This window comes from Salvelinus alpinus, chromosome 14 (genome assembly GCF_045679555.1).
Source record: "Salvelinus alpinus chromosome 14, SLU_Salpinus.1, whole genome shotgun sequence".
NCBI lineage: Eukaryota > Metazoa > Chordata > Actinopteri > Salmoniformes > Salmonidae > Salvelinus > Salvelinus alpinus.
Window position 1 is genome coordinate 46947540 of NC_092099.1, and position 72089 is coordinate 47019628.

The 72089-nt window shown below is 41.5% G+C and overlaps 3 protein-coding genes across 3 annotated transcripts; 2 read left to right on the forward strand and 1 right to left on the reverse strand.

Annotated features, from left to right (window-relative positions):
• The first annotated feature begins 9046 nt into the window (after positions 1-9046).
• Positions 9047-10999, forward strand: LOC139538265 (trace amine-associated receptor 13c-like). The gene has a single exon (XM_071340113.1). It carries the CDS (start codon positions 10040-10042, stop codon positions 10997-10999), a length of 960 nt encoding a protein of 319 aa, XP_071196214.1. The 5' UTR covers positions 9047-10039.
• Positions 11000-40149: 29150 nt separating this feature from the next.
• On the forward strand, positions 40150-41161 carry LOC139538266 (trace amine-associated receptor 13c-like). The gene has a single exon (XM_071340114.1). The coding sequence runs from the start codon at positions 40205-40207 to the stop codon at positions 41159-41161; it is 957 nt and encodes a 318-aa protein (XP_071196215.1). The 5' UTR covers positions 40150-40204.
• A 23239-nt stretch (positions 41162-64400) lies between these two features.
• On the reverse strand, positions 64401-66185 carry LOC139538207 (trace amine-associated receptor 13c-like). The gene has a single exon (XM_071340070.1). The coding sequence runs from the start codon at positions 66117-66119 to the stop codon at positions 65160-65162; it is 960 nt and encodes a 319-aa protein (XP_071196171.1). The 5' UTR covers positions 66120-66185; the 3' UTR covers positions 64401-65159.
• Positions 66186-72089: the final 5904 nt, after the last annotated feature.

Consider the following 72089-nt stretch of genomic DNA (forward strand, 5'->3'; position numbering starts at 1 on the left):
AATACAAAAACATAGAACACAACACATAGAATGCCCACCCCAACTCACGCCCTGACCAACCCAAAATAGAGACATAAAAAGGATCTCTAAGGTCAGGGCGTGACACCTATTGGATATATGACAGACACTTCAAAAACGTATTCCTTAAGATGTATCATTTCACTGTCTTTTTCGCCATTTATGAATGTATTATTCTATGTGTTTCTGTGGGCTAAAGTAGTAAAGGCCAAATCTATTATTTTATTGAATTGAAATTGTTTACCCCCCTCCATCTGCTAAATTACTAAAATGTGTAGCAGAGGTGAGTCTGACTCACTGTATCGTGAAGAGTTAGCCATGCCTAGTACTTCTAAATCAGTGTCACCTTCGGTCCAAGAGGGACTTTCCTCTTAGACTATTGGTTAAGATGTTAGTTTTCCACTCAGGATACCACATTTCAGATCCCACCTGTGACAGAGTCATGATTCAGAGGTGGGATTGCTGACCAGTGCAGGGTGGATTGTTATTAAGGGGAGGGTTGTACTGAGGCTGAGGCCTAGTGGAAGTTGTACTCACACAAATGACAACAGAGCTGCACTTAAGTTCACTTTGAATGTTTATGCTGTATTGGGGCCTTATTTGTCCCTGGAGAAAAGCATTTGTGTGTCTCCAACACCTTTAATTGGTAGAATTCCTTCGAGTTTTGTACGTCAGTCACAGAACACAGGTTGAGTTTTGCTGATGCAATATGAAATCACAATGTACTAGATGAATGTATGTGTGTGTGTTCTTGTTTGATACCTTTAATTGGTAGAGTGATATGTGTCATTATTACAGAGCCTTACAGGTCAGTGCTAACAGGTCCCTCTGGAATCTGAGACAATAACAAACTATACAAACAATATGATTGGTCAGAATACTGCAGGGGGATGTCTGTCAAATATTATGTGTCCCAATGATGTAACTGTCTCCCTCAACTTGAATCATTATTTCATAATTCAGTTCAGATGAACAATTGTACAAGTCTATGGAATGTTCCTATGGTATGCCATTAGCTCGTACACCATAAAGATATGCCATCTTACCAACTGCCAATTTTCTTATGCACTGGCCAAATGACATATGCCTGTAGTTTCGCAAGGCCATCCTTCCAAATCTAATTTTGCTGTCTTGACTATTGGTAGTCTAAAGAACTTCAGTATGAGATTTCGTGTTTGAGTGGCAGGGCTGGCATCTAACACTCACTGTTAGTTTCTTATCTTATGATAGCTAGCTTTTTGCTGAAACATTTTTCAGAAACATAACCTCTGTTTGGAGCTTCATCTATGCAAAATAGTTGATTGGTTTGATAAGTGACAACCTGTCACCAGTTCCCAGAGCCTTAATAACACCTTATGAAAGGGTTCTTTATGGCACCATGAAGGTTTCAATTAGAACCTTACGATCATGGTTCTTTATACCTTTAACTGTCTCTTCTTGAAAAACATGTTGAGGAAAAAAAATTATACCTTTTGTCAATAGGGGGAGCTGTTAGCACTTTTTTTTTTTGACATTGCCAAATTAAACTGCCTAGTACTCAATTCTTGCTCGTACAATATGCATATTATTGTTATTATTGGATAGAAAACACTCTCTAGTTTCTATAACCGTTGGAATTATGTCTCTGAGTGGAACAGAACTCATTCTACAGCACTTTTCCTGACAGGGAGTGAGATTTCAGAAATCTTGGCCTCTGGTCCCAGGTCAGTTTTAATGTCCCTGTGAATGCTATGAGGATACAAACACTGCCTACGCCTTCCTCTAGATGTCAGTAAGTGGTGACAATTTGAATGGGGTCGATTGCGCAATCTGGGACTTCATATAAGCCCATGGTGCGGAAGTACCTTTCTTTTCTGCCCTGCGCTCGACACACAATGGACATCGGACTGGCCTCTTTCCAAGCCTTGGTTTAGCCAGTAATATATCGCCGGTCATGTTTTTACTCGTTATAGGTGTTAAAAACATCATAAGGTAGTTAATTTAAACCGTTTTATAGCAATTTATATCCGTTTAGTGCGATTTTGAGGCATTTATTTGTGACGTCCTTCCATGAGCTGGGCACTTTCCCTGTACATACCGAACGTTAGTGGCCATTTCGACAGGGCAAGAGGACATCTTTCGACCAAAAGACGATTAGACCGGAGAAAGGATACATTGATCAAGATTCCGATGGAAGAACAGCTCACAGTAAGAACTATTTATGATGATAAATCGCTGTTCTGTTGAAAAAATGTTAAACGCATATATCGCCATTTTGTTTTGTGTAGCTTCGTTTGGCGGACCCGGTATTGCACAGTAAGGATAATTTTAGAAATGTAATTCAGCGATTGCATTAAGAACTAATTTGTCTTTCGATTCCTGTCAACCCTGTATTTTTTTAGTCAAGTTTATGATTAGTTATCGATTAGACTAGATCACTCTCAAAGATGGCGCCCGACATTTTCAGGCCAGTTTTGCTACTATTCTCATTGTATAACCAGGTTTTTTTGTGGCTAAATATGCACATTTTCGAACAAACTCTATATGTATGTTGTAATATGATGTTACAGGAGTGTCATCGGAAGAATTCTGAGAAGGTTAGTGAAAAAATTAATATATTTTGGCGATCATAACGTTATCGCTCACTTTGCCTTGAATTCATGCTGGGGTAACGTTTGCACATGTGGTATGCTAATATAACGATTTATTGTGTTTTCGCTGTAAAACGCTTAGAAAATCTGAAATATTGTCTGAATTCACAAGATCTGTAGTGTTCTGCGTCACTTCCTGTTGAATCTGCAGACGTGTTGCTGTGCGTTTTGTTGCTGTGCGTTTTGCTGCCAACTTTACTTTGCTAGCTGACAACTTTACGTTTTTTTGTTTTGTTTTTGTTTTTAATTACCGTTTATATTTTTAGTTTTTTCCATCGCAACTTTTTTCCCTCATTCAACTTTTTCACTCCGGACGCTTTATCTGGACATGGTTCGTCAACACCTTCAACAGCCGAAGCTAAGTAGTAACATTAACATGATGTCTTCTAATTGCAGTTGCTGTACTCATAATATACAGGAGAACGATCGCCTTACGGTGAGAATAGCTGTGCTACAAGCCCAGCTTCAGACGCAATCGTTAGGCAAGGGTAATTTCAGTGTAGGAAAGGAAGAAACAGCGTCTGTGCCACCAGTAAGTACAGATAGTAACGTTAGTATAAATCCCCCCGCACAGTCCCCGCAGCCGGACAACTTTCTCATGGCTTCTGGAGGGAAATGCTGTTGGAATGCTCAACCGGTGTCGCTCATTCAGCCGACAGAAACTTTCAACCGGTTCTCCCCATTAAGCAGCGAGTCGGAGTCTGAGTCTGAGTCTTCTCTTGTCTCTACTCCTCCCGTTACGGGGTCTGAGACGCCGAAGGCTCCCACCATTAGCTCTGACAAATTGAAAACCCTAGTCATTGGCGACTCCATTACCCGCAGTATTAGACTTAAAGCGAATCACCCAGCGATCATACACTGTTTACCAGGGGGCAGGGCTACCGACGTTAAGGCTAATCTAAAGATGGTGCTGGCTAAAGCTAAATCTGGCGAGTGTAGAGAGTATAGCGATATTGTTATCCACGTCGGCACCAACGATGTTAGGATGAAACAGTCAGAGGTCACCAAGTGCAACATAGCTTCAGCGTGTAAATCAGCTAGAAAGATGTGTCGGCATCGAGTAATTGTCTCTGGCCCCCTCCCAGTTAGGGGGAGTGACGAGCTCTACAGCAGAGTCTCAGCACTCAATCGCTGGTTGAAAACTGTTTTCTGCCCCTCCCAAAAGATAGAATTTGTAGATAATTGGCCCTCTTTCTGGGACTCACCCACAAACAGGACCAAGCCTGACCTGCTGAGGAGTGACGGACTCCATCCTAGCTGGAGGGGTGCTCTCATCTTATCTACCAACATAGATAGGGCTCTAACTCCTCTAGCCCCACAATGAAATAGGGTGCAGGCCAGGCAGCAGGCTGTTAGCCAACCTGCCAGCTTAGTGGAGTCTGCCAATAGCACAGTCAGTGTAGTCAGCTCAGCCATACCCATTGAGACTGTGTCTGTGCCTCGACCTAGGTTGGGCAAAACTAAACATGGCGGTGTTCGCCTTAGCAATCTTATTAGGATAAAGACCTCCTCCATTCCTGCCATCATTGAAAGAGATCGTGATACCTCACATCTCAAAATAGGGTTACTTAATGTTAGATCCCTCACTTCAAAGGCAGTCATAGTCAATGAACTAATCACTGATCATAATCTTGATGTGATTGGCCTGACTGAAACATGGCTTAAGCCTGATGAATTTACTGTGTTAAATGAGGCCTCACCTCCTGGTTACACTAGTGACCATATCCCCCGTGCATCCCGCAAAGGCGGCGGTGTTGCTAACATTTACGATAGCAAATTTCAATTTACAAAAAAAAAAATGGCGTTTTCGTCTTTTGAGCTTCTAGTCATGAAATCTATGCAGCCTACTCAATCACTTTTTATAGCTACTGTTTACAGGCCTCCTGGGCCATATACAGCGTTCCTCTCTGAGTTTCCTGAATTCCTATCAGACCTTGTAGTCATAGCAGATCATATTCTAATTTTTGGTGATTTTAATATTCACATGGAGAAGTCCACAGACCCACTCCAAAAGTCTTTCGGAGCCATTATCGACTCAGTGGGTTTTGTCCAACATGTCTCTGGACCTACTCACTGCCACAGTCATACTCTGGACCTAGTTTTGTCCCATGGAATAAATGTTGTAGATCTTAATGTTTTTCCACATAATCCTGGACTATCGGACCACCATTTTATTACGTTTGCAATCGCAACAAATAATCTGCTCAGACCCCAACCAAGGAGCATCAAAAGTCGTGCTATAAATTCTCAGACAACACAAAAATTCCTTGATGCCCTTCCAGACTCCTTCTGCCTACCCAAGGACGTCAGAGGACAAAAATCAGTTAACCACCTAACTGAGGAACTCAATTTAACCTTGCGCAATACCCTAGATGCAGTTGCACCCCTAAAAACGAAAAACATTTGTCATAAGAAACTAGCTCCCTGGTATACAGAAAATACCCGAGCTTTGAAGCAAGCTTCCAGGAAATTGGAACGGAAATGGCGCCACACCAAACTGGAAGTCTTCCGACTAGCTTGGAAAGACAGTACCGTGCAGTACCGAAGAGCCCTCACTGCTGCTCGATCATCCTACTTTTCCAACTTAATCGAGGAAAATAAGAAGAAAAATAAGATTCTTTTTGATACTGTTGCGAAACTAACTAAAAAGCAGCATTCCCCAAGAGAGGATGGCTTTCACTTCAGCAGTAATAAATTCATGAACTTCTTTGAGGAAAAGATCATGACCATTAGAAAGCAAATTACGGACTCCTCTTTGAATCTGCGTATTCCTCCAGGGCTTAGCTGTCCTGGATATGCACAGCTCTGCGAGGGCCTGGGATCGGGAGAGACACTTAAGTGTTTTAGTACTATATCTCTTGACACAATGATGAAAATAATCATGGCCTCTAAACCTTCAAGCTGCATACTGGATCCTATTCCTACTAAACTGCTGAAGGAGCTGCTTCCTGTGCTTGGCCCTCCTATGTTGAACATAATAAACAGCTCTCTATCCACCGGATGTGTACCAAACTCACTAAAAGTGGCAGTGATAAAGCCTCTCTTGAAAAAGCCAAACCTTGACCCGGAAAATATAAAAAACTATCGGCCTATATCGAATCTTCCATTCCTCTCAAAGATTTTAGAAAAAGCTGTTGCGCATCAACTCACTGCCTTTCTGAAGACAAATAATGTATACGAAATGCTTCAGTCTGGTTTTAGACCCCATCATAGCACTGAGACTGCACTTGTGAAGGTGGTAAATGACCTTTTAATGGCGTCAGACCGAGGCTCTGCATCTGTCCTCGTGCTACTAGACCTTAGTGCTGCCTTTGACACCATCGATCACCACATTCTTTTGGAGAGACTGGAAACCCAAATTGGTCTACACGGACAAGTTCTGGCCTGGTTTAGATCTTACCTGTCGGAAAGATATCAGTTTGTCTCTGTGAATGGTCTGTCCTCTGACAAATCAACTGTACATTTCGGTGTTCCTCAAGGTTCCGTTTTAGGACCACTATTGTTTTCACTATATATTTTACCTCTTGGGGATGTTATTCGAAAACATAATGTTAACTTTCACTGCTATGCGGATGACACACAGCTGTACATTTCAATGAAACATGGTGAAGCCCCAAAATTGCCCTCGCTAGAAGCCTGTGTTTCAGACATAAGGAAGTGGATGGCTGAAAACTTTCTACTTTTAAACTCGGACAAAACAGAGATGCTTGTTCTAGGTCCCAAGAAACAAAGAGATCTTCTGTTAAATCTGACAATTCATCTTGATGGTTGTAAAGTCGTCTCAAATAAAACTGTGAAGGACCTCGGCGTTACTCTTGACCCTGATCTCTCTTTTGACGAACATATCAAGACTGTTTCAAGGACAGCTTTTTTCCATCTACGTAACATTGCAAAAATCAGAAATTTTCTGTCCAAAAATGATGCAGAAAAATTAATCCATGCATTTGTTACTTCTAGGTTAGACTACTGCAATGCTCTACTTTCCGGCTACCCGGATAAAGCACTAAATAAACTTCAGTTAGTGCTAAATACGGCTGCTAGAATCCTGACTAGAACCAAGAAATTTGATCATATTACTCCAGTGCTAGCTTCCCTACACTGGCTTCCTGTTAAGGCAAGTGCTGATTTCAAGGTTTTACTGTTAACCTATAAAGCGTTACATGGGCTTGCTCCTACCTATCTTTCCGAGTTGGTCCTGCCGTACATACCAATACGTACGCTACGGTCACAAGACGCAGGCCTCCTAATTGTCCCTAGAATTTCTAAGCAAACAGCGGGAGGCAGGGCTTTCTCCTATAGATCTCCATTTTTATGGAACAGTCTGCCTACCCATGTGAGAGACGCAGACTCGGTCTCAACCTTTAAGTCTTTACTGAAGACTTATCTCTTCAGTAGGTCATATGATTGAGTGTAGTCTGGCCCAGGAGTGTGAAGGTGAACGGAAAGGCTCTGGAGCAACGAACCGCCCTTGCTGTCTCTGCCAGGCCGGTTCCCCTCTCTCCACTGGGATTCTCTGCCTCTAACCCTGTTACAGGGGCTGAGTCACTGGCTTGCTGGTGCTCTTTCATGCCGTCCCTAGGAGGGGTGCGTCACTTGAGTGGGTTGAGTTACTGACGTGATCTTCCTGTCTGGGTTGGCGCCCCCCCTTGGTTTGTGCTGTGGTGGAGACCTTTGTGGGCTATACTCGGCCTTGTCTCAGGATTGTAAGTTGGTGGTTGAGGATTTCCCTCTAGTGGTGCGGGGGCTGTGCTTTGGCAAAGTGGGTGGGGTTATATCCTTCCTATTTGGCCCTGTCCGGGGGTTTCTTCGGATGGGGCCACAGTGTCTCCTGACCGCTCCTGTCTCAGCCTCCAGTATTTATGCTGCAGTAGTTTGTGTCGGGGGGCTAGGGTCAGTTGGTTACCTGGAGTACTTCTCCTGTCTTATCCAGTGTCCTGTGTGAATTTAAGTATGCTCTCTCTAATTCTCTCGTTCTCTCTTTCTCTCTGAGAACCTGAGCCCTAGGACCATACGTCAGGACTACCGGGCATGATGACACCTTGCTGTCCCCAGTCCGCCTGGCCTTGCTGCTATTCCAGTTTCAACTGTTCTGCCTGCGGTTACGGAACCCCTACCTGTCCCAGACCTGCTGTTTTCAACTCTTAATGATCGGCTATGAAAAGCCAACTGAGATTTATTCCTGATTATTATTTGACCATGCTTGTCATTTATGAACATTTTGAAAATCTTGGCTCTCTCTAATTTTCTCCTTCTCTCTTTCTTTCTCTCGGAGGACCTGAGCCCTAGGACCATACGTCGGGACTACCGGCCGTGGTGACTCCTTGCTGTCCCCAGTCCGCCTGGCCTTGCTGCTATTCCAGTTTCAACTGTTCTGCCTGCGGTTATGGAACCCCTACCTGTCCCAGACCTGCTGTTTTCAACTCTTAATGATCGGCTATGAAAAGCCAACTGAGATTTATTCCTGATTATTATTTGACCATGCTTGTCATTTATGGAAATTTTGAAAATCTTGGCTCTCTCTAATTTTCTCCTTCTCTCTTTCTTTCTCTCGGAGGACCTGGGCCCTAGGACCATGCGTCGGGACTGCCGCCCGTGGTGACTCCTTGCTGTCCCCAGTCCGCCTGGCCTTGCTGCTATTCCAGTTTCAGCTGTTCTGCCTGCGGTTATGGAACCGCCACCTGTCCCAGACCTGTTGTTTTTCAACTCTTGATGATCGGCTATGAAAAGCCAACTGAAAATTATTCATGATTATTATTTGACCATGCTTCTCACTTATGAACATTTTTGAACATCTTGGCCTTGTTCTGTTATAATCTCCACCCGGCACAGCCAGAAGAGGACTGGCCACCCCTCATAGCCTGGTTCCTCTCTAGGTTTCTTCCTAGGTTTTGGCCTTTCTAGGGAGTTTTTCCTAGCCACCGTGCTTCTACACCTGCATTGCTTGCTGTTTGGGGTTTTAGGCTGGGTTTCTGTACAGCACTTCGAAATATTACCTGATGTACGAAGGGCTATATAAAATACATTTGATTGAATTTGATTGAATGAGGCCATCGTTCCATTCTCCATTTAATAAGAGCATTCTTTATTTACAAGGTCTGCCAAAGGTCTAGCTACTGCATACTATGCTTTGTTATCAGAAAGCCCTTTTGTTCTCCATCTGATAACCAGAATTAGGTCTGAGACGAGACAGAGTCAACTCTATGAGAAGTCCATACAATGACAGATGGGAAATTATTGAGGGAAAGTGGATACGTAGTCAGTAGCAAAACTGAATGCATTCAACCGAAATGTGTCTTCCACATTTAAGCCAACCTCTCTGAACCAGAGAGATGCGGGGGGCTGCCTTAATCAATGTCATCAGTGCCCGGGGAGCAGTCGATGTTGGAGGTTAACTGCCTTGCTCAGGGGCAGAACCTTTCACTCTTAACTGTTAGGCTACCTGTTGCCCCATAATAATATCAAAGTATTGCTTTCGACCATGCGTCTTCCTCTAATGATATGCTATTTTTTCTATTCAGCAACGTAACATGAAATATGTGGATAAGTTGCTGTCAATGCATCCCATCTCACCCTTCTTTTTTGTGTGGGAAACAAAACAAAAAATGTCAAAACTGATAGGGGTCGGAGTTCACCTCCTGTATGTGCTCCTGCTCGGGTGACTCTGTGCAATATTGCTGGGGTCCTCCTCCACACTGCGTCACCTGGGAAGACTTCCTCTCTCTCCTCTGCCCTCTTGACCAGGTCAGGCTGTAAGTCTGGTTTCCTCTGGGGACTGGAGAGAGATGAAACTCCAGACTCATCCCACTGAGAAGAGGCAGGGGTCCTGGTAGGTTTTGCCTGCCTGTCTGTCTGTCCCAGACTCTGTCTCACTGTCCTGCTTCTAATCTGTCTCACTGTCCTGCTTCTAACCTACTTAAAAATGTATTTGTTTGAATCAGCCTTATTCCTGTGTTATACATGAAATAACCATGATTGGCATAATTTTAAATTCACATCTCTGGCTATTAATAAAACATTGTAGAAATAGGAGAACAAAATCGTCCCCATTATAATGCTCAGAATTTGAGAAAATGTACCTTTAAACTCATATCTAACAATCTAACGATTGAAGGACAGGCTAGGTGGGCACAGCAACATCCAATCCTGTCATAAATTACATCATGTTTTCATAAATTATTTGTTTATTTAACCGTTTGTTCATTTGTGGGCTCACACTCGCACATGTGTGTGTTTGTGTGCGTGCAGAGAGGCTCCTGGGAGGGGGGTGTCTGTCAGTCACTCAGGGATAAATAGAGAGGCAGAGCTCAGAGTTTGTCAGAAGGCTGACCTGACAGGGTCACACACAGGACCAAGCAGGAGAAGGACCTCAGCATTTTGACCTTTTATTACAAATGGAGGAACACGAAGATGTTCAATACTGTTTTCAAGATAGAAACTCTTCTTGCAGAAAGGCTTCACCATTGACTTCAATTCACTTAGCAATCTACTTCTTCATCTCATTGATTTCAGCGGTTACAGTATTTTTGAACGTACTGGTGATCATCTCCATCTCTCACTTCAAGCAGCTCCACACTCCAACCAACCTGCTCATCCTCTCTCTGGCTGTGTCAGATCTCCTCGTGGGACTGATTGTGATACCAGTAACGACTGCAGCAATAATGGAATCATGCTGGAGTTTTGGGGAATATTTCTGTGTGTTTCAATTCTACATCTCTTTTTTGTGTACTTCTTTATCTCTGGGCAATTTGGTCTTGATATCTATTGACCGCTATGTTGCTGTGTGTGATCCCTTAATGTATTACTCTAAAATAACAATAACAAGAACGATGTGTTGTATATCCATCAACTGGTGTTGTTGTATCATATACGATGCTGCTATTATAAAAAACTTTGTAAATGTACAGGTACCAAGTAGGTGTTTGAAAGAATGTTTTATTATTGAAGAGTTTATGTGGGGTAATTTCATTAGCCTTGTAATTCAAATGGTTGTCCCTTGCTCTATTATTATAACACTTTATTTGAAAATCTTTGTGGTGGCCAGATCACAGGCCAGAAAGGTATTTTCAAAAGAGGCATCCAGTGAGTCTGGTGTTAAAACTGCACAGGAAAATAAGTCTGAGAGAAAAGCAACAAAAACTCTGTCTATTGTTGTTTTCAACTATCTCATTTGTTGGACTCCATCTCTCTTTACTTTCGTTCTATCTTTTTTAGGTGAAAATGTATCGTCATTCATCATCAGCTTTCTGCCACTTGTTAATTCCTTAATTAATCCAATCATTTATGCTTTATTTTATCCATGGTTCAAAGTGACAGCTAAACTTATTTTAACTGTGCAGTTTAGGTGTTCATAGTTCCTATGTTTTAATTCCCCATTTTGACAAACAGGTTTGATATGGTTTTGTTAAACAATTGTTGTAATTGCTTCTTTCATGTAACAATACTCTGGCATTACTTATCTCAGTGTTCTCGTCAAAAGATACATGTGGTGTTGATACAGAATGATTTGTCTGGATTGGAATAGAATGACTAGCAGAAGGCATAAGCTTGTTTTATAAAATACATTGTAGTTATTTTGGGTTGTATATTCCAAATACCAATGTCTGTGGTAGTTCCATGATATTTAATGATAAATAGTTTGTACGTTTTCTGAAAGCACATTTTGAGGATGTCATAAATCATTATAAGCTGAGTGTACAAAACATTAGGAACAACTACCTAATATTGAATTGCACCCCCTTTTGCCCTCAATTCAGCCTGAATTCGTCAGGGAATGGACTCTACAAGGTGTCGAAAGTGTTCCACAGGGATGCTGGCCCATATTGCCTCTAATCCTTTGTGCTGTGGGTGACGGACCATTCTTGATACACAGGAAATTGTTGGGTGTGAAAAAACCTAACACCGTTGCCTTTCTTGACACACTCAAAACCATTTCCCCTGCCACCTAGTACCATACCCCTTTCAAAGGCACTTCAATATTTTGTCTTGCCCATTCACCCTGTGAATGGCAGACATACTTAATCCATGTCTCAATTGTCTTAAGGCTTAAAAATCCTTCTTTAACCCGTCTCCTCACTTTCATCTACACTGATTGAAGTGGATTTAATAGGTGACATCAATAAGGGATTATACCCTTCACCTGGATTCACCTGATCAGTCTCAGTCATGTTCTGTACACTCAGTCGATATGTTGTTTAACATCGCCCTCTAGTGGCTCATTTGGGACACAACGCCTTAAACAAGTACATGACAGTTGAAATGTGCAATTCTGCATGATATCAGATAACATCCAAGTCTAACTCAATGGTGTATTGTGTAAGTAGTTGATTGTTATATTTAAGAATATGAATATGCAATTATGGTTAACACTTTATAATATTGTTCAGAATTAAACCATTTGTAATCATTTACAGTTTGTTCACCATTTATTAATCATTATTCCCACATTTGTTAAATATTAGTTAGCTAGGTATTCTCACTTTTACAAATGACAACTATATGGATTAATGATTAAACACAACTGCGCAGAAGTCTGAAGTAGACACTTCAACCTCAACATACTGGTTATGAACAGTACCACTACTCTCACTACATCACTGCTTCCAGGTCAGGGGTCACACCAGAGCAGCTCTCTCAGATGCTGTTTACTCTGAATGTATATAGAGAGTGCTGAAACTTTATAATAACACCTTGTATTAAAGCATTTAGAATGGATTAGTAAATAGTTATGTATCATTACTCCCACATTTGTTTTAGTAAGCTAGTTATTCACACATTTATACTTTTAAAGTATGTAATAATGATTCATAAGTTCATAAGATGTTCAATGAATGTAATTATAAACCATTTACTAATCATTAGTAAAGTCATTTTGCAGACCATAAACACATGACTTCCTTCAGCACACTACAGTGTGACTGTTTCAGAATAAAATGTTTCATTTAACATCCTCTGTGTTGTTGTGTGTTTATAATTTAACCATTGATATGTTCTAGATCATTTAGAGAATTGTCATTTTAAAGAAATGTTGCGGCCGCCATGACATTTGTCTTTATACATATTTTGTTATATATTTCCCTGTGACCTGATGCTGCTGACTATCAAGCAGTGTGCAGGCTGTTACTGAGTGAGTGAATAAGTTAGTTTGTGAGTGAGTGGTGGGGGTGGGGAGGGTGAGGGCGGGAGGGCTGAGTGAGTGAATAAGTTAGTTTGTGAGTGAGTGGTGGGGGTGGGGAGGGTGAGGGCTGGAGGGCTGAGTGAGTGGTGGGGGTGGGGAGGGTGAGGGCTGGAGGGCTGAGTGAGTGAATAAGTTAGTTTGTGAGTGAGTGGTGGGGCTGGGGAGGGTGAGGGCGGGAGGGCTGAGTGAGTGAATAAGTTAGTTTGTGAGTGAGTGGTGGGGGTGGGGAGGGTGAGGGCTGGAGGGCTGAGTGAGTGAATAAGTTAGTTTGTGAGTGATTGGTGGGGGTGGGGAGGGTGAGGGCGGGAGGGCTGAGTGAGTGATTAAGTTAGTTTGTGAGTGAGTGGTGGGGGTGGGGAGGGGGAGGGCAGGAGGGCTGAGTGAGTGAATAAGTTAGTTTGTGAGTGAGTGGTGGGGGTGGGCAGGGTGAGGGCTGGAGGGCTGAGTGAGTGAATAAGTTAGTTTGTGAGTGAGTGGTGGGGGTGGTGAGGGTGAGGGCGGGAGGGCTGAGTGAGTGATTAAGTTAGTTTGTGAGTGAGTGGTGGGGGTGGGGAGGGGGAGGGCAGGAGGGCTGAGTGAGTGAATAAGTTAGTTTGTGAGTGAGTGGTGGGGGTGGTGAGGGTGAGGGCGGGAGGGCTGAGTGAGTGATTAAGTTAGTTTGTGAGTGAGTTGTGGGGGTGGGGAGGGTGAGGGCAGGAGGGCTGAGTGTGTGTTGGGAGCACTGGTTGAGAGAGCGCTGCAGTTGTAGGTAGGATCTTTAGATTATCATTATGGACACACCTATTTCCAGTCCTTTTTCCATTAAACATATTAACACGCTAGAACTGATAATGCAGCGACAAAGCACTGTAAAATTACTTTAGGCGCTCTAAAGGCTTTAGATACGTAAAATCACTCAGAGATAATTTAAAGTAAACTGTTTTCTAATGTTGACTTTTCTAATGGGAAAACTGTAACAAACAGCTATCTAAGCAACTCACCGATCGCTGCAGCTGTACACAGCCCATCTGTAAATAGCCCATCCAACTACCTACCTCAACGCCATATTGTTTTTATTTACTTTTTTTGCACACCAGTATTTCTACTTGCACATCATCATCTGCACATCTATCACTCCAGTGTTAATTTGCTAAATTGTAATTACTTCGCTACTATAACCTATTTATTGCCTTACCTCCTTACTCCATTCGCACACACTGTAAATAGATTTTTTCTATTGTATTTGACTGTACTTTTATTTATCCTATGTGTAACTCTGTGTTGTTGTTTGTGTCGCACTGCTTTGCTTTATCTTGGCCAGGTTGCAGTTGTAAATGAGAAAATGTTCTCAACTGGCCTACCTGGTTAAATAAAGGTGAAATAAAAAAAAAATTAAATTAAAAATCTTAGTCCTGATTGTTGATGGTTCGCCTGTTTGATGGTTCGTCAGAGGGCATTGTGGGATTTCTTATAAGCTTCCGGGTTAGTGTCCCGCTCCTTGAAAGCGGCAGCTCTACCCTGGAGTTTCACCTCAGTGCAGATGTTGCCTGTAATCCATGGCTTCTGGTTAATATGTTCAAACGTTCACTATGGGGACGACGTCATCGATGCAGTTATTGATGAAGCCAGTGACTGATATACTCCTCAATGCCATCGGAAGAATCTCGGAAAATACATGTGGGAACCTAGTAGGCTAATATTTAACACATGTGGGAGTAATGATTAATAAATGGTGAACAAACTTTAAATGCCCTTAAATGGTTTATTACTGAATGTTATTATAAAGTGTGACCCATAATTGCATATTCTTACATTTTACCTTCACCTACTACAATAGACCATTGAGTGAGACCTGGAAGTTATCTGATATCATGCAGTATTGTACATTTCAACTCTGCTACACTTGTTAAAGGCATTGTGTCCCAATTAAGCCACTAGAGGGTAATGTTAAACAACATACAGTATGATCCATGACATCCTCAAAATGTACTTTTAAAATTATGACATACTATTTATCATTAAATATCATGGAACAACCACAGACATTGGTATTTGGAATATACATCCCAAAATAACTACAATGTCTTTTATAAAACAAGCTTATGCCTTCTTTTATCTCTTCCCAGTCATTCTAATCCAGATAAATCATTCTGTATCAACACCACATGTATCTATGATGACAACACGCAGTGAAGTAATGTCAATATGTTGTTACATGAAAGAAGCAATAACAACAACTAAACAGTTTTACTTAACTATGTCAAACTAGGGAATAAAAACATAGGGACTACGAACGCCTTAACTTCAACCATGTTAAAATAAATTTAGCTGTCACTTTGAACCATGGATAAAACACATTTTAAATTATTGGATTAATTAAGGAATTAACAAGTAGAAGAAAGCTGATGATGAATGATGATACATTGTCAATTAAAACAAAAAAAAAACAAAAAAATTGAATTGGAATCCAACAAATGAGATAGTTGAAAACAACAATAGATAGAGTTTTTGTTGCTTTTCTCTCAGATGTATTTGCCTGTACAGTTTTAACACCAGACACACTGACAGCCTCTTTTGAAAATACCTTTCTGGCCTGTGATCTGGCCACCACAAAGATTTTAAAATAAAGTGTGGTAATAATAGAGCAAGGGACAACCATTGTAACTACAAGGTCAATTATATTACTTTTGTAACACGTTAAGTGTTCAGAACACTTGGCCTACTCACAGGCCCTGAACCTCCCCTCACTGCTGCGGTGGGGGTTTATCCTGGCTTGGCGATCAACAGAGTTAACCAGATCAAAATACTTGTCTCTCCTGCCATTTCACCCCTGTAGGTCATAGGCCAACACTATCCATGTTTCTATAAACAGCAGTTTTGAGACCATGGCTCTCATTTTTGATGGCCTGTCCATTTCCTCCATATAGTGAACATAATCCATAGTGTTGCAGCATCCAGTGAGGAAAACTGCAAAGGCTTGTAAAGATTCAACCTTAATGGATTGGACAGACAGCTGAGAGCTTTCTCAATTTTACCTGTGGCAATTCTATATGCATCTCAAAAGTGATTTTTCAGAAGCCTTTTTTCCTCGGCATATGGTCAGCCTCCATATGTTGACAACTGTGGACTAGATGTCTGGGTTGTACCACGGTGAATTTCTCCAAAAAGTACAGACTGTCTTTGCTGTTCTCAGTCCTGCCTTCAATAGCATGTTCAAAGGCAATTACAAATAACCTGTAGTCTAGTGGGTCACCCTAAGAGGTGGTAATGAGGACAACTTTTTCTGCCTTACCAGAATTTTAGTAATATCAGTTTGGAGATGCATAATGTTGACAGTACTGTCCATGTTATCAGCTCCACCATGTATGTCTGGGTTGATAGCCTTCCTCCCCCAGTTGGAAGTTGCAGAGGACTATATTTAAAACAGGCAGAGCCTGTTTTAAAACAGGCTCTGCCTGTGTGTTAGTTGACCTACGATGAACAGAGCGGTATGTCGTGGTAGCACTTTGTTGCAATATACTCCTTTGACCCTGCCCCTGTGCAGTATGAGCAGATATCGTGAACAATGGGGATCCCAGTTCAGCCATGGTGTGTGACTGTGTGCTATGGATTCCTTGAACAGTCTGAGTGGTGGTGGGGAAAGTTTTGCTTTGAGTAACCTTCCCCAAGGTATCCTCAGGCCTTCCCATTGCTTTCAGGTATTCGTTCATTCTATCACTTTATATTATTTGTGGCTTTATACTCAGTGAAACTTATCACATTAAACTTAGCACTGTTAGCCAATATTTCAGTTTCAAGCTCTAATTCCTCCATTTGTCAATGCTTGTCATCTTTTCAATGTCTCAGATTTGGGCAGTAATGTTGCCTTTTCATCCTCCATCTTGAGCCTGGTGGAACATGTGCATTGCCCTGAGTAACTGCTGTGTTGTGATGCATTTCCGTGTTTTGATGAGAGATTGGAGATTTGTTTAATTTTTTATATTTTTTATGTAACCTTTATTTAACTAGGCAAGTAAATTAAGAACAAATTCTTATTTACAATGACGGCCCACCAAACGGCAAATGGCCTCCTGCGGAGACGGGTGCTGGGATTAAAAAATAAAAACTTAGCAAAAAAAGAAACATCCTCTCACTGTCAACTGCATTTATTTTCAGCGAACTTAACATGTGTAAAAATTTTATTAACATAACAATATTCAACATCTGAGACATAAACTGAACAAGATCCACGGACAAGTGACTAACAGAAATGCAATAATGTGTCCCTGAACAAAGGGGAGGTCAAAATCAAAAGTAACAGTCAGTATGTGGTGTGGCCAGTACTGCAGTGCATCTCCTCCTCGTGGACTGCACCAGATTTGCCAGTTCTTCCTGTGAGTTGTTACCTAACTCTTCCACCAAGGGGCCTGCAAGTTCCCTGACAATTCTGGGGGGAATGGCCCTAGCAATCACCCTCCGACACAACAGGTCCCAGACATGCTCAATGGGATTGAAATCCGGGCTCTTCGCTGGCCATGGCAGAACACTGACATTCCTATCTTGCAGGAAATCACGCACAGAACGAGCAGTATGGCTGATGGCATTGTCATGCTGGAGGGTCATGTCAGAAATCTGAACATCACCCCTGGTGAGACAAAACCGTGAGTCGTCAGAGAAGAGCACTTTTTGTTGGTCCTGTGTTGTCCAGTGACGGTGGGTTTGTGCCCATAGGCGACGTTGTTGCCTGTGATGTCTGGTGAGGACCTGCCTTACAACAGGCCTACAAGCCCCCAGTTTAGCCTCTCTTAGCCTATTGCGGCCAATATATGCACCGATGGAGGGATTGTGCATTCCTGGTGTAACTCGGGCAGTTGTTGTTGCCATCCTGTACCTGTCCCGCAGGTGTGATGTTTGGATATACAGATCCCATGCAGGTGTAGTTACATGTGGTCTGCCACTGCGAGGTCTCCCTGTAGCGTTGTCTTAGGCAACTCACAGTACGGACATTGCAATTTATTGCCATGGCCACATCTGCAGTCCTCATGCCTCCTTGCAGCATGCCTAAGGCATGTTCACGCAGATGAGCAGGGACCCTGGGCATCTTTCTTTTTGTGTTTTTCAGAGTCAGTAGAAAGGCCTCTTTAGTGTCCTACGTTTTCATAACTGTGACCTTAATTGCCTACCATCTGTAAGCTGTGAGTGTCTTAACGACCGTTCCACAGGTGCATGTTCATTAATTGTTTATGGTTCATTGAACAAGCGTGGGAAACAGTGTTTACATCCTTTACAATGAAGTTCTGTGAAGTTATTTGTAATTTTACTAATTATCTTTATCAGAGTCCTGAAAAAGCGACGTTTCTTTTTTGCTGAGTTTTAGTTCCCTTGTGTGTAAGGGACCCCCTAGATGACTAACCTTTTGACCATTAAAATATTGATTTTTGAGAATTATTTTTAAATGTTTAGAGATTAAACTGGTTTAAAATAAACAGTTGTTTCAAAGAAACACCACACACGCTCACATATACACCCCAACGAACTAATTTATCTTGTGTAGCGTGATAAACAGTGTTTAAATCCTTTACAATGAAGATCTGTGAAGTTATTTGTAATTTCCTAATTATCTTTGAAAGACAGGGTCCTGAAAAAGGGACGTTTATTTTTTGCTGACGTTTCTTTTTTGCACACCCCAACAAACCAATGTATCTTGTGTAGAGAGAGAGACAGACAGAGACAGAGATTTAATTAAAGGTAAATTACATTTTAGTTTTAAATCTTTTTAAATCTTTTTATTTTCTTCTAAATCTTTAGTTCAGAAATGCATACATACTATTATTAAAATGTTCTATGCAATATTAAACTATACCACTAACGTTTTTTTTTACTAAACCTCACATATTATTATTAAACAATATTTCACCTTAATTCCCAATAAATATTTTAATGTATAATTTTTCTTGTAGGAAAGTCTATTTTGCTCCTTGATCAGGGTTCTCTCTCTCTCTGCTTGTAACACCCATAGCTTGTAACCTGACACCAACCATGCAGCCTGGCCTCAGACACACACAAACACACATATCCCAAACAACCAATTTCTCTTGAGTGGAGAGAGAGAGAGAGAGAGAGAGAGAGAGAGAGAGAGAGAGAGAGAGAGAGAGAGAGAGAGAGCTGTCATTCAATAAAGGTAAATACAATTTTCTTTCAAACCTTTTATTTTCAGAAATGCAAACATATTACAATTATTAAAGGTTTACAATGCCTTTTAAAAAATGTTTTTTTTACAGTTATTTTTACCAAACATATAACTTATACATATTATTATTAAACAAATACTACACTTTAGAACTCAATATTTGTAAATGACTGTTTATTATTATTTTCTTAGAAAAGAAGGCATTTGATCCTTTTCAGGGTCCTGTTCGAAGGAAAATACAATTTTCTTTTAAATGTTTAGTACAGAAATGCATACATATTTAAATTATTAAAAAGTTCACTCTACAATATTTAACTATAACACTCATGTTTTCCTCCTTTACAGAACCTATTGTAACCCGACACCCCCATCAGTCTCCAAATCCCAGGTTTCATGCTGTGAGGGCTTCAGACATTGCATCTTCCACGCTGGCTTTCCATGGCCTTCCAGGTTCCGTATGTTCTCTTTTTGATGGTAGATCAACCTTCTTCCCGTTAAGCCCAAGTTTTGTCTTTAGGACATAAGTGACCATCTTCGTAAATGTTCACGATGGTGGAAAAACTGCTGCACTTGTTTCATCATATCAAGCACCTTAAACCAATCTCGACACTTGAAGCTAAAAACAGGTACAAAATAGTTGACCTCTGTGCAAGCATTTGAACATACATTCGAACTAACAGATTTGAGGGCATTTGCTCTATTGAATTTAGAACAACCTAAAATTGTCACTTTGGAATCTGAACTATATGCTACTGAAGAGATTCGAATGGCTTTCAAATCATCTCGCCCGCAGACTTCCTCTTCCAATGTGTACCCAGGCTGGGATGTTCTACTCAGGGCCTGTTCGATCTGATGTAGAGCAAGTCTTAAGCCATTCTCTCATGTGAAACGCTGGAGAAAAATGCCCAGTTTTTCAATCAATCAATCAATCAATCAATCAATCAAATGTTATTTGTCATGTGAACCGAATACAACATTGAAATGCTTTCTTACTAGCCCATAACCAACAAGGCAGATTTAAGAAAAATAACTGTTAAGTAAAAAATAGACAAGTAAAAAATTAAAATAACAAATCATTAAAGAGCAGCAGTAAAATAACAGTAGAAAGGGTGTAGCGGTACAAAGTCAATGTGCGGGAGCACAGGTTAGTGGAGGTAATGCAGGTAATATGCACATGTAGGTAGACTTAAAGTGACTATGCATAGATAATAAACAGAAAATAGCAGCAGCGTAAAAGAGGGGTGGACCATGCAAAGAGTCTTATGGCTTTGGGGTAGAAGTTGTTGAGAAGCCTTTTGGACCTAGACTTGGCGTTCCAGTACCACTTGCCGTGCGGTTGCAGAGAGAACAGTCTATGACTAGGGTGGCTGGAGTCTTTGACAATTTTTAGGGCCTTTGTTTGACACTGCCAAGTATAGAGGTCTTGGATGTCAAAAAGCTTGGCCCCAGTGATGTACTGGGCCGTACGCACTACCCTCTGTAGTGCCTTGCGGTCGAAGGCCGAGTAGTTGCCTTACCAGGCAGTGATGCAACCAGTCAGGATGCTCTCGATGGTGCAGCTGTAGAACTTTTTGAGGATCTGAGGACCCATGCAAAATCTTTTCAGTCTCCTGAGGGGGAATAGGCTTTGTCGTTCCCTCTTCATGACTGTCTTGGTGTGTTTGGAACATTATAGTTTGTTGTTGAAGTGGACACAAATGAACATGAAGCTCTTAATAACTTATTTGGGATAGGGGGCAGCATTTTCACTTTTGGATGTATTGGTGCCCATAGGGAACTGCCTCGTACTCTGTCCCAGATGCTAATATATGCATATTAATATTACTATTTGATAGAAAACACTCTGAAGTTTCTAAAACTGTTTGAATTATATCTGTGAGTATAACAGAACTCATATGGCAGGCAAACTTCCAAACAGGAAGTGAGAAATCTGAGAAGGGTCGATGTTAAAGTCATCGCCTATTCAATTCCCTGTAATATATGGATCTGTTTGCACTTCCTACGCCTTCCACTAGATGTCAACAGTCAGTAGAACGTGGAACGAAGCCTCTAGTGTGATGTGGGGACGGATGGCAGCTATTTGAGTCAGTGGTCTGGCAGAATGCTAGTTCCTGGTCATGCGCGCTAGTCATGGAATGACCATATGTTCCATTACTTTTACAGACATGAATATATGCTCCGGTTGGAACGTTATTGGTTATATATGATAACAACATCCTGAAGGTTGATTCTCTACTTAATTTGACCAGTTTATTCGACCTGGAATATAACTTTTTGAAGTTTTTAAATGTATTGTGTAACATGATGTCCTATGAGTGTCATCTGATGAAGATTATCAAAGGTTAGTGATTCATTTTATCTCTATTTCTGCTTTTGTGTGACTATCTGTGGCTAGGAAAAATGGCTGTGTTTTTTGGATTTGGTGGTGATCTAACATAAATATATGTTGTGTTTTCACTGTAAAACATTTTAAAAATCAGACACGATGGGTAGATTAACAAGATGGTTATCTTTCCTTTGCTGTATTGGACTTGTTAATGTGTGAAAGTTATATATTTCAAAAAAATATTTTTGAATTTTGCTCGCTGCCTTTTCAGCGGAATGTTGTGGGTGTTCCGCTAGCAGAACCCCTGGGCGAGAAAGGTTAACCTGCTCCACTACAGCTCTGTCGATGAGAATGGGGGCATGCTCGGTCCTCCTTTTCCTGAGGTTCACAATAATCACCTTTGTCTTGATCACCTTGAGGGAAAGGTTGTTATCAAGGCACCACACGGGCAGGTCTCATCGTTGTCGGTGATCAGGCCTACCACTGTTGTGTCTTCGGCTATCGAAATTATGGTATTGGAGACATGCCTGGCCATGCAGTCATAAGTGAACAGGAAGTACAAGAGGGGACTGAGCACTCACCCCTGCGGGGCCCCCGTGTTGAGGATGAGCGTTGCGGATGTGTTGTTAAATACCATTACCACCTGGGGGCGGCCCATCAGGAAGTCCAGGATCCAGTTGCAGAGGGAGATGTTTAGTCCCAGGGTCCTTATCTTAGTGATGAGCTTTGAGAGCACTATGGTGTTAAATGCTGAGCTGTAGTAAATTAATAACTTTCTCACATAGGTGTTCCTATTGTCCAGGTGGGAAAGGGCATAGTGGAGAGCAACAGAGATTGCATCATCTGTGGATCTGTTAAATTGGAGTGGGTCTAGGGTTTCTGGGATAAAAGTGTTGATGTGAGCCACGACCAGCCTTTCAAAGCACTTCATGGCTACAGACGTGAGTCCTACGAGTCGGTAGTCATTTAGGCAGGTTATCTTAGTGTTCATGGGCACAGGGACTATGGTGGTCTGCTTGAAATGTTTTGGTATTATAGACTTGTTTTGGTATTACCATCTTGCCAGACGGTCAGCACAAGCTCGGAGTGCACGTCCTGGTAATCTGTCTGGCCCCGCGGCCTTGTGAATGTTGACCTATTCAAAGGTCTTACTCACATTGGCTACGGAGAGCGTGATCACACAGTCGTCCAATGGAGGGCAGGGAGAACTTTGTACGCGTCTCTGTGTTTGGAGTAAAGTTGATCTAGAATTTATATCCCTCTGGTTGCGCATTTATCATGCTGATCGAAATTAGGTAGAACTGATTTAACCTGTTATGGCTGAAGGGGCAGCATTGAGTAACCTGGAAAGAGGTGGCCATTTCAAACGGCCTCGTACTCAATTTTTGCTCGTACAATATGCATATTATTATTACTATTGGATAGAAAACACTCTCTAGTTTCTAAAACCGTTTGAATTATTTCTCTAAGTGAACCAGAACTCTTTCTGCAGCCCATTTCCTATCCTGAAGTGAGATTTCCAAAAGCGAGGTCTTTTTTCAAGAGCTTGTCTATAAAAGGGCATGTCACTTGGGACTATAGAAACACGTCATACACCTTCCCCTGGGTGTCAAGCGGAAGTGAGAGCAGAAATGACTTGATTATCTTGTTCTGGGATTGAATACATCCTCTTGGAGTGAGAGGTCCACCAATATTTTTTTTCCGAAGGCGCGAAGTTGGACCTGGAATCGCCTCCTGGAAAACCGTCGTTATAGGTGAATATGATCTCCGGCTTCGATTTTATTTGATACATGTCACAATATCATCCTAAAGTATGTTTTTTCAATATAGTTTAATTATATTATTGAAATTTATTCGGAACTTTAGACGTGATGCGTTGGAAGAATTTGTTCAAGAAAGAGAGGTTAGCGCCGCACGGCCAGTGTGCTTGCTAATTCAAGAGGGAAATAGTTCGTTCTGGATCCAAACAAAGACGGTTCTGGACAAAGGACCCCTTGTACAACATTCTGATGGAAGATCAACAAAGATAAGGACCCAATTTGGGATGCTATTTCATATATCTGTCGAACTGTGCTATCGCTACCGTTTGCCTTGAATCAATGCTGTTGTGTGTTAGCTATTGTAGTAAGCTAATATAACGATATATTGTGTTTTCGCTGTAAAACACTTCAAAAATCGGAAATATTGGCTGTATTCACAAGATCTTTGTCTTTCATTTGCTATCCACCATATATTTTTCTGAAATGTTTTATGATGAGTAATTAGGTAGTTGACGTTGGTGTCTGTATTTACTCTGGCTACTCCCGTGCTATTTCTGACTGTAGCTATGATGGTAGCTATGATGGTAGCAGTAATGTAAAACTGATTTATAGCTCAAATATGCACATTTTTCGAACAAAACATAGATTTATTGTGAAACATGTTATAGGACTGTCATCTGAGGGAGTTGTTTCTAGGTGATTTAGGTTGGTTCTAGGTTAGTTAGGTTGGCTTTGTGCATGCTACCTGCATGCTACCTGTGCTGTGAAAAATGTCTGTCTGTCTTTTGTATTTGGTGGTGAGCTAACATAAATATACGTGGTGTTTTCGCTGTAAAACATTTTAAAAATCGGACATGTTGGCTGGATTCACAAGATGTTTATCTTTCAAATGCTGTATTGGACTTGTTAATGTGTGAAAGTTAAATATTTAAAAAAAATAGATTTTGAATTTCGCGCCCTGCACTTGAGCTGGATGTTGTCATAAGTGTACCGGTCTCGGGCTTGCAGCCCTAACAGGTTTAAGTTTCCCTGCATGAAAGTCCCCGGCCACTAGGAGTACCACCTCTGAGTGAACGGTTTCCTGTTTGCATATTTCCTTATACCGCTGACTCAGTTCGGTCTTAGTGCCAGCTCCCGTCTGTGGGGGTAAATAAACAGCCACAATTTTTTTTAATGAAAACTCTCTTGGCAAATGGTGTGGTCTACAGCTTATCATGAGATACTCTACTTCAGGTTAGCAAATTCTAGATACTTCCTTAGATTTTGTGCACCAGCTGTTGTTTACAAATATACACAGACCGCCTCCCTCTCGTCCTACCGGAATGTGCTGTTCTGTCTAGCCGGTGTAGTTTATAACCCGCTAGCTGAATGTTTTCCATGTCGTCATTCAGCCACGATTCGGTGAAACATAAGATGTTACAGTTTTTGATGTCCTGTTGGTAGGATACTCGTGATCGTACCTCCTCTATTTTATTGTCAAATGATTGTATGTTGGCAAGTAATATTGTAGGTAAGGGCTGCTTTCCCAATCGCCGTCTGCGGATCCTTACGAGGCACCCCGTCCAGTGTCCTCTATATCTGCGTCTCTTTCTCTTGCCAATGACGGGGATTTCGGCCTTTTCGGGTGTCTGAAGTACATCCTGTGTGTCCTGCTTGTTGAAGAAAATTCTTTGTCTAATCCGAGGTGAGTGATCGCTGTCCTTATATCCAGAAGCTCTTTTTTGCTGTAAGATACGGTGGCAGAAACATTATCTACAAAATAAGTTAAAAATAACGCAAAAACCCCCCACATAATAGCACAATTAGTTAGTCGCCTGTAAAACGGCTGCCATTTCTTCCAGCTCGCGCTGCACGTATTCCAGTCTGGTAGAGTCTAACCATTCATGACATGCTGCTCAACCCCGTCCGCCAGTTTGGTCCTTATTTAAATTGTTACCATTTCAATGTGTGGCCACGGCTCCACGTTTTCTGGTCTTCTAGTTTTAAACCATTTTACAGGCCAGTACCAACCCGGCAATGTACTGGTCTTAAGTAAATGTCGTATTTTTATGCATTCGCCTTAGTTGGCAGTTCCATCACGTTGCCACAATGCCTGTGCTCACGTAGGTGTGGTTACTGATTGGGTAAAACTTTCTATGACAACAACTATCTCATTTAGAAGGCTAAAATCATCTTGCTATCTTTTCACAAAGAGTTTCATTTTTAATCCTATCAGTTTTACAACATTTAGATGTAAACCCTTGAATGCATACACTTTCAGAGATACAGTTATTTAGTTATACTGTCCTTAATGATTTCACAAAACAACAACTGATATGACATGATTATTGTTTGTGAGAAATATTGTTTCAATGTCCAATCTTTTGATGTTAAAGTACTGGAAAGTCTCTCCCTTTTGTAACATTCCAGTATCAATTCTGCAAAGGCAAGAGATAGAAAGTTTATGACTGGTCTTTAAAGTCCTAGAACTGTCCCCACTCCCCCTCTTCCTCTCTGGTGGGAGAGAGGGGGGGGGGGTTCTCTTTGATCCTCACCCAGGAGGGAAAGTCATGACAGTACCGACATACATGAGGCCTAGCTGAGCCTTAATAATAGAGTACAGGGTTACCAGGTGTACATAACATTTCTCTCATAACCTGCCCAAATGGCCTGAAAACCAGCTTAATATAACATTTATTTATTTTGTATTTTTTTATTTAACTTCTAGTTCCTCCCAATCCCGGATCCGGGAGCACCCCCCACAGTAAAAAAGCTGACTAGCATAGCCTAGCATAGCGTCACAAGTAAATACAAGCATCTAAATATCATTAAATCACAAGTCCAAGACACCAGATGAAAGATACAGATCTTGTGAATCCAGCCATCATTTCTGATTTTTAAAATGTTTTACAGGGAAGACACAATATGTAAATCTATTAGCTAACCACGATAGCAAAAGACACCACTTTTTTTCTCCACCATTTTTTTCCTGCATCAGTAGCTATCACTAATTCGACTAAATAAAGATATATATAGCCACTAACCAAGAAACAACTTCATAAGATGACAGTCTGATAACATATTCATGGTATAGGATAGTTTTTTTTAGAAAAATGTGCATATTTCAGGTATAAATCACATTTCTACATTGCAGCTGCAATCTGAAATAGCGTTGGAAGCAGCCGGAATAATTACAGTGACCGACGTCAATTACCAAAATACTCATCCTAAAACATTTCTGAAAAATACACAGCATACAGCAATCGAAAGACACAGATCTTGTGAATCCAGACAATGTTTCAGATTTTCTAAGTGTTTTACAGGGAAGACACAATATGTAAATCTATTAGCTAACCACGATAGCAAAAGACACCACTTTTTTTCTCCACCATTTTTTTCCTGCATCAGTAGCTATCACTAATTCGACTAAATAAAGATATATATAGCCACTAACCAAGAAACAACTTCATAAGATGACAGTCTGATAACATATTCACGGTATAGGATAGTTTTTTTTAGAAAAATTTGCATATTTCAGGTATAAATCACATTTCTACATTGCAGCTGCAATCTGAAATAGAGTTGGAAGCAGCCGGAATAATTACAGAGACCGACGTCAATTACCAAAATACTCATCCTAAAACATTTCTGAAAAATACACAGCATACAGCAATCGAAAGACACAGATCTTGTGAATCCAGACAATGTTTCAGATTTTCTAAGTGTTTTACAGCGAAAACACAATATATCGTTATATTAGCATACCACATGAGCTAACATCACCCAGCACTGAATCAAGCCAAAAGGGTCGATAACGTTATCGCCACCAAAATATATTAATTTTTTCACTAACCTTCTCAGAATTCTTCAGATGACAGTCCTGTAACATCATATTACACAATGCATATAGCTTTTGTTCGAAAATGTGCATATTTAGCAGCATAAATCGTGGTTATACAATGTAATCTGAAAAAACATTGCATGCATTCTGACCGGCGCCATCTTGGAGAAGCGCCTATTATAATAAAAAAACTATTCATAAACTTGACTAAAAAATATAAGTTGGACACCAATTGAAAGACAAATTAGTTCTTAATGCAATCGCTGTGTTAGATTTTTAAAATTAACGTTACTAGACATATAGTGTGCGTTGCAGCCAGACCAGTGCCTGCAAACATGGTGATCAAACACTATTACATTTTTCCACATAAATACGGAATAACATCATAAATAGTTCTTACTTTTGGACGAGCTTCCATCAGTATCTTGGGCAAAGTGTCCTTTCTCCAAAAGAATCGTTGCTTTGTTGTAAAACGACCTCCTCAACTTCCGAACTAGCAGCTAACGATAGCTACACGGCACACACATGTCCAAATCCTCAAACGCAATACTAAGGAAATTCAGAAAAATAGCAATATACTCGCATAAACTGATATAAATCGATTTCAAATAACTTATTTATGATGTTTCTAACACCTATAACGAATTAAATCACAGACGGATATATCTTTGGTCAATAAAGAGTGCTTTTGAGCATGCAATTCTGATGTCCCTTCTGCGTCCTGGCGAGCGGTCGAAAGGAAGGGACACGTCACTCCATCCCCTTTTATGAACTCTGACAAACACGTAGAGAGCCCATTCCACTTCTCATTGGTTACTGACATCCAGGGGAAGGCGGGTGCAGTTCATTTCCAGCCATAGGATATACACAGACTTTTAAACTGAACCCAGATCAGAGCCTAGTTTTCAGACCTCCGCAAGTCATGTCAGGAATTTCGCTGTAGATGGAGTTCTGGTTCACCCACAGACATAATTCAAACGGTTTTAGAAACTAGAGATTGTTTTCTATCCAATAGTAATAATAATATGCATATTGTACGAGCAAGAATTGAGTACGAGGCAGTTTAATTTGGAGATGCAAAAAAAGAAGAAGTGCTAACAGCGCCCCCTATTGACAATTAACATGTATTTAACTAGACAAGTCAGTTAATTAGAACAGTAAAAAAAAAAAATTCACACCCGTGGTAAATGGTCTAATAAACCACAGCTTTCAACCCATCAGCATTCAGGGCTCAAACCACCCATTTGGAGGAAAACCAACAACAAATTGTTCAGAGACAGAAATATTTACACGATTCTCTGAAACAGAATATTCAGGGACAACTGCACCAGTTCAAAACACAAATGGAATCTAACCATCAGCAAGTCATAATCTATCTTGAGGAGGAACAAAAACAGAGAGCAGAGGAGTCAGCCTTTGTTGTGAAGGGAGTGTGTTCTTATCTGAAGGAAGTTATGGAGGACATGAAGAACTCTCTCACAGGGGAACTACGATTGTTGATTTAACAAACTAAAAAGGACACCGTTAATGAGATGGAAAAAGCACAAAAGGCCACAGACCTTCAAATGGAAGAGCTGCACCAAGAGGAAATGAAAGGCTTTTCCCTTCTGGACAAATCTTCTGTACCTCCCTTAGGTTTTACCTCTGCCACTGGCTTGGTCAGTAACGGAATAGGAACAGGTAGCACTACAAAACCTCCTATGAAGATACTGTTAAACAGAACTCCCGCTGAAACTGTCATGCCTCCTCTAGAGCGCTCCCTCCCTATCAAACTACTTTTCCCCACTTTTGGCAACCCAGAAGATGATGTTGATCCACTGTTTTTCTTATCTAAGTGTAATGATTTTCTTTCTATCCGGTCCCTTACTGACTGGGAGGTTCTTGCCACCCTCCGCAGTGTTCTCCATGGTACAGCAAGAGACTGGTGGGAGATAGCCCGTGAACATGTGTCAACCTGGGAGGAGTTTCAAAAAATATTCCTCTCAGCCTTCCTCTCAGAGGACTATGGGGATGAACTGGCGGAACGTGTTCGTAACAGAGTCCAGGGTGAAGCAGAGCCAATACGGGACTTTGCCTTCTCCTATCGAGTTCTATGTAGGAGATGGAAGGCTGACATTACTGAGCAGGAGATGGTCAAACTCATTCTCAAGAACATGATTCCCCGCCTTGCTAGTCAACTTCGAGAACGTGTGCAGAATGTGGATGATCTGGTGCGTCTGGGGACTCAGTTTGAGAAGGACTGGAAGCACCACCTTCAAATTAAAAACCCTGTTCCCTCATCCCAGTATACCCATAGCTCTCTGGGGGCTAAACCATCTCAGATATTTGTACCCAAGAGCCAAGACAAAAGTCCAGTGATGTGTTGGAGGTGTAAAGTCCAACATCCTCCAGGTTCTTGCCCGCTCTATGTCCAGCGTCAGGATTCCGGAAAAGGTCAGAAAGGACAGAAGACCGACAGTCTAGACAGACGTGGTGGCTTGCATACCATTGGGAACTAGCGTGGTGGCTTGCATAGCTCTCTGGTGGCTTGCATACCATTGAGAATAAGAACTAGCGGTCTTATTCCTATTCCGCAACAACTATTGGTGCCCCTGACTGTTAGGAACTGGAGAGGGAAGGCCAAAATTGATACAGGAGCAACTTACACCTGATGCAAGAGGCCCTGTGGCAGAACATGGCATCACCTCATGAGGAGCTACAAACATGGGAGGAGGGACCATTGTACTTGGCCAATGGAGAACCTACCACCCCTTTGGGCTGGATTAGTATAATAATACAACTGCATGATGAGACTATTAAACTTCCTGTGGCTATTCTTGCAGATTCAAGCCTTGCATTTGCTGTAGTCCTTGGTCTAGACTTCCTGTTCTTCAGTGGACTGACCATCTCGATGTCCGAAACCTCCTATCGGCTGCACTCCTCCCCTGGAAGAGAATACAAACTATTGCAAATCCTCTGTGTGATGACTGGGTTCATTCTTTATTGTATGAAGTTACTGTTTATTTGCTCTGCCATTGTTATTATATGAGGTATGCTTGGTGGGGTTACCAAGAATTGTGGAAGGACTGTGTTGTGATGTGGGATCTATAGGGGGTGTATTGTTTTTTCTCTCCACTGGCTATCTGGTCAACAGGCTACACTCTAGGCAGTCTCTTCTGCTGATGTGTGTGGGTCTGGTAGTGGTACTCTCGCTGTTCTACTAATTTTCTTTCGGCATGGTTAATACCTGCCTGGCGCCCGAACAAAATCTTCTTTACTCTTCTCTAATTAATACCGCTACAGAAGTGGGAAGGTAATCCAACCTCGCCACAACCTTGGCTAGCATTGTGGCGCGAATTCGACAGAAGAAATGGACATTCTAAAACCAAACAACGATTTATTCTGGACCAAGGACTCCTTGTACAACATTCTGATGGAAGCTCAGCAAAAGTAAGAAAACATTTATGATGTTATTTCGTATTTCTGTGTAAAATGTTGACTCCTATTCTCCGCCGTTTTGGTGAGCGCTGTCTCACAATAACGCAAGCTGTATGTTATGGTAAAGTTATTTTTAAAAATCTAACACAGCGGTTGCATTAAGAACCAGTGTATCTTTCATTTGCCATACAACAAGTATTTTTATGTAAAGTTTATGATGAGTTCTTTGGTCAGATTAGGTGAGAGTCCAAAATATCTCCGGACATTCTGGGAAAATGTTGCTACGTATTCACAATGTATAACCAGGATTTGCAGCTCTAAATATGCACATTTTCGAACAAAACATAAATGTATTGTATAACATGATTTTATAAGACTGTCATCTGATGAAGTTGTCCAAAGGTTAGTGATTCATTTTATATCTTTTGCTGGTTTTTGCAAAAGCTACCTTTGCGGTGAATAAATGCGTTTGTGTGTTTGGCTATTGTGGTAAGCTAATATAATTCTATATTGTGTTTTCGCTGTAAAACACTTAAAAAATCGGAAATATTGGCTGGATTCACAAGATGTTTATCTTTCATTTGCTGTACACCATGTATTTTTCATAAATGTTTTATGATGAGTATTTATGTATTTCACGTTGCTCTCTGTAATTATTCTGGCTGCTTTGGTGCTATTTTTGATGGTGGCTGCAATATAAAACTATGATTTATACCTCAAATATGCACATTTTCGAACAAAACATAAATGTATTGTATAACATGTTATAAGACTGTCATCTGATGAAGTTGTTTCTTGGTTAGTGACTAATTTTATCTCTATTTTGTCGGTTTTGTGAAAGCTACCTATGCGGTGGAAACATGGTGAAAATATGCGGTTGTGTGTTTGGCTATTGTGGTTAGCTAATAGAAATACATAGTGTTTTCGCTGTAAAACATTAAAAAAATCGGAAATGATGGCTGGATTCACAAGATGTTTATCTTTCATTTGCTGTATTGGACTTGTGATTTCATGAAAATTATATTATATGATATCCCTGTCCCGTTAGGCTAGGCTATGCTAGTCAGCTTTTTTGATGAGGAGGATCCCGGATCCGGGAGAGAGAAGCGGTAGAGGTATGGACTCTTTTGATCTAAATTGCTTTTGTTTTATAGATGACTACTGAATTGCATTGCCTCTAAAGGCACATTTAAAAGTGTCCCATAAAATAAGGGGATCTGCTGTACCTATGTTATGTCTGAAAGTCAGTTATAAATTCTTCTGTCCTAGTTCTAAACATTTTATCTAGCAGGCTTTGATTAAATTTCCAATAACCTCGCCCACGTGGAAATTCTGTAAGAGTAATATATATGCCAATTATGTGATGATCCGACCACATTCTCTGTCCCCTATCAACACTTTTTAAACTTTTGGTGCCAAAGAGAATTGTGGCCTGCTGGAGGTCATTTTGCAGGGCTCTGGCAGTGCTCCTCCTGCTCAAAGGCGGAGGTAGCGCTCCTGCTGCTGGGTTGTTGCCCTCCTACGGCCTCCTCCACGTCTCCTGATGTACTGGCCTGTCTCCCTGTAGCGCCTCCATGCTCTGGACACTACGCTGACAGACACAGCAAACCTTCTTGCCACAGCTCGCATTGATGTGTCATCCTGGATGAGCTGCACTACCTGAGCCACTTGTGTGGGTTGTAGACTCCGTCTCATGCTACCACTAGAGTGAGAGCACCGCCAGCATTCAAAAGTGACCTGCATTTCTACTAAGTAAACCTCCAATTGGTCCCTACTATTCCACCCGGTAAAAGTCCTCCTCATCCCGAGTTGGGTTGTCATTCCAATGCCCGGCAGACCACCCTCGACCCCCTGTATCCCATAGCCCATAACCGACTGGGATCCATCCTTTGAAAAGAGCACACAGTGCCATTTACCGAATTGAAGTAGATAAACTGCGAAATGCATTTCCATCACCCTCACCTCGATTTGTATTATATATAGCTGTGGATCATCCTATATTGTCCCTAACATATTTTACTCCTTCGCAACAGTTGTGGGATACACACATACACCCACACACACTCAACCTTTACCCTCACACAACCATAAGCTCACTTTCTCAACAATTGCACCAACCCAGAGCCCAACTCAAGATAGTTCTTGATTTACAAATGCAATTGCAGTTGCAGCTGCATGAGAAGTCCTGCAAGACCGCGCAAAAAATGTGCAAAAATTGAGAGATTTTATTTACCATTGTCACATCCTAGATGATGGAGGTCAAATGTGAGCAAAGAAGTTGTTTCGTTTGTCTGGGAGCAAGACATCGAGGTCCGTGACTGGGATGGTTTTCTTTTTGTAGTCCGTGATTGACTGTAGACCTTGCCACATACCTCTCGTGTCTGAGCCATTGAATTGTGACTCCACTTTGTCTCTATACTGACGCTTAGCTTGTTTGATTGCCTTGCGGAGGGAATAGCTATACTGTTTGCATTCAGTCATGTTTCCAGTCTCCTTGCCCTGATTAAAAGCAGTGGTTCACGCTTTCAGTTGTGCGCGAATGCTGCCATCAATCCACAGTTTCTGGTTGGGGAAGGATGCACTTGCTAAAAAACTCTGAATATCTGCCCCCTATGTTTTCTGTTTCTTAGCTGTCTGAGCTGATCATGGAGTGGATAGAGGGTCCTCTTGGCACAAAGCCTGTTTTAGCACCATTGAGGGACTTTCACCATTTTTTTTAAGTCTTGTCGCTAATTGGATGAAAAACCTAGCAATAGACACCCTAAAGACTCTGGCAAGTGCACTAGTCTAGTGTCACTTTGATTATGCTTGTACATCATAGTTCATCAGCAGCACCAAACATCTAAAGAATAAGCTACAGACCAGCCAACAAGCTTGTAAGAATTGTACATAAGCTTCCACCTCATACTGATTTTATTTTACTCACAGACAATATTATGACAGTTTTGGAAACTTTGGAGTGTTTTCTATCCTAATCTGTAAATTATATGCATATTCTACGATCTGGGCGGGAGAAAATGTCCGTTTACCTTGGGAACGTTATTTTTTTTTAAATGTAAAAAAATCAGACCCCTAGCGCCAAGACGTTAATGCAACCGCTGTGTCATATTTTTAAAAAACATACCATGCAATAATCTGAGACGGCGCTCAGATATACACAACATTTCTCCGCCATGTTGGAGTCAACAGAAATACGAAATTACATCATAAATAGTCCCTTACCTTTGATGATCTTTCATCAGAATGCAGTGCCAGGAATCCTAGTTCCACAATAAATCGTTGTTTTGTTCGATAATGTCCATTACTAGTGTCCAATTAGCTAATTTTGCTAGCACGTTTCCAAATGCTGGCGCCGGACCAGGCGAACTCGGACGAAAACTTCAACAAGTTATATTCCAGGTCGAATAAACTGGTCAAATTAAGTAGAGAATCAATCTTCAGGATGTTGTTATTATATATATCCAATAACGTTCCAACCGGAGAATATCTTCATGTCTGTATAAGTAATGGAACACATGGCCATTCCATGACTAGCGCGCTTGACCAGGAACTAGCATTCTGCCAGACCACTGACTCAAATAGCTGCCATCCGGCCCCACATCACACTAGAGGCTTCATTCCACATTCTACTGACTGTTGACATCTAGTGGAAGGCGTAGGAAGTGCAAACAGATCCATATATTACAGGGAATTGAATAGGCGATGACTTTAACATCGACCCTTCTCAGAATTTTCACTTCCTGTTTGGAAGTTTGCCTGCCATATGAGTTCTGTTTTACTCACAGACATAATTCAAACAGTTTTAGAAACTTCAGAGTGTTTTCTATCCAATAGCAATAATAATATGCATATATTAGCATCTGGGACAGAGTAGGAGGCAGTTCCCTATGGGCACCAATTCATTCAAAAGTGAAAATGCCGCCCCCTATCCCAAACAGGATAAACAGCGTTATGGTAATGTGGCCACACCGTCTCCCATGAGCTTCCCCAAGATATAACAAACGGACCAGTTCGTAGCTGGATTCTTCACCGATCTTTTATACCTTCTCCGGAACGTAAACGTTGTTCGGACCTCAAGTTCTGTGAGGTGGAAGAAATTCCTTTGTTCTCTATGAAACTTCACTCTATCTCTATACTGTGTGGCCATAAGGCAGGGTCTTCCCTAGGAATTTACGACCTCACTGACCATAGCAGCCTGAAGGAGCAGAGAGCGGGGGATGGTGCTCGCTGTACCCAAAGAGGGAAACGTCATGACACAGTGATGAGGGGTGATCGTTTGTCTACAGACCCATTACGGATGCAGGTAATGAGGCAGTGATCAAAATCAAATCAAATGTATTTATATAGCCCTTCGTACATCAGCTAATATCTCGAAGTGCTGTACAGAAACCCAGCCTGATTACTGAGATCTTGGTTGAAAACAGCAGACGTGTATTTGGAGGGCTAGTTGGTTATGATGATATCTATGAGGGTGCCTGTGTTTATGGATTTTGGGTTGTAACTGTTAGGTTCATTGATCATTTGTGTGAGATTGAGGGCATCGAGTTTAGATTGTAGGATGGCCGGGGTGTTATGCATGTCACAGTTTAGGTCACCTAGCAGCACGAGCTCTGAGGATAGATGGGGGGCAATCAATTCACATATGGTGTCCAGAGCACAGCTGGGGGCAGAGGGTGCTCTATAGCAAGCGGCAACGGTGAGTGACTTGTTTCTGGAAAGATGGATTTTTAAATGTAGAAGCTCGAATTGTTTGGGTACAGACCTGGATAGTAAGACAGAACTCTGCAGGCTATCTCTGCAGTAGATTGCAACACCGCCCCCTTTGGCAGTTCAATCTTGGCGGAAAATGTTATAGTTAGGGATGGAAATTTCAGGGTTTTTGGTGGTTTTCCTAAGCCAGGATTCAGACACGGCTAAGACATCTGGGTTGGTAGAGTGTGCTAAAGCAGTGAATAGAGCAATCTTAAGGAGTAGGCTTGAAACCAAGGCTTTTACGGTTACAGAAGTCAACAACTGAGAGCACCTGGGGAGTAGGAGTGGAGCTAGGCACTGCAGGTCATGGATTAACCTCTACATCACCATAGGAATAGACGAGAAGTAGGATAAGGGTACGGCTAAAGGCTATTAGAACTGGCCGTCTAGCATGTTCGGAACAGAGTGTAAAAGGAGCAGGTTTTTGGGCACGATAGCATAGATTCAAGGCATAATGTACAGACAAAGGAATGGTAGAAAGAGAGTGCATTGGAGGTAAACCTAGGCATTGAGTAATGATGAGAGAGATATAGTCTCTAGAGACGTTTAAACCACGTGATGTCATCGCATATGTGGGAGGTGGAACAACATTGTTGGTTAAGGCATATTGAGCAGGGCTAGAGGCTCTACAGTGAAATAAGACAGTAATCACTAACCAGGACAGTAATGGACAAGGCATATTGATATTAGGGAGAGTCATGCGTAGCCAAGTGGTCGTATGGGTCAAGTGAGTGGTTGGGCTTGCTGGGGACACGGATATTCAGACAGTTAACAGGCCGGGGCTAGCAAACTAGCAGTTAGCAGGCCGGAGCTAGCAAACTAGCATAAGGGCCTTAGAGGGATGTCGAGATGCGGGAAAATTCAGTTTTTTACTCCTCGTGCGGTGACGTCGATAGACCAGTCGTGGAATTAGTAGGGGTACAAGTAGCAGAGGGGTCCAAGTCCAATTGGCAAAATGGGTATAGTGATCCAAGAAACTGGCCGGTGGATCAGCTAACAGTCCAATATGCTAAAGATAGCTAGCAGGCTGCGGTTAGCAGAATGGGCCTTCAGGGGACATCGCGCCTGAGGGGCCTGTTGGAATCCTCGGGCAGATTATGTCGGTATTCCAGTAATGAAGGATCGGCGGGGTTTCGTGCCCCATACCGGCAGTAGCCCAGGAGTGAGCTTCAGGAGTAGCCCAGGAGCCCTAGCCGGGAGATGGCCTAGCATGGGCTAGCCGAAGGCTAGTTGGTGCTTGCTCCGGGATGGAAACGATTAGACAGGAGTAGTCTACCCGGGTTGCGGTTAGCTAGTTGCGATGATCCTGATGAAAAGGTTCAGAGTTTGCGATAGGAATCCGGGGATATGGCGAGAAAAATATGTCCGATATGCTCTGGTTTGAAACGCGTTGTACGAACTGGCGAGAGCTTTCCGAGCTAAAGGTTAGCTGATGACCGCTGGCAGTGGTTTGCTGACTTATAGCTGGTAGATAGCTAGCTTCAGTTGAGGGATTCCAATTCCGAGGTAAATAGAAATACTTTAGAAAAAAAACAGAGCCACACCACATTGGTTGAGGCGGGTTGCAGGAGAGTATTTTGAAGTTGAGGTTTAGGAAAAATAATATTTAAAAAAAATGCAAATAAAAAGATATATACATGGGACACGACAGGACAAAGACAAAGACGTCCTTCAGGTAGACCTGCTACACCATCTTGGATATGTGGGATATGGAAGTCAAGCATTGTAAGCAGCTAGGCTGGCTATCTGTTGAGAAAAGAGTAGTATTAACTTAACTTGGTCTGGTCCACATAATTATCCCAGATGCATTCCCCAGGTACCTATCCAACTATTTTTATTTTGTAAGAGATGTCCACCATCATAATACCAGAGTCAGAGACTCTAATATTCACTATTTTATATATAGGAGTGTATCTGGTAACAACACGTTTATATATTTACCGTCGCTGTTGAGTGGAACAATCTACCTTTTTTTGTCTGTGTATCAATGTAATGTGTCTGTATCTATGTAAAGTGTCTATATCTATGTCATTCGGAAAGTATTCAGACCCCTTCCCCTTTTCCACATTTTCTTATGTTACAGCGTTATACAAACATTTATTAAATACATTTTATCTACACACAATCTACATACAACACCCCATAATGACATAACTAAAACCGTTTTTTAAATATCAGAAATTCCTCATTTACATAAGAATTCAGACCATTTGCTATGCGACTCGAAGTTGTGCTTAGGTGCATCCTGTTTCCATTGGTCATCCTTCTGATGTTTCTTCAACTTGATTGGAGTCCACCTGTGGTAAAATAAATTGATTGGACGTGACTTGGAAAGGCACTTACCTGTCTATATAAGGTCCCACAGTTGACAGTGCATGTCAGAGCAAAAATCAAGCCATGAGGTTGAAAGAATTGTCCGGAGAGCTCCGAGACAGGATTGTGTCGAGTACCAAAACATTTCTGCAGCACTGAAGGTCCCCAAGAACACAGTGGCCTCCATCATTATTTAATGGAAGATGTTTGGAACTACAAAGACTCTTCCTAAAGCTGGCCGCCCGGCCAAACTGAGTAATCTGGGGAGAAGGGCCTTGGTCAAGGAGGTGACCTAGAACCCGATGGACACTCTGACAGAGCTCCAGAGCTTCTTTTTGGAGATGGGAGAACCTTACAGAAGGACAACCATCTCAGCAGCACTCCACCAATCAGGCCTTTACGGTAGTATGGCCCGATGGAAGCATCTCCTCAGTAAAAGGCACATGACAGCCTGGCTGGAGTTTGCCAAAAATCACCTAACGGACTCTCAGACCATGAGAAACAAGATTCTCTTGTCTGAAGAAACCAAGATTGAACTCTTTGGCCTGAATGTCAAGAGTCACGTCTGGAGGAAACCTGGCACCATCCCTATGGTGAAGCATGGTGGTGGCAGCATCATGCTGTGGGATGTTTTCAGCAGCAGGGACTGGGAGACTAGTCAGGATCGAGGGAGAGATGAACTGAGCAAAGTACAGAGAGATCCTTGATGAAAACCTGCTCCAGAGCGCTAAGGATCTCAGACTGAGGCGAAGGTTCACCTTCCAACAGGACAATGACCCTATGCACACAGCCAAGACAACGCAGGAGTGGCTTCAGGACAAGTCTCTGAAAGTCCTTGAGTCTGGACTTGAACCTGATCAAACATCTCTGGACAGACCTTAAAATAGATGTGCAGCGACGCTTCCCATCCAACCTGACAGAGCTTGAAAGGATCTGCAGAGAAGAATGGGAGAAACAAAGGTGTGACAAGCTTGTAGCGTCAGACCCAAGAAGACTCGAGGCTGTAATCGCTGCCAAGGTGCTTCAACAAAGTACTGAGGAAAGGGTCTGAATATTAATCTCAATGTGATATTTAAGTTATTTGTTTATACATTTGCAAAAAATACATTGCAAAAAATTCAGAAAACCTGTTTTGGCTTTGTCATTATGGGGTATTGTGTGTAGATTGATGAGGAAATTGTTTTTTAAATTCATTTTTGAATATGGCTGTAACATAACAGAATGTGGAAAAAGTCAAGGGGTCTGGAATACTTTTTCCCGACTGCACTGTATATATATATATATATACAGATAGATTTTTAAATTATATATCTATTTGTCAATTCAAACTGTGCAGAAGGCAGTGCATGAATAGAAAGAGACATCTGTTACAAAAAAACAAAAAGTTGAATAACATTCTGAGAGTTTAAAACCTTCAATACTGGGTAGGCCTACAAGCTAGGGAGGGATGTATTTTCTGTTTGTCGCGACTGTCATAGTCTGTTTATTATTACTGTCATAGTCTGTTTATCAATAATGATATTGAAGCGCCCAAAGTCGGTATGCTTTGTATAATGGTTGTGTGGTGCATTTGCACAGAAACCTTTTGGTGTAAAATGTGTTGCATTTATTTTATGTAATTGGCATCAACATGTTGGAAATCTGATATCACCCCAGCTGATTATTGTCTGCAGTCGGCTCTGATCGTATTGTAGGCCTAATGAAACAGACAGGGAGAGTGAGCTCGTCCGTAGATGTCTGCGAACCATTAACCTTCTGGCCCGTAGCCCTGCGTGGTATTGACTGTGCCACAAAAGCATGGCGATTTCAATATCCACGTTTCTAAACACAGGGTTGTTACAGTTATTATTTATGCTCATAAGCATTATTTAGAGTTTATTCTATGAGGGGGCAGGGTATGTTCTTATGAAAATATTCTCAGTATATTTTGAACTGTCCCTAATTACTTGAAGTGCTTTTAAGATCATTACTCGACTGCAACTGAACTGAACTGGAAATCACATTTCTTAGTAACTTATTTTGTTTAAATTAGAGGAAACAACACAACAGAAATGGAAAACAACATTAACGGTTGACTGGGTCAGAATACAGTCTGGTTGTTCTGACGTCTGACAAAAAGTATTTGTCCTAATGATGTAACTGAGACAAAGTCTACCTCGACTTATGGTTCATAATTCTGTTCAGATGGACATTTTTAAAGTGTATGGAGTGTTCCTACGGAATCCCCCTATTAATTCTGATTGTATGTGCTATAAGCGTGTACACCATAAAGTCATGCCCTCGCATCAATTTCCTTACTGTCAACTTTCACTGGCGAGCTGACATGTGGCGTACCGTCATGTCTCCTAAGGCTGTGGATTATGGTCCAAACTGAACACTAACATCACCCAAAACAGTCTTACACAGTTATCCTATTTTCCATCTAAAAATCCTTTGAGTGACCAAAACATCAATACTATATTTTCCCCATTAAAATGCTCAGTTATAAAAATGTACTTTTTCTCTCATCTTTAACTACCAGTAAGACTGAAGGACAGGCTAGATGGGCACAGCAACATCCAATCCTGTTATACATTACATCATGCTTTCATGAATGATTTGATTATCCAACCGTTGTTTTTATTTCTGTGCTCACTTGTTTGTATTTTGTGTGTGTGTGTGTGTGTGTATGTGTGTGTGTGTTTGTGTGTGTGTGTGCAGAGAGACTACGGGGAGGGGAGTGTCTGTCAGTTACTCAGGGATAAATAGAGAGGCAGAGCTCAGAGTTTGTCAGAAGGCTGACCTGACAGGGTCACACACAGGACCAAGCAGGAGCAGGACCTCAGCATTTTTACCCTTTATTACAAATGGAGAAAAACGAAGATGTTCAATACTGTTTTCAAGACAGAAACTCTTCTTGCAGAAAGGCTTTGCTATCGACATCTATCTACGTAACACTTTACATCTTCTTCTCATTGATTTCAGTAGTTACAGTATTTTTGAACGTACTGGTGATCATCTCCATCTCTCACTTCAAGCAGCTCCACACTCCAACCAACCTGCTCATCCTCTCTCTGGCTGTGGCAGATCTCCTGGTGGGACTGATTGTGATACCAGCAACGACTGTAGCAATTATGGAATCATGCTGGGGTTTTGGGGAATATTTCTGTGTGTTTTATTTCTACATTGCTTGTTTATGTACTTCTTTATCTCTGGGCAATTTGGTCTTGATTTCTATTGACCGCTATGTTGCTGTGTGTGATCCCTTATTGTACCACTCTAAAATAACAATAACAAGAATCATGTGTTGTATATCCATCAACTGGTGTTGTTGTATCATATACCGTGCTGCTATTATAAAAAACTTTGTAAATGTACAGGTACCAAGTAGGTGTTTGAAAGAATGTTTTATTGTAGAGGAGTTAAATTGGGTTAATATCATTGACCTTGTATTTACAATGGTTGTCCCGTGCTATATTATTATAACACTTTATATTAAAATCTTTGTGGTGGCCAGATCACAGGCCAGAAAGGTATTTTCTAAAGAGGCTGCCAGTGTGTCTGGTGTTAAAACTGTACAGGCAAATAAGTCTGAGAGAAAAGCAGCAAAAACTCTAGCTATTGTTGTTTTCAACTATCTCATTTGTTGGATTCCATTTTTGTTCATAAATATGTTTGTTTTTTCAAGTGACAATTTATCATTCATCATCGGCTTTCTGCCACTAGTTAATTCCTTAATTAATCCAATCATTTATGCTTTTTTTTATCCGTGGTTCAAAGTGACAGCTAAACATATTTTAACTCTGAAGTTAAGGCATACATAGATCCTATAAATATATATATTTTTTTTAATCTACAAGCGTAGGCTTGATATAGTTATGTTATACAATTACTCTAATTGCTTATTTCATGTAACAATACACTGACATTACTTTTCTCAGTATTGTCATTATAGATACATGTAGTTTTAATACATAATGATTTGGCTGGATTGGATTGGAATGACTTGGAGATGGCATAAGAAGGCATAAACTTGTTTTATAAAAGACATTGTAGTCATTTTGGGTTGTATATTCCAAATACCAAAATCTATGGTTGTTCCATGTTATTTATTGATACCTAGTATATAAGTATTCTAAAAGTACATTTGGAGGTGCCATATGTTGTTTATCATTGCCCTTTAGTTACTGAATTGGGACACAATGCCTTCAACAAGTGTAGTAAAGGGTGTGGTGTATGGCCTATAGACCACGGCTAAGGGTTGTTTTTGTGGACGATGCAACATAGTTTGCCTGGATACAGCCCTTAGCCGTAGTATATTGGCCATATACCACTAACCCCCAAGGTGCCTTATTGTTTTTATAAACCGGTTGCCTACACAGCAAGGAAAGGTACGACACATCTATATTGAAAATGTTGCTTTAAGAAATAAATTCATAATAAATACATTCCGCCAGAAAAACTAGTTCAGACAAAAGTTGTGTTGCTAGACTGGTTGCTAAGTAACATAGCTACAGGCTAGCTAACATTAAATGTATGAAAAAGCAGAGCATTAGCGCTACTTCTAAAGTGACTAACACACGGCAAGTATTTATTTACCTTGATTTGAATGTTGCCATTTAATGTGCACGAATGAAAAAATTGCCCCATATTATTGTTGGTTGTTGGCTTGCCCAATGATGTCGTTTTGTTTGCTCCACACTGCTGGAAATGTAGCCATTCTTTTAGCTGGGGGAGTTGCTGCTGTGTTGTGATAGAATAGTGCTCCACCGCTTTCTCGCTTCCAGATTTGACCTCTAGTAACTTTGAAGAGAGGTTTTAGATCTGTACTCTGACAGACATCATTTTTCGTGCCTCTAGACCGGCATCCGACAGATTCTGGATACCTAAAAGGGTCCTAAAATTCTAAATCAAATAGCTAAATGATCCATGGTCGTACATAAAAAGAAATACATATTTTAGTTTAATTACACCCAAATGCTTAGCCTTTTTGAGGTTTTAAACATACGTGAAGCAGCTCGCTTACAAGCCATGGTGCAAGAAATTGTGTGCCCTATAGGAAATATCAAAATGTGCAGAATTGGCCTAAGAAATAGATTCTCATCTGGCGCATTATATTAGGCTATCTGTGTTAGTGGGCTATATCAGCCAATAGGCTAGACGTAGTTTGAAGAGAGCAGAGTAGGAGAGAGAGAGGACACTTGCACTTTCTCTTGCGCTATGTTTTGCATATAGCCTACCTTCTAGGAGCGGGACAATTTTCAGAGACAAATATGGGTGGTGAATATTTATTTCTAGGCAATGTAGTAAACTATAGTTTAGTCATATTTAGGAAGTACATTTCTTTGGAAAGACAACTGCCCCGTGCTTCTCTGCACATGCATAGGATATAGCCTACTCTTTTTAATTGAGACCACACGCACACCTGATCTCACACACCTGATCTCACACTAGGAGAGGTATGGCTACTGAACTTGAAGCAGCAAGAATTATTAAAGTGGACACTAGCTAGCAAAAAATTGGCCATTTGCTAAATTTAGCATGGATGGAGACTTAATTCTCCATACTGGCCAATGATTATAACAGTGATTCTGATCTAACCATAAATTAATACATTGTGCCCCTTGCCTGAGAGGATGGAAGTTCAATATGTAGCTAGATGTAGAATTCTAATGTTAACTAGCTGGCTTATCGTTGCCTATGAAAGGAAGTTATGCTGGCGAGCAAGCATTTTAGCCAGGTAGCCTAGGACAACAAAAACTAAAAGTGTGTACTTTATGCAGTGGGGATTTTAGCATGCACATCTTGGTGGGGTAAACTTAACCAATTTGTTGAGATGCATGCCAGCGAAGCCACTACACAACACAACACTAAACAATACATGAATTGCACTACAACGGTGACAAACGGTGCCCACAAACTGTCAGGGCCTACATAAAGCTGTCCCAACAGCAGAGCTTTCCTTTCAGCACCATGGAGTGAATCCTTACCACCGCTACACCTGGCTATCAGAGGAGCCTAATCTGGCAGCAAAAAAGTTAATTCAGCCTCATTTACTTAAAAAAAAACATAGCTGATATGACTGACTTGCTTATATCATTAATACTTAGCTCTAAGTATAAGCAAGTGCAAGCAAATGAGCTGTGACGAGACAGGCCTTCCTTCAGCACTTTCAAAATGGACACCGATAGAAATGTCCACTTGCAAACATGGTTACAGACAAAGTATCCCCTCCTCGTGGAGAAAAGCACATGAGCTAAATATAATACACAAAGTAAGAAAAACAAAGAAATGCATCATTCCAACATTGACTATGATGAATAAGATACTGATGAGATATACTATATAAGCAATATAACAATTGAGATATACAAGCTACGTCATTAAAGAACGATGAGCGGATAAGAGGCAAGCTGTAATTTCAATTAAGACATTAATGAGCGAGCTAAGACAGACAATATGCCTATTTGTTCAGCACTTTTTAAATGGACAGCGACAGAATTCAGAACATTGGCCGTTCTTACAGTATTCTCCCTGTACACCAAGTCCGAAACGTAGGATAAATAATGGGGGCATTTAAGTATATTTTTGCAATTACATTTACTTTTGATACTTTTAAACCAAATACTTTTAGACTTTTACTCAAGTAGTATTTTACTGGGTGACTTTCATTTTTACTTTTCTACTACGCTATCTTTACTTTTACTGAAGAATGACAATTGGGTACTTTTTCCACCACTGCTAACAATGGGAGTCATTGTCCCAAAGGCACGAAGGCAGGCAACAAGCTTAGGTGCAAAATAAGCATTGGGCTTATTTTAGACATATTTAGGCGATAGTGAAATCTCTTGCTTTGCCTCTTCTTCTCTTGATACATATATTTTTTTGCTTACGGCACCTGGTATTCCCAGGTGGTCTCCCGTCCCAGTAGTAACTAGGCCCAACCCTGAACAGTTATGTTCAGGGTGGTATTGCCACAAGCATATTTTTTACCCGGTTTTCTCCCCGAATTAGGTCTCTCATCTCTGCAACTCCTCAATTGGTTTGGGAAAAGTGAAGGTTGAGTAATGCCTCCTCCGAAACATGACCCGCCTGACCACCTACTTTTTATGACACGGCTGACCCGGATGTCAGCCCGCACCAATGTGTTGGAGGAAACACAGTTCGACTGACCACCGGAGTCAGCTTGCAGGCAAAAGGAGTCACTAGAGCACGATGAGCGAAGGAAAGTCCCAAACCCTTCCTTACCCCGGACGGTGCTGGGCCAATTGTGCACCGTCCTATGGGGCTCCCAGTCACGGCCAGATGTGACACAGCCTGGGATCAAACCTCAGGCTGTAGTGGAGCCTTAGCAGTGCTTTTGACTGCTGCCCCACCCAGGGCCCTAATCTGATTATGTTATATTGGCCGTTCTAGCAAATTAAAATAGATGGCTTCAAAAATGGAAGGCAAGAACAGGTGGGCCTCTTCTAGCTAATGGGACGGCAGATACACCTGTCATATCAAATCAAATTTATTTATATAGCCTTTCTTACATCAGCTGATATCTCAAAGTGCTGTACAGAAACCCAGCCTAAAACCCCAAACAGCAAGCAATGCAGGTGTAGAAGCACGGTGGCTAGGAAAAACTCCCTAGAAAGGCCAAAACCTGGGAAGAAACCGAGAGAGGAACCAGGCTATGAGGGGTGGCCAGTCCTCTTCTGGCTGTGCCGGGTGGAGATTATAGCAGAACATGGCCAAGATGTTCAAATGTTCATAAATGACCAGCATGGTCAAATAATAATAATCACAGTAGTTGTCGAGGGTGCAGCAAGTCAGCACCTCAGGAGTAAATGTCAGTTGGCTTTTCATAGCCGATCATTGAGAGTATCTCTACCGCTCCTGCTGTCTCTAGAGAGTTGAAAACAGCAGGTCTGGGACAGGTAGCATGTCCGGTGAACAGGTCAGGGTTCCATAGCCGCAGGCAGAACAGTTGAAACTGGAGCAGCAGCACGGCCAGGTGGACTGGGGACAGCAAGGAGTCACCATGCCAGGTAGTCCTGAGGCATGGTCCAAGGGCTCAGGTCCTCCGAGAGAGAGAAAGAAAGAGAGAAAGAGAGAATTAGAGAGACCATACTTAAATTCACACAGGACACCGGATAAGACAGGAAAAGTACTCCAGATATAACAGACTGCCCCTAGCCCCCTGACACATAAACTACTGCAGCATAAATACTGGAGGCTGAGACAGGAGGGGTCAGGAGACACTGTGGCCCCATCCGATGATACCCTGATTTTTGCAATGTTACGTAGTAGGAAAAAAGCTGTCCTTGAAACAGTCTTGAAATGTTCGTCAAAAGAGAGATCAGCGTCCAGAGTGACGCCGAGGTCCTTCAGTTTTATTTGAGACGACTGTACAACCATCAAGATTAATTGTCAGATTCAAAAGAAGATCTCTTTGTTTCTTGGGACCTAGAACAAGCATCTCTGTTTTGTCCGAGTTTAAAAGTAGAAAGTTTGCAGCCATCCACTTCCTTATGTCTGAAACACAGGCTTCTAGCGAGGGCAATTTTGGGGCTTCACCATGTTTCATTGAAATGTACAGCTGTGTGTCATCCGCATAGCAGTGAAAGTTAACATTATGTTTTCGAATGACATCCCCAAGAGGTAAAATATATAGTGAAAACAATAGTGGTCCTAAAACAGAACCTTGAGGAACACCGACATTTGCAGTTGATTTGTCAGAGAACAAACCATTCACAGAGACAAACTGATATCTTTCCGACAGATAAGATCTAAACCAGGCCAGAACTTGTCCGTGTAGACCAATTTGGGTTTCCAAATCTCCAAAAGAATGTGGTGATCGATGGTATCAAACGCAGCACTAAGGTCTAGGAGCACGAGGACAGATGCAGAGCCTCAGTCTGACGCTGTAACGGTTGTCTTCGGGTGAAAGAGAGGAGGACCAAAATGCAGCGTGATGATAATCCATAATTTTAATAGGCTACTTAAACAACGAACAAAACAACAAACTGACAGAAATAACCGAAGACGCTACAGTCCCGAACTAGTGAACACAGAACATATGAACATACGAACAGGAACAATCACCCACAAAACACACTACAAAACAGGCTACCTAAATATGGTTCCCAATCAGAGACAATGACTAACACCTGCCTCTGATTGAGAACCATATCAGGCCAAACAAGAAACGCCACATAGAAACAGACAACATAGACTATACCCACCCAACTCACGTCCTGACCAACTAAATAAGGACTAAACAAAGGAAAATAAGGTCAGAAACGTGACAGATGCCATTAAAAGGTAATTTACCACCTTCACAAGTGCAGTCTCAGTGCTATGATGTGGTCTAAAACCAGACTGAAGCATTTCGTATATATTGTTTGTCTTCAGGAAGGCAGTGAGTTGCTGCGATAGCTTTTTAATTTTTTTTTGAGAGGAATGGAAGATTCGATATAGGCCAATAGTTTTTTATATTATCTGTGTCAAGGTTTGGCTTTTTCATGAGAGGCTTTATTACTGCCACTTTTAGTGAGTTTGGTACACATCCGGTGGATAGAGAGCCGTTTATTATGTTCAACATAGGAGGGCCAAGCGCAGGAAGCAGCTCTTTCAGTAGTTTAGTTGGAATAGGGTCCAGTATGCAGCTTGAAGGTTTAGAGGCCATGATTATTTTCATCATTGTGTCAAGAGATATAGTACTAAAATACTTAAGTGTCTCTCTTGATCCTAGGTCCTGGCAGAGTTGTGCAGACTCAGGACAGCTGAGCTTTGGAGGAATATGCAGATTTAAAGAGGAGTCCGTAATTTGCTTTCTAATGATCATGATCTTTTCCTCAAAGAAGTTCATGAATTTATTACTGCTGAAGTGAAAGCCATCCTCTCTTAGGGAATGCTGCTTTTTAGTTAGCTTTGCGACATTATCAAAAATACATTAAGGATTGTTCTTATTTTCCTCAATTAAGTTGGAAAAATAGGATGATCGAGCAGCAGTGAGGGCTCTTCGATACTGCACGGTACTGTCTTTCCAAGCTAGTCGGAAGACTTCCAGTTTGGTGTGGCGCCATTTCCGTTCCAATTTTCTGGAAGCTTGCTTCAGAGCTCGGGTATTTTCTGTATACCAGGGAGCTAGTTTCTTATGACAAATGTTTTTAGTTTTTAGGAGTGCAACTGCATCTTGGGTATTGCACAAGGTTACTTTGAGTTCCTCAGTTAGGTGGTTAACTGTTTTTTGTCCTCAGGCAGAAGGCAGAAGGCAGAAGGAGTCTGGAAGGGCATCAAGGAATCTTTGAGTTGTCTGAGAATTTATAGCACGACTTTTGATGCTCCTTGGTTGGGGTCTGAGCAGATTATTTGTTGCGATTGCAAACGTAATAAAATGGTGGTCCGATAGTCCAGGATTATGAGGAAAAACATTGAGATCCACAACATTTATTCCATGGGACAAAACTAGGTCCAGAGTATGACTGTGACAGTGAGTAGGTCTAGAGACATGTTGGACAAAACCCACTGAGTCGATGATGGCTCCGGAAGCCTTTTGGAGTGGGTCTGTGGACTTTTCCATGTGAATATTAAATCATTTGAATATTATCTGCTATGACTACAAGGTCCGATAGGAATTCAGAGAACTCAGTGAGCAACGCTGTATATGGCCCAGGAGGCCTGTAAACAGTAGCTATAAAAAGTGATTGAGTAGGCTGCATAAATTTCATGACTAGAAGCTCAAAAGACGAAAACGTCATTTTATTTTTGGTAAATTGAAATTTGCTATCGTAAATGTTAGCAACACCTCCGCCTTTGCGGGAAGCATGGGGGATATGGTCACTAGTGTAACCAGGGGGTGAGGCCTCATTTAACACAGTAAATTCATCAGGCTTAAGCCATGTTTCAGTCAGGCCAATCACATCAAGATTATGATCAGTGATAAATGAATTGACTATAACTGCCTTTGAAGTGAGGGATCTAACATTAAGTAGCCCTATTTTGAGATTTGAGGTATCACGATCTCTTTCAATAATGGCAGGAATGGAGGAGGTCTTTATCCTAGTGAAATTGCTAAGGCGAACACCGCCATGTTTAGTTTTGCCCAACCTAGGTCGAGGCACAGACACGGTCTCAATGGGGATAGCTGAGCTGACTACACTGACTGTGCTAGTGGCAGACTCCACTAAGCTGGCAGGCTGGCTAACAGCCTGCTGCCTGGCCTGCACCCTATTTCATTGTGGAGCTAGAGGAGTTAGAGCTTTTGGTAGATAAGATGAGAGATAAGATGAGAGCACCCCTCCAGCTAGGATGGGGTCCGTCACTCCTCAGCAGGCCAAGCTTGGTCCTGTTTGTGGGTGAGTCCCAGAAAGAGGGCCAATTATCTACAAATTCTATCTTTTGGGAGGGGCAGAAAACAGTTTTCAACCAGCGATTGAGTTGTGAGACTCTGCTGTAGAGCTCATCACTCCCCCTAACTGGGAGGGGGCCAGAGACATTACTCGATGCCGACACATCTTTCTAGCTGATTTACACGCTGAAGCTATGTTGCTCTTGGTGACCTCTGACTTTCATCCTAACATCGTTGGTGCCGACGTGGATAACAATATCTCTATATTCTCTACACTCGCCAGTTTTAGCCTTAGCCAGCACCATCTTCAGATTAGCCTTAACATCGGTAGCCCTGCCCCCTGGTAAACAGTGTATGATCGCTGGATGATTCGTATTGTCTACTGTCATATTCTCAATGACCTTACTGCCAAAATGAAAGTTTTATACCTAGCTAAATACAATGTTGGAGCCAGTATTCATTTCTTTGGTTATGCAAACATTTGTTTATTAGATTATATTTTTCATTTAAGAATAATGTTGTTTTAATTCTATGTGGGTCATGCCTTGCTTTGCTCATGTGTTCTCTTTTGGGTCAATTTTTTAAATTACAATATATAAATTATGTTCTCGCCTCATTTACTGAGAAATTCCATGAGGAATAAAATATTCCCAGATCCTCTTTTAGATGTTCTGTCTTCAGGATGTTCTGGGCTGATGGCTGATGGCTGTTGGAGATGGGGAGGGGCAGTTGGGTGAGCTGGAGCCTTTTATAACCCTGTCTCTGGGAGCCTGTCAGCTTGTGACATGATGAGAGAGTGAAAGAGGGCCGACCTGTAAGATATGTTGTGATGTGTTGTGCTACAAACGTACTTCTATATGAAAAGGTTTTTTGACCATTCAGTGACCTCATCTCAAACACTCATGAAAACATTAAACAATTATTGTCTACAAAAAAGAATATGAATTTGGTCATAAACATTCTTTTTGACAAGTTAAATGCATGAACATGCTTAAACAATTTGACATTTTAGAGAGATTTTTGGACACCGTAAGGACTGCCTAGGCCTTGTTATGGATACATGTCTATAAAGATAGATTGGTATAAGATATCTGCTCCGTTTTTTGGGGCACATGTTAATATTGACAAGATGTTGGGGAATTACTGGAGGGGAATATTGACCAACTGAGCATCTCAGTGTACAGCTCAATAAACACAGTAGGCTTTTTGTTACATTTCAGTCTTCTGTGAAGTATTTACAGTATCATATTGGGATGCAAACTAAAAAATGAAGACATTTGTGAGGTGTATACTTTTGTTTCACAGTCAATTTGTTTAAGACTAGCAAGACACACTCTGTGTGCCCCTGATTTAGCCCACTGCATTAAAAGGTTTTTAAGGGGGTAAAATGATCTGTTTAACCCTCCTGTAACCCTCCTGTTGTGTTCCTTTCAAAGTGGCGACAGGAAGCCTAATGGTTGGAGTGTAGGGGCGACAGGTAGCCTAATGGTTAGAGCGTTGGGCCAGTAACCTAAAGGTTGCTAGAGCAAATCCACTAGCTGAAAAGGTAAAAGTCTGTCGTTCTGCCCCTGAACAAGGTAGTTAACCCACTGTTCCTAGACTGTCATTCTAAATAAGAATTTGTTCCTAAATGACTATCCTGGTTAAAAATGTACATTAATTCTGTGACTGCCCCATTATAGCTGATTATAAATCCATAATTATACATATATTATCACCTAATGTTGTGTTAGATATTTTTATCAACTTAAGTTATTGTGAACATTACAAGTTTTGAACTTCTATTTGCTATTTATGGCCTGTAGGCCTCTTTAACCTAAGCTCAAACAACTTGTTTTTGAGTAAAAAAAGCATAGGGTATGGATTATTTTGACTATAACAAATACTCAGATGAAACAATTGTGCTATTTATCATGGACTTTCTCCTCTAATGCATCTTCACTGTCAATTTCCTGGTCCTCCACACCAGTGTCATGATCAAAGATATCATCAAGAGCCTCACATACAGTATATCGTTTGGTCATTGTGCTGCCACAGACTGAATTGTGAGCAAGGCCTCAAAAAAGCTTTATATACCAGAGCTGCGAGAAAAGCTCTATATATTATTGAAACAATGTGGCGATTGTTTGTGAGAATACCAACAGGTGTGGTTCCAGTGGGGGAAAGATTCTATTGGGTAAAGGTTCCCATGAGGGTTGTCATGGAAGTCAAGAAGGGGAGTGAGGTTTGTGTGTGTGTGTGTGTGTGTGTGTGTGTGTGTGTGTGTGTGTGTGTGTGTGTGTGTGTGTGTGTGTGTGTGTGTGTGTGTGTGTGTGTGTGTGTGTGTGTGTGTGTGTGTGTGTGTGTGTGTGTGTGCGTGTGCTCAAACACACATGCATGTGGGGGTCTGGGAGAGGAAGTGTGTCCATCTGATGAATGGGCATGTGCCTGAACTGAATTTTATAAACTAATTGTAGTCTCACCTGTTTATTTCTAATGACCGGTCATTTTTGACTGGGAACACCAAAGGTGTACAAAAGTTAAATGAAACACCCGAAATGTAATGAAAATCATCAAAATGTATTTTGTGTCTTTAGATGCCCTGTGTGGACAAAGTCATGGAACATTATAACAATCAGATAAAATTAACTATATTTTTCAGAGAGAAAACGAATAAATCTGTCCAATTTGACTGGAACACAGCAGGAGGGTTAAGTCATAAATAAAATACCCATCTTTAAGACTACAATGCCCTTCAAATAGGAGGGTGCGAGGCTTCTCGAGTAGTTTTTTAATTAATTTATTGACAAACATTCCCTGGACATTCCATCCTCGGACATCCTAGGATGCCGCTCCCCTCCGAGATATTTTTAAAAGGTTAAAGGTTCAACATTATTATTTGCTCCCGAGTGGCGCAGCGTTGTAAGGCGATGCATCTCATTGCAAGAGGCGTCACTACAGTCCCTGGTTCGAATCCAGGCTGTATCACATCCGGCAGTGATTGGGAGTCCCAAAGGGAGGCCGTCATTGTAAATAAGAGTTTGTTCTTTAGATCGGCATCCCGTCAACGGGACAGTTGTAAATCATGCAGTTCCATGTGTCAAGATGGCAGATTTGAGAGAAATAACAAATGTCGGTACATATAAGTGTCTTACATCGGCTGAAAGCTTAAATTCTTGTTATTATAACTGCACTGTCCAATTTACAACAGCTATTACTTCAAAAAAAAGGCCATACTATTGTTTGAGGAAAGCTCCTAACAACACAACACTTTTTTCACCGCGATAGGTTTGAAAAATTCACCTCTGAAAGTGAAATGTGTACTTACATTCTGAAATCTTGCTCTGATTTATCATCCAAAGGGTCCCAGAGATAACATGAAGTGTAGTTTTCTTAGATGAAATAATTTTTAATTCCTAAAAAGGTCCATATAGCATGCACGATCGATTTTGTATTTCCACACGTTCAACTTGCAAAGAAAGGAATCTGTGAAAATCTCACCCTAAACGTTGTTTCAACGAGTCAAATCACATTGGTATGTTTTCCTCAGAGATCCTAGAATGTAACCAGACTTCACTATATCATTAGGGGTGTAGTATATCCTATAGGACACCATATTTGGTCAGAGAGCGACGCCTTCATGGCATGCCGATGACGCGGGCGGTCTTCACTTGAACGACTCTAACTTAGTCAAATAAGCACCAATCGGGGTCAAAGGTAGCTAGATAGCCAATGAGCTGGGCTTTACGGTAGTATCCGGAAACCCTGTGTCTGTCGCAAAATGTAGGCGCTACCCTTTTGCGACAGCATGCCTTTTCCTTTTGGACAAAAATTATAAGAATATTCAGAGTTATGAAGTTATGAAAACTGGTTGTTTTGCAAATGTTGAAGTTGTAATATGGCTACTAATACTTGAAAAAAACACCAAGGGAATTACAATCAGAGTGATGGCTAGATGTGGGACCTTACTGTTGCATTTCAAAGAATGTGGTAGAAAAAAGAATGTTGTTTTATTCTTTGTATTTTCTTCTACCTGATCTATTGTGTTATATTCTCCTACAAACAATTCACATTTCCACAAACTCCAAAGTTTTTCCTTTCAAATGGTACCAAGAATTTGCATATCCTTGCTTCAGGGCCTGAGCTACAGGGAGTTAGATTTGGTGTGTCAATTTTGGGCGAAAATTTGAAAAAAAGGGGTATATCCCTAAGAAGTTTTAATTGACTTTCCTAGTTAAATAAAGGTTAAATAAAAACATTTAATTGTAAAAGACAGGATAAACAGGTGATTCGAAGACACTAGGGACACCCCATTCTGTACATATAGTTCCCTTGTGTTTAAGGGACCCCCTAGATGACTAACCTTTCGAACATTAAAATTTGGGTCACTGAGAACTCTTTTTAAATTTTAAAGATTAAACAGGTTTAAAAAAACAGTTGTTTCAAAGAAACACCACACACGCTCACATATACACCCCAACAAATTAATTTATCTTGTGTGTAGAGAGAGAGAGAGAGAGATACACAGTTCAGACAGACAGACAGACAGACAGACAGACAGACAGACAGACAGACAGACAGACAGACAGACAGACAGACAGACAGACAGACAGACAGACAGACAGACAGACAGACAGACAGACAGACAGACAGACAGACAGACAGACAGACAGACAGACAGACAGACAGACAGAGATTCCATTAAAGGTAAATTACATTTTCTCTTTTTATATTTTCTTCTAAATCTTTAGTACAGAAATGCATACATATTACTGTTATTAAAAGTTACTATGCAATATTGAACTATACCACTAATGTTTTTTACTAAACCTTACATATTATTAATAAACAATACTACACTTTAATACCCAATAAATGTTCAAATGTACCATTCTTTTTTGTACGAATGTGTCACGCCCTGACCTTAGAGATCCTTTTTATGTCTGTATTTGGTTTGGTCAGAGTGTGATTTGGGGTGGGTATTCTATTTTCTATTATTTATATTTATATGTTTTGGCCGGGGAGGGTTCTCAATCAGGGACAGCTGTCTATCGCTGTCTCTGATTGAGAACCATACTTAGGTAGCTCTTTTTCCCACCTGTCTTTGTGGGAGGTTGACTTTGTTTATGGCACATAGCCTTTAGCTTCACGGTTTGTTTTGTAGTATTTATTGTTTTGTTTGGCGTCTTTTCAAATAAAAAAGAAAATGTACGCTCACGACGCTGCACCTTGGTCCAGTTCTTTCAACAGCCGTGACAGAATGACTGTTTATTATTATTTTCTTAGAAAAGAAGGCATTTGATTCCTTTCAGGGTCCTATTGTAACCTGACACCATCCTCGCAGCCTGGCCTCAGATACACAAACACACACACCCCAACTCACCAGATCTTAATTGGTATGCCAAATTGAGTCGAAGGCTTTTTTGGAATCAGCAAAGCATGAGAAGACTTTGCCTTTGTTTTGGTTTGTTTGTTTGTCAATTAGGGTGTGCAGGGTGAATACGTGGGTGTGGTACGATAATTTGGTAAAAAGCCAAGTTGACATTTTCTCAGTACATTGTTTTTACTGAGGAAATGTACGTTAATGTATGTTAATTATAATGCAGGGTATTTTCCCAAGGTTGCTGTTGACGCATATCCCACAGTAGTTATTGTGGTCAAATTTGTCACCACTTTTATGGAATGGGGTGATCAGTCCTTGGTTCCAAATATTGGGGAAGATGCCAGAGCTAAGGATGATGTTAAAGAGTTTTAGTATAGCCAATTGGAATTTGTTGTCTGTATATTTTGTCATTTCATTGAGGATACCATCAACACCACTGGCCTTTTTTGGGTTGGAGGTTTTTAATTTTGTCCTGTAGTTCATTCAAGGTAATTTTAGAATCCAGTGGGTTCTGCTCTTTAATAGTTGATTCTAAGATTTTGTATTTGATCATGTACATGTTTTTGCTGTTTGTTCTTTATTATAGAGCCAAAAAGATTGGAGAAGTGGTTTAACCATATATCTTCGTTTTGGAGATTCTAGTTGAGGGATATAGGTAGCACACAGGATGACATTTTTCTCTGTTAAGATAAATTCCTTTTGAATTTCTAGCCAAATGTAAAATTTTCCTGTTTTGATTAATTTAATAGAGCGAGTTAGGTCTGCTCTATACCAAATTAGCATATCCCGAGTCCCTGTTTCACACCTGGTAGTGTGGTCGATGGGATTACCAGCTCTCTGTAACCTAGAGGGCAACCAGTGGGTCCGTCTCCCCTATACCATGTTTCACACCTGGTAGTGTGGTGGATGGGACTACCAGCTCTCCGTAACCTAGAGGGCAACCAGTGGGTCCGTCTCCTCTATACCATGTTTCTTGTAGGAGGACAATGTCTGTATTTCCGATTTCTTTGATGAAGTCCAGGTTCCTGCTCTTTAGGCCAAAGGCAGATGACCTCAGGCCTTGGATATTCCAGGATGAGATAGCGAAGGCTTTGTGTTCCATAAAGTCTCCAATGTTGTTGTTTGTGTCGTTTGGCCTCAGGCCAGTAAGTGTGAGCAGAGCCTGCTGAGCATCTGGTACATTCCATTGGCTTGGGCTAGTGTAGTGGGGATTGGTCCAGTGTGCCCGCTCACGGCCTGGGCATATGGGTGACTTCCACCTCTCTGCTTGTAACACCCATAGCTTGTAACCTGACACCAACCATGCAGCCTGGCCTCAGACACACATAAACACACATCCTAACGAACAAATTTGTCTTGTGTAGAAAGAGAGAGAGAGAGAGCTGTTATTCATTGAAGGTAAATACAATTTTCTTTCCAACCTTTTATTGTCCTCTAAATCTTTAGTACAGAAATGCATACATATTACAATTATTAAAAGTTTACAATGCAATATTAGACTATAGAACATATTGTTTTAAATGTTTTTTTTCTTCACATTTTTGATATAAATCGCATATATTATTGTCAAACAAATACTACACTTTAATTATTTTTTGTAGGAATGAATATTGTTTATTATTATTTTCTTAGAAAAAAGGCATTTGATCCATTTCATGGTCCTACTGTAACCTGACACCATCCACGCAGCCTGGGCTCAGACACACAAACACACCCCAACGAACCAATTTTTCTTGAGTAGAGAGAGAGAGCTGTCATTTATTTAAGGTAAATACAATTTTCTTTGAAAATCTTTTTATTTTCTTCTAAATCTTTAGTAAATAAATGCATACATATTACTATTATTAAAAAGTTCCTTATTGTCACGCCCTGACCATAGACAGCCCTCGGGAGAGCCCTTGTCTTTAATTTCTATGTTGGTGTGAGTATGGTTCCCAATTGGAGGCAGCTGATGATTGTTGCCTCTAATTGGGGATCATACTTAGTGTGGTCCTTTTCCCACCTGCGTTGTGGGATATTGTTTTGTTTAGTGCCTATGTGCGCTACGTACCGCACGTTCGTTAATTCTTTGTTGTTTTGAGGTTTCACTGTAATAAATATGTGGAACTCTACTCACGCTGCCCCTTGGTCCGAATATTTATATAACGATCGTGACACTTATACAATATGAAATTGTAACACTAATGTTTTTTTTCTGAACCTTTATATAAAATGTTTTGTCGTATATTTATTTTTAATCCCGGCCCCCGTACCTGCAGGAGGCCTTTTGTCTTTTGGTAGGCCGTCATTGTAAATAAGAATTTGTTCTTAACTGACTTGCCTAGCTAAATAAAATAAATAAAACATCATGCATGTTATTATTACACAATACAACACCTTACTACACAATACATGTTTATATGTATAATAATTTTTTGTAGGAAAGACTGTTTATTATTATTTTCTTAGAGAAAAAGATGAATCAGCATTTTCCTCCTTTTCAGGACCTATTGTAACCCGACACCCCCATCAGTCTCCAAATCCCCGTCTTCAAGCTGTGAGGGCCTCAGACATTGCCTCTTCCACTCTGGCTCTCCATGGCCTTCCAGGTTTTGTATGTTTCCTTTTGATGACAGATCAACTTTCTTGCCGTTAAGCCCAAATTCTGTCTTTAGGACAGAAAGGACCATCTTCGTAAGTGTTCACGATGGTGGACAAACTGTTTTTAGTTGTTTCATCATATCAACTACCTTAAATAAAAGACAGATAAGTAGAAAATAAAAAAACAAATAATTAAAGAGCAGCAGTGAAATTACAGTAGCGAGGCTTTATACAGGGGGTATCAGTACAGAGTGAATGTGCGGGGGCACAGGTTAGTCGAGGTAATTGAGTTAATATGTACATGTAGTTTGAGTTATTAAAGGGACTATGTATAGATAATAAACAGAGAGTAGGACTCTAGAGTGTTGCAGCAGTCAAAGGCACTGCATCGCAGTGCCAGAGGCGTCACTAGAGACCCTGGTTCGATCCTGGGCTGTATCACAACCGGCTTTTATCGGGAGTCCCATAGGGCTGTGCACAAATGGCCCAGTGTCGTACGGTTTAGGGGAGGGATTGGCAGCGGTAAAACATCATTGTAATTAAGAATTAGTTCTTATCTGACTAGACTACTTAAATATAAAAATGTATCAAGCAGCAGTGTAAAAGAGGGGTGGGGGCAATGCAAATAGACTGGGTAGCCATTTGATAAGCTGTTCAGGAGTCTTATAGCTTGGGGATAGAAGCTGTTTAGAAGCCTCTTGTACCTAGACTTGGCACTCCGGTACCTATTGCTGTGCGATAACAGAGAGAACTCTATGTCTAGGGTGGCTGGAATCTTTTACAATTTTTAGGAACGTCCTCTAACACTGCCTAGTATAGAGGTTCTGGATGGCAGGAAGCTTGGCTCCAGTGATATACTGGGCCGTACGCACTACCCTCTGTAGTGCCTTGCGGTCGGAGGCCGAGCAGTTGCATTACCAGGCAGTGATGCAAACTTCAGGTTGCTCTTGATGGTGCAGCTGTAGAACTTTTTGAGGATCTGAGGACCCATTCCAAATATGTTCAGTCTCCTGAGGGGAAATAGGCTTTGTCGTGCACTCTCAACGACTGTCTTGGTGTGTTTGGACCATGATAGTTTGTTGGTGATGTGGACACCAAGGAACTTGAACCTCTTAACCTCCACTACAGCCCAGTCGATGAGAATGGGGGCGTGCTCGGTCCTCCTTTTCATCTCCTTTGTCTTGATCACATTGAGGGAGAGGTTGTTATCCTGGCACCACACGGCCAGGTCTCTGACCTCCTCCCTCTAGGCTGCCTCTTCGTTGTCTGTGATCAGGCCTACCACTGTTGTGTCGTTGGCAAATTAAATGATGGTGTTGGAGTTGTGCCTGGCCTTGGAGTCATGAGTGACCAGGGAGAACAGGTTGGGACTGAGCACACACCCCTGAATGGCCCCCGTATTGAGGATGAATGTGGCGGAAGTGTGGTTAGCTACTCTTACCACCTGGGGTGACCCGACAGGAAGTCCAGGATCCAGTTGCAGAGATTAGGTGTTTAGTCCCAGGGTCCATAGCTAGTGATGAGCTTTGATGGCACTATGGTGTTGAACGCTAAGGGGTAGTCAATGAATAGCATTCTCAAAATTATTTATATTTTTTAGTTAACAAGGCAAATCAGTTAAGAACACATTCTTATTTACAATGGCGGACTACATGGTATTTCTAAAATGGTATTTCTATATCTAGTCCCCAATTCAAGTCGAAGCAGTTACGCAGAACATTGCTGTTTATTTATAATTTACAACATTGCAAATTCAACTTAAAAGTAATGTTTTCCAGCTAGCCTAAAACAATGAGATGGGGGAGTGGATGTCCTCAGTATTTGCAATGTACTCAAAGTAGAGTCGATCATACGAAGAAGGAGAAAGCAACAGAAAGCATGAAACTTGCAGAAGCCCAAGTAAATGTCCAGAGTCTTGCACCAAGTGAGCATATTTCTGAAACTCCCGTCATAGGTGTTCCTTTTGTCCAGGTTGGAAACGGCAGTGTGGAGTGCAATAGAGATCTGTGGATGTGTTGGGGCGGCATGTGGGTATAGTGTTTCTGGGATAATGGTGTTGATGTGAGCCTTGACCAGCCTTTCAAAGCACTTCATGGCTACAGACGTGAGTGCTACAGGTCAGTAGTCATTTAGGCAGGTTACCTAAGTGTTCTTGGGCACAGGGACTATGGTGGTCTGCTTGAAACATGTTGGTATTACAGAATCAGTCAAGGACAGGTTGAAAATGTCAGTGAAGACACTTGCCAGTTGGTTGGCGCATGCTCGGAGTACACGTCCTGGTAATCCATCTGGCCCTGCGGCCTTGTGAATGTTGTCCTGTTCAAAGGTCTTACATCGGCTTCGGAGACCTTGTTCACACAGTCGTCCGGAACAGCTGATACTCTCATGCATGATTCAGTGTCGCTTGCCTCAAAGTGAGCATAGAAGTAATTTAGCATGTCTGGTAGGCTCGTGCCACTGGGCAGCTCTCTGCTGTGCTTCCCTTTGTAGTCTGTAATAGTTTGCAAGCCCTGCCACATTCAACGAGCGTCGGAGCCGGTGTAGTACAATGTAGTCTTAGTACTGTATTGACGCTTTCCCTGTTTGATGGTTTGTCGGATGGCAGAGCGGGATTTCTTATAAGCTTCCGCGTTGGAGTCCCGCTTCTTGAAACAGGCAGCTCCACCATTTAGCTCAGTTCAGATGTTGCCTGTAATCCATGGCTTCTAGTTGTGGTATATACGTACAGTCACTGTGGGGACGACGTCATCGATGCACTTATTGATTAAGCCAGTGACTGATGTGGTGTACTCCTCAATGCCATCGGAAGAATCGCAAAAATATTCCAATCTGTGCTAGCAAAACAGTCCCGTAGCTTAGCATCTGTGTCATCTGACCACTTCTTTATTGACCGAGTCACTGGTGCTTCCTGTTTTAGTTCTTGCTTGTAAGCAGGAATCAGGAGGATAGAGTTATGGTCAGATTTACCAAATAGAGTGCAAGGGAGAGCTTTGAATGCGTGTCTGTGTGTGGAGTAAAGATGGTCTAGAGTTTAACATGGCACCCCGACCTACATCTCCGATATCTCTGTCTCTTTCTCATGCAAATCTCTGGGATTTGGGCCGTGCCGAGTGTCTGAAGTAAATCCTTTGCGTCCGACTTTTAAAGAGAAAATCTTTAGGAGGTGAGTAATTGCTGTCTAGAAGCTCTTTTCGGTCATAGGAGACTGTGGCAGAAACATTATGTACAAAATAAGTTATAAATAATGTGAAAAAAGACGCACAATTGGTTAGGAGACTGTAAAACGGCAGCCATCTCCTCCGTCGCCATTATCAGACACTGGCTGAAAAAGGTTGCTGAGAAAGTTGTGTGTGAAAATCTTCAATGTTGAATCGCCCGGTTGGAAAATATAACCCATATGGCCTTCACTCATATCAATCCTACCATTAAAACAATCAGGTGCATCACAAAGAATGGCATCGACTGTTTTATCATTGTCGCCCAGACATGAAGGACAAAATACACTTAGAATTCGTCTCTAGGAGACATGTTTTCTGTAGTTTTCTGTGGTGTATCTCTCTTGTGGTTAGTTGTCGCTTGTAGTGTTCCCAGGAAAAGTCTAACACTTACTTATAGTCATGCAGTCCTACCCGGAAATTACTCACAAGCTCACTACACAGCAGCTCCATAAGTTAATTACAACCATTCCCATCTGTTTCAAATGTTCAAACACATTTTCTCTAAGTTCAACAAGGTCACTTCACGACAAATCAATCACCAGGCCATTACTTTTCATTTCAGACATGTGCTTTACTTCAAAGAAACAGCTGCACTATCAAGTTACATAAGCACACCCTAAATAGTGTGAGAACATCCGGACAGGATGTCCTTAAAAGGTCATAAAAACAGGACACAGGAAAACTCATCAATCACTTTTTGACATCAACCGTCCACTATATTCTCTCTCCTGCCACAAGACCCACTGGTTGATTCTAATTTATAAAACCCTCTTAGGCCTCACTCCCCCCTATCTGAGATACCTACTGTAGCCCTCATCCTCCACATACAACACCCGTTCTGCCAGTCACATTCTGTTAAAGGTCCCCAAAGCACACACATCCCTGGGTCGCTCTTCTGTCAGTTTGCTGCAGCTAGCGACTGGAACGCGCTGTAAAAAACACTCAAACTGGACCGTTTTATCTCCATTTCTTCATTCAAAGACTCAAGCATGGACACTCTTACTGACAGTTGTGTTGTCATGTGTTGCTGCCATGCTATTTTGTTATAGGTCAATCTTTATGTCGTGTTTTGGTGTCAATCTTCTCGTGATCAGTGTTTTGTCGTATATTTTCATTTATTTTATTTTTTTAATCCCAGCCCCTGTCCTGCAGGAGGCCTTTTGCCTTTTCGTAGGCCGTCATTGTAAATAAGAATTTGTTCTGAACTGACTTGCCTGGTTAAATAAAGGTAAAGAAAATGATGAACAAATATTATAATATACTAACAATAATTGCTACAGAACCCACAAATTTACAATCATACAGGACGCACCTTAAAATATGTTAATGAGCCAGAGACTCTTTTCACGTTTCCCGACAATGCAAAAATCATTAATACAGTGTGTTAGTGGTAAAATTACAAAATTGGCTAACAGTGCAGAGCACGGATCCCTCACCCTGGACTTCAAAGCAGAGAACTGGCGTAAACCGGGTCGTTACAATGGACTGGTGCTGGAGCTGTCTCCACTCCCTGACAACGGACAGTTTCATGTCCCACCACCCAGGGAAGGCTGTCCCGTTCAGGTGAATCGTAACCATCTCAGAGTTCCTTTTCTCACTCGTGGCTGTATCTCTGAAACCCGCTCTTGTCGCTCTCAGAAGAAGAAGAGCGCTGTCTACTTCCCGGTGAGGCCCTCTACAGAAGAGGAGCGCTGTTTACCTCCCGGTGAGGCCCTCTACAGAAGAGGAGCGCTGTTTACCTCCCAGTGAGGCCCTCTACAGAAGAGGAGCGGTGTCTACCTCCCGGTGACGCCCTCTACAGAAGAGGAGCGCTGTTTACCTCCCGGTGACGCCCTCTACAGAAGAGGAGCGCTGTCTACCTCCCTGTGACGCCCTCTACAGAAGAGGAGCGCTGTTTACCTCCCGGTGATGCCCTCTACAGAAGAGGAGCGCTGTTTACCTCCCGGTGATGCCCTCTACAGAAGAGGAGCGCTGTCTACCTCCCGGTGAGGCCCTCTACAGAAGAGGAGCGCTGTCGACCTCCCGGTGAGGCCCTCTACAGAAGAGGAGCGCTGTCTACTTCCCTGTGACGCCCTCTACAGAAGAGGACCGCTGTCGACCTCCCGGTGAGGCCCTCTACAGCAGAAAGAGCGCTGTCTACTTCCCTGTGAGACCCTCTACAGAAGAGGAGCGCTGTCGACCTCCCGGTGAGGCCCTCTACAGAAGAGGAGCGCTGTCTACTTCCCGGTGAGGCCCTCTACAGAAGAGGAGTGCTGTCTACCTCCCGGTGAGGCCCTCTACAGAAGAGGAGTGCTGTCTACCTCCCGGTGATGCCCTCTACAGAAGAGGAGCGCTGTCTACCTCCCGGTGAGGCCCTCTACAGAAGAGGAGCGCTGTCGACCTCCCGGTGAGGCCCTCTACAGAAGAGGAGCGCTGTCTACTTCCCTGTGACGCCCTCTACAGAAGAGGACCGCTGTCGACCTCCCGGTGAGGCCCTCTACAGCAGAAAGAGCGCTGTCTACTTCCCTGTGAGACCCTCTACAGAAGAGGAGCGCTGTCGACCTCCCGGTGAGGCCCTCTACAGAAGAGGAGCGCTGTCTACTTCCCGGTGAGGCCCTCTACAGAAGAGGAGTGCTGTCTACCTCCCGGTGAGGCCCTCTACAGAAGAGGAGTGCTGTCTACCTCCCGGTGATGCCCTCTACAGAAGAGGAGCGCTGTTTACCTCCCGGTGATGCCCTCTACAGAAGAGGAGTGCTGTCTACCTCCTGGTGACGCCCTCTACAGAAGAGGAGCGCTGTCTACTTCCCGGTGAGGCCCTCTACAGAAGAGGAGCGCTGTCTACTTCCCGGTGAGGCCCTCTACAGAAGAGGAGTGCTGTCTACCTCCCGGTGAGGCCTTCTACAGAAGAGGAGTGCTGTCTACCTCCCGGTGATGCCCTCTACAGAAGAGGAGCGCTGTTTACCTCCCGGTGATGCCCTCTACAGAAGAGGAGTGCTGTCTACCTCCTGGTGACGCCCTCTACAGAAGAGGAGCGCTGTCTACTTCCCGGTGAGGCCCTCTACAGAAGAGGAGCGCTGTCTACTTCCCGGTGAGGCCCTCTACAGAAGAGGAGTGCTGTCTACCTCCCGGTGAGGCCTTCTACAGAAGAGGAGTGCTGTCTACGTCCCTGTGACGCCCTCTACAGAAGAGGACCGCTGTCGACCTCCCGGTGAGGCCCTCTACAGCTAAAAGAGCGCTGTCGACCTCCCGGTGAGGCCCTCTACAGAAGAGGACCGCTGTCGACCTCCCGGTGAGGCCCTCTACAGAAGAGGACCGCTGTCGACCTCCCGGTGAGGCCCTCTACAGAAGAGGAGTGCTGTCTACCTCCCGGTGAGGCCCTCTACAGAAGAGGAGTGCTGTTTACCTCCCGGTGATGCCCTCTACAGAAGAGGAGCGCTGTCTACCTCCCGGTGAGGCCCTCTACAGAAGAGGAGCGCTGTCTACCTCCCGGTGAGGCCCTCTACAGAAGAGGAGCGCTGTCGACCTCCCGGTGAGGCCCTATAAATCAATTTCAAGGACGTTTCTGTCAAGACTGGATCATCGCTCTGCTGCCACATAGATTGCCCGTTCCCACTGAACAGCACCAACCCCTTCATCCTGACAACGTTGATTCAACCAGTGTGTACCCAGTGGGAATAAAACACTGCAGTAAAACAGTTTTTAAATGAGGCTTTTTTCTCCAGCATTTTGGATTTGAGATAAAATGTTTTATATGATGTGACATTTTAGAAAACATCTTATGGATCTAGTCCCCCCATTTGAAAAGGTCATAAGTATTTGGACAACTTCACTTGTAGTGTATTAAAGGTAGTAAAATTCACAGCGCCTTCTGTTTAAATGTAATGTTCAGTTCAATTATGTATTTAGATATTGGTTCCCTTACCCTGTAATCAGTCTATGATTTCCTCTAATGAGTGACTGCAATCCACACTTTGATTTTGGTAGCCACTGCCAACAAACGCAAATGTTAGGATTTGAAGAAGAAAAAAAACATTACTTCCTTCAGCACACTACTACAACAGTGTGACTGTTTTGGAATAAAATGTTCAATATATTTCCTTTAACATCCTCTGTGTTGTGTGCTTATTGTTTAACCATTGATATGTTCTAGGTCATTTTGAGAACTTAAGGAGCATCAGGTCCTGCTGGAATATCTACCAATAGCATGTCCATCTTATTGTGATAAATTACACTGATCACTCAAAATATTTATAAAGCATTTAAAAAAGTATGACTAGTCCTCACTTTAGATTAGTCTGCAAAAAAACGTTACTAATGATTTGTAAATGGTTTATAAGGACATTTATTAAACATCTTATGAATGATATTCTGAATCATTATTACATACTATAAAAGTTGTTTATAAATGAGTGAATAACTAGCTTACTAAAACAAATCTGGGAGTAATGATAAATGAATGATGAATAAACGATTTACTAATCAATTATAAATTGTTTATTACAAAGTGTTATTATAAAGTCTTACTAATCTCTATATTCATTCAGACTCAACAGCATCTGACAGAGCTGCTCTGGTGTGACCCCTGACCAGGCAGCAGTGATGTAGTGAGAGTAGTGGTAGAGTTCATACACAGTATGTTGAGGTTGAAGTGTCTACTGTGGTCTCCTGCTCTGTTGTGTTTAGTCATTGATGCATATAGTAGTTATTAATAAATGTGAGACATCCTAGCTGACTAACATTTAACAAATGTGGGCTTAATAATAATGATAATAAATGGTGAACAAACTGTAAATACCTTAGAAATGGTTTATTACTGAATGCTATTATAAAGTGTTACCCATAATCGCATATTCTTACATATGACCATCAACTACTACAATAGACCATTGAGTGAGACCTGGACTTTACCTGATATCATGCAGTGTTTTACATTTCAACTTTACTACATTTGTTAAAGGCATTTTGTCCCATGAGCCACTAGAGGGCGATGTTAAAGAACATATAGAATGATCCATGACGTCCTCAAAATTTACTTTTAGAAATCTTACATACCATTTATCATTAAATAACATGCAACAACCAGAGACTTTGATATTTGGAATATACACCCCAAAATTATTACAATGTCTTTTATAAAACAACCTTTGTCCTTCTTTTGCCATCTCCAAGGCATTCCATTCAAATCCAGTCAAATCAATCTGTATCAACACCACATGTATCTATGATGACAACACTGAGATAAGTCATGTCAGCATATTGTTACATGAAGGAAGCAATTACAACAAAACAGTATAACATAACTATATCAAACCTGTTTGTCAAATGTAGGAATAAAAACATAGGAACTATGAACGCCTTAACTTCACCTGAGTTAAAATACGTTTAGCTGTCACTTTGAACCATGGATAAAAGAAAGCATAAATTATTGGATTAATTAAGGAATTAACAAGTGGCAGAAAGGTGATGATGAATGACGATAAATTGTCAATTAAAAGAAAAAATAAATAGAAATGAAATGGAATCCAACAGCTTAGATAGGTGAAAACAACAATAGCTAGAGTTTTTGTTGCTTTTGTCTCTGACTTATTTGCCTGTACAGTTTTAACACCAGACACACTGGCAGCCTCTTTAGAAAATACCTTTCTGGCCTGTGATCTGGCCACCACAAAGATTTTCATATAAAGTGTTATAATAATAGAGCACGGGACAACCATTGTAATAACAGTGTCAATTATATTACCCCAGGTTGTTCCTTCAACAATAAAACATTCTTTCAAGCACCTACTTGGTACCTGTACATTTACAAAAATGTTTATAATTGCAGCATAATATATGATACAACAACACCAGGAAATGAATATACAACACATCATTCTTGTTATTGTTATTTTAGAGTGGTACAATAAGGGATCACACACAGCAACATAGCGGTCAATAGATATCAAGACCAAATTGCCCAGAGATAAAGACGCACATAAACAAGTGATGTAGAAATAAAACACACAGAAATATTCCCCAAAACCCCAGCATTGTTCCATTATCGCTACAGTCGTTACTGGTATCACAATCAATCCCACCAGGAGATCTGACACAGCCAGAGAGAGGATGAGCAGGTTGGTTGGAGTGTGGAGCTGCTTGAAGTGAGAGATGGAGATGATCACCAGTACGTTCAAAAATACTGTAACCGCTGAAAACAATGAGAAGAAGATGTACAATGTTATGTAGATAGATGTCGATAGCGAAGCCTTTCTGCAAGAAGAGTTTCTATCTTGAAAACAGTATTGAACATCTTCATGTTTCTCCATTTTGTAGTAAAAGGTCAAAATGCTGAGGTCCTGCTCCTCCTTGGTCCTGTGTGTGACCTTGTCAGGTCCGCCTTCTGACAAACTCTGAGCTCTGCCTCTCTATTTATCCCTGAGTTACTGACAGCCAATCCCCTCCCCGGAGTCTCTCGGCACACGCACACACACACACACACACACACACACACACACACACACACACACACACACACACACACACACACACACACACACACACACACACACACACACACACACACACACACACACACACACACACACACACACACACACACACACACACACACACAAAACATAGACAAGTGAGCACAGAAATTAAGAAAAAAAAACGGTTGGATAAACAAATCATTTGTGAAAGCATGATGTAAGGTATGGCAAGATTGGATGTTGCCACCTAGCTTGTCCTTCAGCCTTACTGACATTTTAATGGAAAAAATACAGTACTGGTGATGATTTGCTCAATGTTTTACATGGGAAATAGCATAACTGTGTAAGACTAACTGTTTTGGGTTTTGTCATTGCTCAGTTTGGACCAGAACCCACAGCATCAGGAGACATGTCAGCACTCCACATGTTCGCTGGCCATGGTATAGAAAAAATATATATTTTGCTTGGCAAGTAATCTAATAGCCTAACAATGTGGAAAACTTTCTGTAAAATACAAGATATTTAAACCCAGGCAGCTTTTAGGGACTCACTTGTGACCTTCTCTTGTTGGGTTAAACCACAGAAGAGTAGCCAGCAGTTAAAGCTTAAATTGTTCTCCATCGGGCCTCTCTCTGGGGTGGAAAGGTAACTTTTGAATGTAGGCTACATTGACTGGAATTATATGACAGATCGACTAATTTGCAAGCAGAGACAGTTTTGGTGCAAACAAGACACACTGGTTAGGCATCTGAGAAATGTGGTAAGATGATATGTCTCTGTCCGTTCTTCAGGGAAACTTCTATTTTCTAAATCAGCCTTTCTTTTGGGGTCTTTTTGACAGCAACATTTTCTCTTGCAAGCAAGCTGATTGTTTTGAACTAATAAAAGTAAGGTAGGCTATCTGTTTTATACCAATCAATGCACAATAGACATAGACAATAGACTAGAGACATAGTGATTTTATCTCAATGACGATGTTATTATCATTGCATTGATTATGTACGCACTAGATGTATTAAAATTGGTGTTCAAATAGTGTAACGTTAGGTCTATGAAAGGGGATGCTGTTATAGAATGATCTGGCACGCAAACTATTAGCTGTGGTATTAAAACCTTTTCTCAATAGGGGGGCGCTGTTTTCACTTTGTAAAAAATCATGCCCAAATTAAACTGCCTCGTACTCTATGGCTAGCTCGTACAATATGCATATTATTATTAATATTGGATAGAAAACACTCTCAAGTTTCTAAAACCGTTTGAATTATATCTGTGAGTAAAACAAAACTCATTTTGCAGCAAACTTCCTGACAGGAATTGAAAAATCTGAAATCGAGGCTCTGTTCCAGGGCTTTCCTATTCAATTGCTTGAAATATATGGATATACATGCACTTTATACGCCTTCCACTAGATGTCACCAGGCAGTGGAAGGTGGAATGGGGTGTCTAGCTTGATCTGAGGTCGAACAAGAGCTCTTGGAATGACGTGACCCCAATTTCCTTTGTTCAGCAAGGCGCGGGAAGGATATCAGCATTGGCTTCTGAAAAGCGTTCGGTATAGACGTCTAATAACTCCGGCTTTGATTTTATTTGATACATGTGATAATATCATCGTAAAGTATGTTTTTTCAATATAGTTTTATCAGATTATTGAACGTTTATTGGGAGTTTTGGCGTTTTCCGTTCTCTGCGTTTGGTGAAGATGGACATCTTCGCGCCACTTGGCTAGCTATGGTTGCTAATTCAACAGGAGAAGAGGACATTCTAAAACCAGACAACGATTTATTCTGGACAAAGGACTCCTTGTACAAGATTCTGATGGAAGCTCAGCAAAAGTAGGAACCATTTATGATGTTATTTCGTATTTCTGTGGAAAATGTTTAGTTCTATTTTCCGCCCTCATTGCAGGCGCTGTCTCGCTATAACGTAAGCTTAATGTCGTACTAAAGTTGTTTTTAAAAATCTAACACGGCGATTGCATTAAGAACTAGTGTATCTTTCATTTGCTGTACAACATGTATTTTTTAGTAAAGTTTATGATGAGTTCTTTGATTAGATTAGGTGACTGTCCAAAATATCTCCAGAGAATTTTGTGCAGTTTGGCTACGTATTCACATTGTAAAACCAGGATTTCTACCTCTAAATATGCACATTTTCGAACAAAACATATATGTATTGTGTAACATGATGTTATAGGACTGTCATCTGATGAAGTTTGTCAAGGTTAGTGAATAATTTAATATCTTTTGCTGGTTTTTGCAATCGCTACATTTTGCTGCTGATAAATGTAGCTGTGTGGTTGGCTATTGTGGTAAGCTAATATAATGCTATATTGTGTTTTCGCTGTAAAACACTTAAAAAATCTGAAATATTGGCTGGATTCACAAGATGTTTATCTTTCATTTGCTGTACACCATGTATTTTTCATAAATGTTTTATGATGAGTATTTAGGTATTTCACGTTGCTCTCTGTAATTATTCCGGCTGCTTTGGTGATATTTTTTATGGTAGCTGCAATGTAAAACTATGATTTATACCTCAAATATGCACATTTTCGAACAAAACATAGATTTATTGTATAACATGTTATAAGACTGTCATCTGATGAAGTTGTTTCTTGGTTAGTGACTAATTATATCTCTATTTGGTCTGTTTTGTGATAGCTATCTATGCGGTAAAAAAATTGTGAAAATATGCGGTTGAGTCTTTTGCTATTGTGGTTAGCTAATATAAATACATTGTGTTTTCGCTGTAAAACATTTTAAAAATCGGAAATGATGGCTGGATTCACAAGATGTGTATCTTTCATTTGGTGTCTTGGACTTGTGATTTCATGATATTTATATGCTAGTATTTACTTGTGGCGCTATGCTAGGCTATGCTAGTCAGCTTTTTTACTGATGAGGATGCTCCCGGATCCGGGATGGTGACCAAGTAGAAGTTAAAGGGGAATTTCAGCCTGGGTGTAATGGGTCCTAGGTGTAGCTGGTGTAGAGAGTCAGGCGCAGGACTGCAGATATGAGTAATCAATGTATTTTGGCACAAAATGTCAAATATACAAAGTAACAAATACACGCACACCATGACAGACCGAAAATACAACAAATAATCACTCACAAAAAGCCATGGGGGAACAGAGGGTTAAATAATGAACAAGTAATTGTGGGATTGAAATCAGGTGTGTATTTGAAAGACAAAACAAATGGATAATGAAAAGTGGATCGGCGGTGGCTAGAAGGCCGGTGACGTCGATCGCAGAACGCCGCCCAAACAAGGAGAGGGATCGACTTCGGCAGAAGTCGTGACACTTTGGGAATGTGGGCTTGTTTTCATTATGTCCGAGGCATTTCTAGGAAAGTGAGATGTGTTTCATACATAATTGCCAAAAAAATAGAAATGTAGTCCTGCTTTGTGACATTTCGCGAAGGCTTTATTTTATACTGATCGCACTATACAATATGGTTGTCTTTGTTCGATAGAGTCATTGGACGTCTTTCAGCGATGTTCCTATTGGCGGATTCATTGTTAAATATACAAGCAGATAATTATTTTACAGTCTCTAAAAGACTACAACTTATGTTAGGCGGTGGTTCATACTCTGGCCCCGGTCCCTCCCCCAAGGCTTTTTTGAAAAGGAGGTGGTTTCTAACAACACAATCCTTTTGGCAAAAAATTGTTTCAAGTGACTCCTCTCATCAACACAAATTCAATGGAGCATTTTTTAAATGTTCTATTAGCTACATGGTGACATTCAACCATACATGTTTCATCCGGAATATAGCGAATAGGATTCGAAACAAAGAGTTGGATTTAGCTTATGTTAGAAACTCAGCTACAGTCAATTCCAGCACCAAGAGGGAAGATGACAAATACGGTGCCTAGTAAGTCATTTTCTGCAAGCCACCTAGCTAGCGTCCCAGTCGCTAGCAGCAGCGAAATGAAAAGATGAGCGACCCAGGGATGTGTGTGCTTTGTGGACCTTTAACTGAATGTGACTGGCAGAACGGGTGTTGTATGTGGAGGATGAGGGCTGCAGTAAATATCTCAGATAGGGGGGTGTGAGGCCTAAGAGGGTTTTATAAATAAGCATCAACCATTGGGTGTTGTCATCCTTATACAATGATGACCCATTTACAGAGGAGTATAGAGTGCAGTGATGTGTCCTGTAAGGAGCATTGGTGGCAAATCTGATGGCCGAATGGTAAAGAACATCAAGCCGCTCGAGAGCACCCTTACCTGCCAATCTATAAATTCTTCTCCGTAATCTAGCATGGGTAGGATGGTCATCAGAATCTGGGTTCGTTTGCCTGCTGGGGTGAAAGAGGAGCAATCACGATAGAGGAAACAAAGTCTAGATTTAACTTTAACCTCCAGCTTTGACATGTGCTGAGAGAAGGACAGTGTACCGTCTATCCATACTCCCAAAGTACTCGTTTGAGGTGACTACCTCAAGCTCTAAACCATCAGAGGTAGTAATCACACCTACTGCCAGAGCTATGTTGTTGATGTAAATTGAGAAGAGCGTGGGGCCTCGGATCGAGCCTTGGGGTACTCCCTTGGTGACAGGCAGTGGCTGAGACAGCAGATGTTCTGACTTTATACACTGCACTCTTTGAGAGAGGTAGTAAGCAAACCAGGCCAACAAGCCCTCAGAGACACCAATACTCCTTAGCCGGCCCACAAGAATGGAATGGTCTACCGTATCAAAAGCTAGAATAGAATAGAATAGAAGCACAGCATTGCTTAGAATCAAGGGTAATGGTGACATCAGTGACACAGTGACACATCCATAACCTGAGCGGAAACCAGATTGCATACCAGAGAGAATACTATAGACATCAAGAAAGCCAGTCAGTTGATTATTGACAAGTTTTTCCAACTCTTTCGATAAACAGGGCAAAATAGAAACGACTGTGTGCCGAAAACAGTCATCTCCCCATTTAAATAAAGGATGCACCGTTGCTTCCTTCCAAGCAATGGGAGCCTCCCCAGAGAGGAGAGATTGGTTAAAAAGGTCAGAGATAGTCTTGGCGATGATGGGGGCAGCAACCTTAAAAATGAAAGGGTCTAAACCATCTGACCCAGATGTTATTTTGGGGTTCAAGTTTAAGGAACTCCTTTAGCACCTCAGACTCAGTGACTGCCTGCAGGGAAAAACTTTGTAGCGGGACAGGGGAAAAAGAGGGAGGAGCATCGGTGCTAGTCACATTAGAAGGGGTGGGAGATGAGGAAATGTTGGACGGGCAAGGTAGCATGGGTCAAATAGGAATCCTGACTTAATGAAGTGGCGATTAACTTCTTGACGCACGGATCCCTTTAGCGGGATCATTTTCGTAAACAACCACTGAATTGCAGAGTACCAAATGTAAAAAAAATAGAAAAAATATTTATAATCATGAAATCACAAGTGAAATATACCAAAACACAGTTTAGCTTGTTGTTAATCCACCTATCGTGTCACATTTTGAAAATATGCTTTACAGCGAAAGCAATCTAACCATTTGTGAGTTTATCAATCACTAGATAAAACAGTAAGAACAGCTAGCCGCAAATTAGCTTGGTCACGAAAGTCAGAAAAGCAATAAAATTAATCGCTTACCTTTGATGATCTTCGGATGTTTGCACTCACGAGACTCCCAGTTACACAATAAATATTATTTTTGTTCAAAAAATATTTTATTTATAACCAAAAACCTCCATTTGGTTTGCGCGTTATGTTCAGAAAACCACAGGCTCGTTCCGGTCCTGAAAGGCAGACGGAAATTCCAAAAAGTATCCGCAATGTTCGTAGAAACATTTCAAACGTTT

Bases quoted from the DNA above. Each gene is read 5' to 3' on its own strand.
- LOC139538266 (XM_071340114.1), top strand. From the start codon at position 40,205: ATGGAGAAAAACGAAGATGTTCAATACTGTTTTCAAGACAGAAACTCT.
- LOC139538265 (XM_071340113.1), top strand. From the start codon at position 10,040: ATGGAGGAACACGAAGATGTTCAATACTGTTTTCAAGATAGAAACTCT.
- LOC139538207 (XM_071340070.1), bottom strand. From the start codon at position 66,119: ATGGAGAAACATGAAGATGTTCAATACTGTTTTCAAGATAGAAACTCT.